Source organism: Dama dama, chromosome 5 (genome assembly GCF_033118175.1).
Source record: "Dama dama isolate Ldn47 chromosome 5, ASM3311817v1, whole genome shotgun sequence".
NCBI classification, from domain to species: domain Eukaryota; kingdom Metazoa; phylum Chordata; class Mammalia; order Artiodactyla; family Cervidae; genus Dama; species Dama dama.
The window spans coordinates 108,612,596-108,683,616 of record NC_083685.1 but is presented as its reverse complement, the minus strand read 5'-3'; the positions used below and the strand labels follow the sequence as shown (position 1 = coordinate 108,683,616).

The 71,021-nt window shown below is 49.0% G+C and overlaps 2 protein-coding genes across 4 annotated transcripts in view; both read right to left on the bottom strand.

Moving 5' to 3' along the window:
* ARHGAP23 (Rho GTPase activating protein 23) overlaps positions 1-17,248 on the bottom strand; it is a 73,733-nt gene extending 56,485 nt beyond the window's left edge. The window contains exon 1 of the mRNA XM_061143867.1: positions 17,134-17,248. Coding sequence (XP_060999850.1) covers positions 17,134-17,196 — 63 coding nt within the window. The 5' untranslated portion in view covers positions 17,197-17,248. The remainder of the gene's footprint in view (positions 1-17,133) is intronic.
* A 19,690-nt stretch (positions 17,249-36,938) lies between these two features.
* SOCS7 (suppressor of cytokine signaling 7) lies at positions 36,939-70,708 on the bottom strand. 3 transcript variants are annotated; one of them, XM_061143866.1, is made up of 10 exons: positions 69,708-70,708; positions 62,223-62,287; positions 59,559-59,663; positions 58,985-59,086; positions 57,953-58,083; positions 57,311-57,479; positions 55,103-55,231; positions 46,565-46,700; positions 45,994-46,147; positions 36,939-42,588 (listed from the first exon to the last, which is right to left on the bottom strand). In XM_061143866.1, exons 1-9 carry the CDS (start codon positions 70,673-70,675, stop codon positions 46,024-46,026), a joined length of 1,929 nt encoding a protein of 642 aa, XP_060999849.1. In that variant the 5' UTR covers positions 70,676-70,708; the 3' UTR covers positions 36,939-42,588; positions 45,994-46,023. The 3 variants fall into 3 exon arrangements, with proteins under 3 accessions (XP_060999849.1, XP_060999847.1, XP_060999848.1); XM_061143864.1 differs by lacking the exon at positions 58,985-59,086; XM_061143865.1 differs by lacking the exons at positions 58,985-59,086; positions 59,559-59,663.
* Positions 70,709-71,021: the final 313 nt, after the last annotated feature.

The window sequence follows — 71,021 nt, the reverse complement described above, 5'->3', positions numbered from 1 at the left end:
CTCGCTCAAGGGCGGCCGCCCCCTCCCTCCTCCTCCACCCTTCTGCCCCACTCGGATGCCTGCTTCTCAGCACCGCTTGTGTGCAGCCTGACGTGCCCCAACAGGCGAAGCTGACGAGCCGGCCAGGCAGGCCCGGGTCTCCCCAACATTCCTCAATGTGCAGATAACCCCGCGTCACTGGGAACCTGAGGACCCCATACTCGGGTCTAGCCTGCAGGCAGTTGCAGGGGTGGCTCAGAGGGTCTCTCCCTATCCAGGGTCAGTCTTGCCCTGAGTAGGGGTGTGGTGACACTCCTCTCCTACTCTGAGGATGGCTGGGGGAAGGGAAGTTGAGAGAAAAGGGAGGAGGAAGCACTTGTGATGCCAGAAATCCAGGAGAGACTGACAGTCTCAAGCAGCATGCTCAAGCAGCACCGAATACCCTAGTTCTTCCAGTGGCAGTGTGGCTTGGGCTTAGCACGTGGACTCCAGGGTCCTCTGGAATCCAGAACTTCTGGGCCTGTGTCCTGTCTCTACTACTTCCTGGCTGTGAGACCTTGGGCAAATTACTTAACCTCTTTGAGCCTCAGCTCCTCACCAATAAAAAGGCAATGACACTTAAGTTCCACCTCATAGGTTGTTGGGAGAATTAAGTCAATTAAAGGAAGTCCTGAGTAGGAATTCAATAAATGCAAGCTTTTGTTTGTTGCTTTTTCTTTTAAAAGGTTTTTTTATTGAGGTATAACTGACGTGTAACATTATATTAGTTTCAGGTGTATAGCATGATTGGATGGCTATTCACATACTGGATATTCACATATATTTTGAAGTGATCACTACAAGTCTAGTTAAACATGTTACCACACTTTGCAGATTTTTTTTCCTGTGATGAGAACTTTTCAGATCCACTCTCTTAGCAACTTGCAAGCATGTAATACTCTATTATTAACTATGGTCACCATGCTATACATGACATCCCCAGGACTTTACTTTTTGACTCCTTCCACCCATTTCACCCACCCCCCACTTCTGGCAACCATCAGTCTGTGAACCTGGTTTGGTTTTTTCTTTTTGTTTGGGGGGAGGGTTCTTTTTAGATTCCACATATAAGTGAAATCATACTTACAGTATCTGTCTTTCTCTGATTTATTTCACTTGCCCTCAAGGTCAGTGCAAGATGTTTTCAGCATCTTTTGGATATTCACACTCTCAAACACCCAACCACACTCACATTCAGACAAACAGCTCAGCCCCACATACGCAAAAACACAGTGACATGTACAGATGGTCAAGGAGGTCTGTACAGACCCACGTGAACCTAGTCACGTGGGCATCACCATCATCTCCACTGCCAGCCCCCTTCGTGCCCCACCTCCCCCTAATAAGCAGGGAGGAATCATCAGGAGCCCCCCACTTTTGTAGCAGAACTTCCTCAGGCCCTGAGCCTTGTCTGTAGGCCCTTTGGGAATGAGGAAGGGGCGGCCAACACGAGACCCCAGCAGTGAGCCTGCTCCCAGCAGACAAGGAGCATGGTGAAGATGCCAGGCTGGCAGGGCCTCCTCCCAGCAGGACAGTCAGTTCCCTCCTTAGGGACACCAGAGGGAGGGGTCTTTCCTCATGGTGGGAAATGAGCACTTACAGAGCAGGGTGAGTCTGGAGCCAGCCACAAAGTAAACAGCAGGGCCATCGCCCAGGCAACCGTGGCCCTGGCGTGGGCCACGGCGCCCCACGGGCCCTCTCAACCCCTGATTTACTTCACTCAGCAGCCCCTCGACTGTCTCAGGGCATGCCCTTTCGGTAGCCATTCTGGTCTCAGGGTCTGTCTGGAGACTCGTCAGAAGGAAGAAGCCATGCTTTCTCCATCAGATTGGGCTCCTTGAGAGCAGGCTTGTTGTTGTTCTGCCCCATGTTAGTCCAGAGTCTCTTCCCAGCAGTCAAGCCCTGCGTCCTTCCCTCAGATTGGACAGTGTTCCTGGGCCTGGCCTGAGTCTCTCCCACAAGACTGAGAGTTTCCTAAGGATCATAGCTACTACGTTTTCAGAAATGTATTTGTATGGCTAGAGTGCTTTGTCTGTAGTAGGCTCTGAAAAAGTATTTGCCGATGGTGAGAATGTGGAGAAATTCAAACTCTTGTGGTGGGATTCCTTTTGCTGGATTCCACCAGCAAATTCCCTTTGCTGGTAGGAATGCAAAATGGTTTATTTGCATTTGCAGAGCCCGGACTTGTGGACATAGAAGGTGAAGTAGAGGAGGGGATGAATTGAGAGAGTGGCATTGACACTACCGTGTGTCAAACAGATAGCTAGCAGGAAGCTGCTGTAAAACACAGGCAGCCCAGGTCCAGTGCTCTGTGATGACCCAGAGGCACGGGATGGGGGCGGTGGGAGGGAGGCTCAAGAGGAAGGGGCTGTATGTATATCTATGCCTGACTTCCGTTATTGTTCATCAAAGATCAACACATTGTAAAACAATTATATTCCAATTTTTAAAATAGTAGAAAACAATATGGTGGTTACTAAAAAAAATTAAACATAGAATTACAATATGACCCAACAATTCCACATCTGGCCGTGTACCCAAAAGAAGTGAAAGCAGGGACTCAAAATTTGTACAATGATGTTCACAGCAGCATATTTCATAAAGATTCCCTTTATGGAAAGGTGGAAACAATCCATTATAGATGAACTGGATAAACAAAATGTGATATATATATATGTATATATATAGAGAGAGATACACACAATGGAATTTTATTGTCTTAAATTCTGACATATGCCACAATATGGATGATCTGTGAAGACATTGTGAATTGAAAGTGAAAGTCACTCAATCGTGTCTGTGACCCCATGGACTATAGTCCACCAGGTTTCTCTGTCAATGGAATTCTCCAGGCAAGAACACTGGAGAACACTTTCTTCTCCAGGGGGTCTTCCCCACCCCGGATGGAACCAGGGTCTCCTACATTGTATGCAGATTCTTTACCATCTGAGCTACAATAACCTGGTCCGTGAAGACATTATGCTAAGTGAAATAAGCCAGATCTAAAAGAAAATTATTGGAGCTTCCCTGGTGGTCCAGCAGTTAGGGCTCCATGCTTTCACTGCAAGGGGCACGGGTGTGATCCTTGCTCTGGGAACTAAGATCCCACATGCCACGTGGTATGGTCAAAAAGTGAAAAAAAAAAAAAAAAAAACAGAGAGAGAGAGACAACACTGCTTTAAAAAAGAAAGACAAACATTGTATGATTCTGCTTATATGAGATACCTAGATTCACAGAGGCAGGAAATAGAATGGTGACTACCAAGGGCTGGGGGAAAGGGGACTGTAAGTTATCATTTAGTGGGTACAGAGTTTCAGTCTGGGAAGATGAAAAGGTTCTGGAGGTTTGTGGTGGTGACGGTTGCACAACGATGTGGATGGATTTAATGCCACTGAACCGTACACTTAAAAATGATCAATTTTGAGCTGCCTATATTTTAGCACACACCAAGAAAATGGCAAAGTCAGAATTCAAATTAAAAATATATATACTGTTGAAAGAAAATAGAACAAATGAACAGGTCCTCCAATGGGGCCCAGGAGCAGGCCCTGCCCCCAGTGGATGCCTAGGACAGCTGGGCACCTCCTGCGGGGAGAACCTTTCCCTCCCATCCCTTTCCATTGTGTCCTCTCAGAACCCCCATTGTCATCTCTGGGGCCCTAGTAGTCCCCGTGCAGGGGGAGTTCTCAGGCCCAGGGTAGTCTGAACCTCGCACACAGTAGATCCTTGGCGTTGATGAGGACCTACCATATATCAGGCTTCACTGGTGGCTCAGACGGTAAAGAATCTACCCGCAATACGGGGGAGCCAGGTTCGATCCCTGGGTTGGGAAGATCCGTTGGAGAAGGAAATCGCAACCCACTCCAGTATTCTTGCCTGGAGAATTCCATGGACAGGGGAGCCTGGCGGGCTATAGTCCACAGTGTCACAAAGAATCGTACACAACTAAGCAACTAACACTTTCACTTACCATCGATCGGAGGCTAGACATACGGATGCGATGTCTTGAAATGCCACATTCCAAGGTGCCAGGACTTTGCAAGAGCTTTTCTAGCAAAGTCAGGCTGAGTATGGGGCTCCTGATCCCCTGAGGTCCAACCCTCCCCTCAACACACATGTTTTCCCCAAGCCTACATACATATGGTTACACACTTGTAAGATGTACACACACACCAGGGTGTGCACAGAGAGGCAAATCCCTGTTCTCCCATGCTCTCTCAGGCACACACTCCAAGAAAACCACGCCTGCACGCTGAAGGATGCAGACTTGGCAGAGACACAGGCAGGTCCCGCATGCGGCAGAGCCCCCTGCTGGCCCAGGTCTGGCACATTTATCTCCTTTCACAGCCCAGAATGGGCAGGGTGCCCTCATTCCCCGCACTCCCCTTGCCCGCTGCATTGTCCAGGCCCCTAACCAGGCCCCAGGGTCAGACTCCCCAGGGTCAGACAGAGAAGCAGAAGGACAGAGAGACTGTGGACCCTTAGGAAGGGTCTCGCTTTGGTTGGTCAAGGAGGCCTGGAGAGAGGCCAGAGCCCTTTCTCAGACCAGATCGTGTTAGGGGCAGCCATTCCTGAAGGCCAGAGGATGCCTGCAATGACTCTTCCCCAAAGTCATCATATCCGTTCTATGACTCCACACTGAAAAGCTCATTTCAGAGGAGACTGGGAGAGAACTCTGGGTGTGGCTCTTCCTGTGGTCCCCCACACCTCTCTCCAGAAATTCTTCCCGTTGTCTGACCACCTGGGCAGACAACAGGTGCACCCACTGGTTTCTTTCAGGGGAGCACTCAGTCCAAGTCAAGCTGAGACCACATCCCCTCCCAGGGCAGGTCTCAGCAGATTCTGAAAGTCTCCCCAAGGGCACATGGGGCTCCCTACAGGGAGAGGTTCTCAGCTCCACCCCTGAAACCACCCACCCCCTCAGCCCAGGTCCTGCTCAACCAGGTCATCCTACGCCCAGCGCCCAGCGCCCAGCGTAAGAGCTGAACCTCTCCCTAATCCAGCCCATGTTGCACCCGAGGCAGCTGGAAGGGTGGAGGGGACGGTGGCTCTGCAGGGACAAACAACCTCCCTTGGCTTCTGCCCAGGAGGGAGCCGCGATGGTTTCTGGGCTGGGCTCTGTGGTCTGGAGGGGACAGACAGCATTGCTTTCAGCCCCAGATCCTCCCCGTCACCAGGTGCCGGGCTCTGCACTTGGGGACACTGTGACAGCCGCAACAGTAATTAATATTTGTTGAGCCCTTGCTATAAGACAGGCACACTTCACATGCATTACCTCATTTAACAGCAGAGCAGCTTTTTAGGATAAGTGAGACACACACCCACACACCACCTTGGCCTCTTGGGCCCCCCACCCAGTCTGGTGCTGAGCTAAACCATAGGGCACCTAAGGGCGTGGGATAGAAGGCTGGCGAGGAGACTTGAGAAAGCTGACCTGGAGAAAGGGTCACACTGGCCAACGGTTTTGACTCTAGTCCTTTTCTGGCTGTGTCCTCGAGTTCACACAGGTTTTCTTGTTTCTTCAGTTACAAAACAAAGGTAGGTATAGCAGTCTGACAAAGTTGCTGGGAAGCATCCTGGGAACCGATAAGTGGGAGGGGTTATAGCCCCGGCCCTACATCCCACCATCCGAGAGTGGACTCTGTTTCCCAAACGTCTCCTGAGTCCATCCACTTCACCATGTCCACCACTCTACTCAAGTCTCCATCACTCCTCTGGCCCCTGACAGTCCGGATGCGTTGTTTTAATAGGAGGACCACCAGGCCCTGTGCAATGAGCCTCTGGGTTCCATGCCCAGCACACCCCCTTCCTCTGTGCTCTGGTTACCCTGGCCTCCCTCCAGTTCCTTTGAAGACTAGGCACCCTTCCAGCCTCAGGCCCTTTGCACATGCTGTTTCTGGAATGCTGTTCCCTCTTCCCCAGCTCCCTCCCTGCCTCATCAACCCACACCCTAATTAGTTCCAACCCACTCTGCAGTTCTCAGCAAAAGAGTCACTCCCCAGAGACACCTCCTCTGGCCCCCGGACCAGGTCAGATCTCACAGTACTCTCGAGATGGTGCCTATATATTTATGAGGTTATTTTGACCAACATCTCCCCCCTGGGGCTGCAGGTTCTAGAAGGCTGGGACCGTGTCAGCTTCTGGCCCAACGTGGATGCTCAGCACACTTGTTTCTGAATGTTCAGGAATGAGTGAGCCTCTCCTCAGAGAGGGTGGATGGTTGGCAAACTCCCATTCCCAGGAAAGGTCTGTCTGGGGCAGAGGCTGCTTCAGATCCTTGTCCATCTTCTTGTACAACCCCACCCCAACTCCTTCCTCAATAGGAACCAGATCCAGAAAGTGGGGGTGCTGGACGAAAAGAGTCAGGGGTAGGGAGAAAATGGAAGCTGCTTCGTCTCTTTTACAGGGTCCACTGACCCCTTACCCCAGCTGGCCAAGCCCTTGTCCACTCAGCGCTGGCCCACCACACCCACAGCTCTCGCTCCCTGGAATTTAACATTTGTCTTTCCCTCCCCCACCTTCCTTTAACTTCTCCCTTACCCTCCAGGTCTCAGCTTGACTGCTTCTGAAAAGCTTCCCGGACTGCAAGCTACGGGACTCGCCAGGGAGCCACGGCTAGCAGCAGCTCAGATTCAAGCCCAGGTCTGTCTGCCGGCAGAGTCCAGGCTCTCAGCCACCTCATCACACGCCTCATTACTACGTTTCTCCCTTGAGGCCCGGCTGAGAGACACGCCCCCTCTCTGGGCCTCAGTTTCCTCCCGAGGGTTCGGCTACCCCCAGACTTCAGGAAAACAGAGATGGAAAGTGGCGGAGGAGACACAGGGAGAAGTTCGAGGAGAGGAAAGAAGAGTGGTGGGAAGGAGGAGCGCAGAGGGTGGCAACCTCGGACCAGCCAGACGTGAGTAACGCCAAGTATGCGAACTACGCCAGCCCCTGAGCTATGAATAGGGCGGTCACGCTGGCCGCCCAGGTCGGCCCTTCACGCCCGCAGCCCCCGAGCCCAGCCCTGCATAAGGTCCCGAAATGGGGCGGAGGCCAAGGAGTCACGCTTGGGGGCGGAGGCTGAGTGGCAGGATCGAAGAGGTGTGGTCACGCAGATGAAATGCAAATAGAGAGCAGTTGGCTTATCTGATTGGTGGGTCTCTGCCCTTCCGGAAGCGTGCTCCGAATGGGCTCTAGCATCGCGCTGGGTCCCTGCTCACACTTGTTTTTGCCCCGGCCGTCGCGGTTCCTCAGTGGCCCTTCGGGTCACCCCTTGGATGAGTCGCAGTGATATGTGCAACCTCTCAACCAGTTCAGGGCTTCCCTGGTAGCTCAGACGGTAAAGCGTCTGCCTACAATGTGGGAGACCTGGGTTCGATCCCTGGGTCGGGAAGATGCCCTGGAGAAGGAAATGGCAACCCACTCCTGTATTCATGCCTGAAAATCCCATGGACCGAGGAGCCTGGTGGGCTACAGTCCATGGGATGGCAAAGAGTCGGACACGACTGAGTGACTTCACTTCAACCAGTTCTGTCGAGGCCCTGGTAAGGTGCTGCGGTTGAGATACCATTCCCTGCCCACCCCAGGGCCAGGTCAGCCTCTCCTCCTTGGAGCTCATATGTCTGACAGCTGGGCTTTTGGAAAATTACAAGAGTCCACCCTGGTCTCCCCTTTTCTCATCAATGACCAAAGTGGGGAGCACACTGGGCCAGGAGCAGGAGACTCAGTCCCCTGCCCAGAGCAACCCCTTGTGTGTCCCCAAAAGATTCAGTCAACCTCAGAGCTTGGCTCCTCTTTCTTTCATTCTGGCATGATTGACTGGGTGTCCCCAAGGGCGAGGAGTCCAAGAGACCTAAGATCAGGTCCTAGCTGTGTGACCCCAGTCAAGTCTCTTCCCTCTCCAAGCCTCAGCTGTGAATGAGGTCCCTGAGAGGGCTCAGTGTGGAATGCCTCGCACATAGGAGTTTTTTGGTAAATCTTAGTTCAGTAGTCCACAAAGGATTTTTTTTTCATTAATAAAACAGCTCCTGATTTTATGAAGAGACAGACATGAGAGAAAATTTAAAGGCCACAGAGCATAGTGTTTAAACATTCCTAAACAAGATTCAGAAGAATCTGGCTTTGAATCCCAACTTGGTCACACTTCCTAGCTGTGTGTCCTTGGACTAGTTACTAACCTCTCTGAGCTTCTGTCTGCATTTATAAAATAGAGATACTCTATTCCTATTGCACACATTATAAAACAGAGATACTCTATTTATTGTTGTACACATTAAAGAGATAAATGTGTATAAAGTGCTCAGTACAGCAGTGCCTGACACTGAAATGTTCAATAAAAGTCAGTTGCAACCAGTACTCCTATTGTTATTATTATGTAGTTTTTACCAGGCAGTGTGAAGTACTATGGTAACTTTCAGTTCATCAGTCAACAATATTCATTCAATTTGGCCAGGTCTAGAAGCTGAAGATAAGAGTAGTGAACAAGACAAAGTCCCTACCCTCGTGGGGCTTAAAGTCTAGTGCCCAGAGGAGGAAATCCCTGTATATTTGAGGAATTGGTGGCTGATACGTGTGTGTGTGTGTGTGTGTGTGTGTGTGTGTGTGTTTGTGTGGCAGATTTACAGAGAAGGATATTTGAACTGGACATTGAGGATAAACAGGAGTTTGTGAAATGAAGAAGGCAAGGAAGTTCTATCAGACAAGGGAAAGAGATGGTATGGCATGTTTCTGGGAAGGGGAGGAGGGTGACACATCCCACTTGCATCCTGTCCTCTCCGTCTCCAGTTCCACATTCAGCCCTCATCAACTCTCACCTGGTCTGCTGCCTCCACTTCCTGACACCTCTCCATGGCTCCACAGTATCTATGGGAGCAAGTCAAGTTCCATAGCACGGCATGAAGGATCCTCCATGAGATGGAGAAGAGGGCCAGGATCTGGCCCTCATTGGCCTTGACAGCCTCAATCTCTCTTTCCTCTCAATCTTGCACTCACTGGCCCCATAAGAGGCCAGACTGTTTGATACCTCCTTGTCTTTGCTCACACTGGATCCTTCTGGCTAGAATGCCCTTCTCTCCCTTCTTCACTACCCCACTTGTCCCAGCAGGCATCTTTCAAGCCTTGGCAAGCCTCACCTCCTTGGGGAAGACTTCATCCCTTCAGAACTGGAGCATCTTTAGCAGGGCAGGGACTCAGCCCACGTTTATTGACAGAGCCCTGGGGTCCTCCATACCACTCATGAGCAATCTCAGAGACAGGGGGATCCCCTGTGCATGCAGGGTCACAGAGAAGCAGGACATAATCGTGCCGCCTGCATCCACCAACTTTCCTTCATTATGCCAGCCCCTACCTGGACTTCAAGGCTCAGCAAGGAGAAGTGTCCACCTTTCCAGGATGGGGACTGTGCTCCCAGACTCTTTCTTGTCAGGGAAAGTAGCCATGACACACAATAGCCTTAGAATTCAGAAAGACCCAGATTTAAATTAGAATGCCAGATGACCTTTGGTGGAATAATTTAGCCTCTCAGGGTCTTGGTTCTTGTTATTTGTAAATGTACAACCACTTCATGACAGTCCTTGAAAATTGATCAAAAGAGGCTTCACCAAAGAATTCTCAACAATAGATTTGGAAAGAGGAGATGAGAGAAAGGAGATTAATCACATCACCAACTGGTTTTTAACCAATCCCTACAGCAATTCTACCCAGTGGCATTGTTTCCATCTTTCAACTCCCGTCACCACTTTTGTGACCACATTTACACTGAAATGATGTTGTAGTGAAGACACCATTTGTATCTACTATAGGTCTGTCTCTCTGGTTAGATCAGGCCAGTTTTCATGGTAATATTTTTTTGGGGTGGCAAGGGGTGTCTGCACTGGTGGATAGTATACATGCACATCTCAGAACCCCTTCTAAAACCTTAGTGGAGCTTTTGGCTAGTGGGGAAGCAGACAAGGAACCCCTTGAGGGCAGGGCTATTTCATATTCATCCACAGAGTGAGCCTGGAACACAGACAGTGCACAGGAAACGGCCACCAAATGAACAAAGTCCGGTCTGGTCTGCATTAAGATCTCGCCACTGCCTGGTTTTCCCAGGCACTGAGCCTCCAGTTCTTGGCATCAGGTCCTTCTCCTGCCCTAGGCTGAAATTAGGGAGAGGGACACTCTCAGGCAAGCCAGGCCTGGGAATGTCCTCAGCACCCTGGGCCACACCCAGTCTCAGAGAATGCTTTCCCTAGCACTGTGGGGATCTAAGCACCTGGAAGCCACTGGAGGAGGAAAAGGTCCCAGTGGGACAGGGAGGGGGACCCATTTCTCATCCCACCAGCAATCCTGGCCTTGCTGTGTGACCCCCATTGCCTGACTCCCACTCTCCCCTCTTGGAGACATGCCATCCCCTCCTGGGCTGTGGGTCCAACCTCAGCTGCCCCCTTATCCCCTCACCCCCACGAGGTGCTGCAGGGCAGAGGCGGGCACAGAGCCAAGGCTTCATTAGAGCTAATGACGGCTCAGCCCTTCAGATGCCAGTGCAAGATACAGGAAAGTACCAGAGCCACCCGCAGCACTGCCCCCCACCCCCCCCACCACCCCCCCCCCATCACAGCCTGGTGCTCAGCTCCCTCCTCCCCTTCTCTTGGGGAGGAACCAGGGGCCACACCCTCAGAAGAGGAAAGGGAGCTTGAGAAGTGTCTTCCCAAGTACAGAGTGCCGCGTGATGCCAGGGGAAGATGGGGAGGAGGGGCCTGAACCAGAAAACAGCCTCAGGGTCGGGGAGGGGTCTCACCTGGGCTCCGAAGGCTCCGCGGTCCACTGCTCAGTCCAAAGCAACCCACCAACAGACACTCGCCCCTTCCTTTCCTCCCTTTCACGGAACACAGCAGGTCAGAGCTGGGGAGACCATGGGCTCTTGTCCACTCCCCTCGGGTCAGGACTGAGCAGCCTGAACCTGCTTCTCACCTGGCGTCCAGCCTCCCTCTTCCTCCCACTGTTGCCTGTCCCCTCCCCTCTGCTTCTAGACCCTCAGCCTTGGACTTTCTCTAGGCCCAGAGGTGGGGGCGGCCTTTAATATCCATCCAGCTAAAACTTACAAAGATGTTCCCTCTCTGGGGGGCTGGCTCTCCCTGGCCCCTCACTCTCTTTCAGAGAATGATGGAAACTCTGAGGTGGAGGGCAGGGGTCTGCACTGCAGCCTCCCCTTCCAGCCTTTCGGGGGCTCTTAGACACACCCTCTAAGTCCTGCATCTACACCCAACTCTTTCCAAGGAGCTCTCACACACTTTGAGGAAATTAAAAAGGAAGAAGCTGCAGATTTAGGAGCCCAGAGTCAGATAGAAATCAAGCTAGGGACTGTCGGAAACCAGGACAAAATGAACTCTGTCCTTCCCTAATTAACCCCCACTTGGCGGCCAAGACCCTGGAGCGGCTGTCCTTCCACATGGCTCCCACATGTCCCCCCAGCCTGGCCACATTCCTCCAGCCCACACACCTCCCACCAGCCTGCCCGCCTGAAGTGGCCGGCGCCGGGTCTGTTTCCATCCTTGGCTGTGGGTCTGTCATCCCCGTGCTCCGCCCCAGTTCTCTCCTCCCAGGGATTCAGGCTGAGCTTTGAAAGGGTCACTTCAAAGAGGACCTGCCTACCGAGGGCCCAGCCAGACCCAGGGCTGGCTGCTGGGCCAGATTCCCGGTGGCCGGGGACAAAGGCCCCACTGTTCCCCCGACCCCCGGACGCCCCCAAATGCACTGGCATGAGAAGTCTTTCTTTCCCCAGTTCTGCTCCTTACAGGCCCCGGCTCTTTGCCACAGGGAGTAGTCCTGATCCCTCGTCCAGCTAAGTCTCGAGGGTGGGGAGGTCAGGGAACTACCTGTTTTCCACCCCCACCATACACCCAATACCTTTGGGCAGCCAGGATGTGGAGGCAGCTTTGGGCTGACTGCAGAGTCCGCGGTCCAGACACCTCACTGCCCCTCAGTCACCAAGCCCTGCCCAGGCCGCTCACACCCATCAGAACCATACATCCTCCCAGGCCTCCTCCAGGCAGCCTTTCAGGATTCCCTTTCATCAGAGGTGCCTCACAGCCCAAACCACAGCAGCCAACCTCTCACTCTTCTCCCCAGTTCCTGACAGCGGGGACCACATCTCACCTGCTCCTCTAATTTCATACCATGCAGTGCTGATCCCAAAGCAGGGTCCTTAGGTTTTTCTGTGTCGACTCCTCACCCAATGCCTGAATTCTCTCTAGTCCAACCTGTGCTTGCTTACCTCCACTGATGGGGGCCTCATTACCTCCAAGGACAGCTCTTCCAATTACTCCAACCATAAAGGGTTCTCTTTATGGAGCCCAAGGTGTATCATTCTCATTTCTAGCCACTGATTATTGTTTGTTTAATAACAGTTTCAGCTAATAGTTGCAATTATCAAATGTCAGCCACTTGGTAAAGTATTACCTCATTTAATCCTTTCAACAATTTTGAGGGATTATTTCAGGGATAAGAAAACAAAAATAAAAAAAAAGAAAGAAAATGGAAACTAAAAACAACTAAGTGAGTTGGCCAAGGTCATACAGTTAATAAGGGGTAAAGCTGAAATTTTAACCCACTCAGGCTAAAGGCAAGGCCAGACACCCAAGGTGCCTCCCAGTGCACCAGAGGCCATGCCAGACCTGGGGCTCTCATCTCCCGCGTGGCCTGCCTATATTAGAAGGCAGATCACACTCCCCATGCTTCTTTTTTCCTAGTTAGCTCCCACCAGCCTTTGTCAGCAGATGAAGTGTGGCCTGCAGATAGTGATAGTTTGATGCTAATTCAAAGCAGTCCCTGGGGAACAGAGGGAGTCAAAGGGGAAGAAGTCAGCTGACTAAGGGTACACAGGCTGGAGGAAGCTGGAGGAGGTGGCCTTGGGCTTCAGGTTTACAACTCGAGGTGACTGGAAACCCAACACCCCTTCCCATGAGAGATGGAGAATTGGTAGTTGTGACAGCCCCTGTCCCAAACCTGCTACTCCGTCCACCCTCCAACTTGAAAGGGAAGGAATCCTCCACCAAGATGGTACATTGGGCTGAACATCTCAGGGCCAGAGAGATGAAAAAGGAACAGATATCTTTAATCCAACCTGTAGTCTTTTTCCCACCTGCCCATTGCTCAGCACCACTCCCTTAGAACTCTGGGGGAGGAAGGGAGGGAATGGGAGCAAGAGAGAAGTCAGAAAGCTGGGGGCCCCCAATGGCTTTGGAGGGCAGATGTGATAGGGTGTGGGTGAGCTTTGTTTTTTTTTGGCCATGCCACACGACTTGCAGGATCTTAGCTCCCATCCAGGGTCGGGAGTGCAGGATCCTAACCACTGGACTTCCAGGTAAGGCTCTGTGGACACTAAGATAAACACAGCACCTCTGGGGCTCCTGGAATAAGCATGGTCAACTCCCTAGCTCTGCCGCTTACTAGCTGGGTGACCTCAGGAGGCCATATAATTCTTTGTGTCAGTGTCTTCATCCGTCACATGGGATGGGGACAGTGCACCCCCGTGGAAGTGGTGGCCATGATTATTTTTCTTGCCCTCAAATAACTCCAGTCTGGCAGGGAGACTGATGTGCAGACCAAGCATCCCGATGCTGGGCAGAGCTGGCCCAGAGCACCCTAGAGGTCCAGGGGAGGGGCTGCTCCCCGGCCTGCATTTCACAAACATTTATGGAGGGCTGGCCGCTCTGTGCCAGGCACTGTGCTGGCCACTGGGGACACAGAGATGAACAGGACACATTGTCCACTCGTCCCTGCTCCTCCCTGCCCTCCCTTTTCCCTCCCAGTGTTGGAACCCTGCACTGGAATGGGGTGCCCAGGACAGAACTGTGTGGGGAAAGGCACAGCCCGGGAGCCTGGGAGTCAGAACGCCCTGGGTTCACGTCCACCACTCTCGGGTTGTCTGGCCCTGGCCGCTCTCTGGCCTCAGGCTCCCCACTGCTGGACAAGATGGGCCCTCTGGTCCTGACCCACTCTGACAGGTGACAAGCTCCACCCCGACAGAGATTTCAACTGGCCTCGGAGTCCACCCCAGACTGCTGTCCCACTGAGGCAGTGAGGAGGAGATGCCAGCCTGGTACTGACTGGCATTGCCCTGCTGACAAGCTGGCACAATTTCACATGAAAGAGGGGGCCTGGATCTAAAGGCGGGTGTTTGAAGCGGGTGGAGGGTGCTAGGGGAAAGGCAGAGCCAGCTCCCACAGGCCCTATTCATGGCTCTCTCTGGGGAGGGAGAGAGAGCAGGATAATTAAAACCAGGCTTTGTCCAAACCCCTGACCAAGCCAATATCTCACCTTTGAACCCCTGCAAGACAGAGCACAGCTGACGCCCCTTTGGCAGGAAAACACCAGTGAACCAAGCCACGGACCAAGTGCGGTGGGTTGGCATGGGGTGGGATGGGGGGCTGGAGGAGTAAATGAGCCAATTCTCCACCCACCAAACACAGATGGACACCTGAGGCTTGGCCGTCCTGAGGCATCTTTGTCCCCATTTCTGTCTCAGCTGAAAGACAAGCCATCAAGCTCCAATCCAGCAAGAGATTGACCTTGATCTTGGCCTGTATCCAAGACAGACCCAGATTCAGGGTGGGAGTAACAGCAGACAAGTCAGGTCATGAGACGTAGGGTAGTGGAGTGAGATCATGAACTTAAGCCAGACTGCTGGGTTCCTATCCTGGCTCTGCCACTGGTTAGTAATGTGATTTTGGCCAAACTATTGGTTCTCTATGCCTCAGTGTCTTCAACTGAGAACTGAGGATAATAAAATAATAGTACCCACATCACTGTGGTTTTGTGAGGACTGAAAGAGGTAACATATAAATCCTGGCCCAGAGAAATTGCTATCTATGTCTTAGCTATCAGCTCTACTATTAAAGCAACTCCTCATTCTTACAACACATTTTTTTCAGGCATTAATGTATATGCTCATTTGAGTATATTTGCATCTCCCATGAATCTGTCCAGATTTTTACACTGGAATCCAACATCATAGGAATCTACCTAGCCCACTACACCAGAGGAAATTTCCCTGCATGATGCTCCAGGATAGACTGGGATGCTACAGCTTATAAACTTCTCCCTAGAAGTTCTCCCAAAGAGCTAACTGCAGTCCTTCATTTGGTAACTTATTCCATTCTCCTTTGTAGACTCTCTTTTAATCTGATACATCATGAAGTCCTTAAGTATCCCTGCAATACACGATGAAGCAATAAATGCCTCTGCCCACTCCTGCACTCGCTGTTCTCCAGCACCCTCCCTCATCCCCCGCTCTAGGTCAAAATGCTGCACCCATGGAGGGCCAGTCAGGCCTCCTGCTCGCCTGGCCCATGAGCTCAGAGCTGGCCTGAGGCAGGGGCACAGAGGTCCCCATGCAGGCTGCCTAAACACAGGGCCTATTCCCAGGGTCCAGTCCCTTTCTGCTTGAGCTGAGATCCTCAAAAGCCTGCCCCATTCTTCATGGTGTCCCAAAGCCACCTTCCTAATACTACCCCCTCCTCAGAGTTTCATCTTGTGCCATGACTCCCATCAGAAGGTTCAGCACCATTGTTGTATAGTCTCAGCCGCTAATATCCACCCTACCTGCTCCCAGGGCTTGGCTTTTGAGGCCTTCATATCCAGCACTGAAGGATTTATGCATTGAAACCTAGGGTGGACCCAAACACTTTCTGAGCAAGTAGAAGAGTCTGGGGCTGGGAGCCTTTGGCCTGTGTTTGGAGGTGAGATGACTGGTTATATAACTGAGATTCAAACTGCATGCCAATGAGTGCATCTCAGTGAGAGCGGCCACTCTGAGGAATGGGGTCGTTGCCCTGGCAGAGGGGGAGAACCCCAGGGGATCAAATGCCATCCACCCCCAGCAGAGCCACAGGGTGAGGCTGGGGGTGGAGATAGTAGGAGGGGTGGGGATGAAGTAGGTGGTGGAGTGTGTGTGGAGGGGGCGATCCAAGGAACTCAAGGATAATGACCTCCACTTCCATCCCCTGTCCATCCTGAAATTCAAGTTTGTAATTAGGAAACACTTTTAGCTGAAAGGTAGAGGGGGAGTCTGGGATAGAGATGCAGATTAAGGGAGAACTGTGCACACATCCAGCTCCTGAGGAACACACCAGGCTTAGAGATTCCAAAGCACCAGACCCCCGCTCAACACTGAGCGGATGGTTGGGAAGGAATAGCCCTAAATCTTCCAGCCCGGATAAAAGAGCAAGAGACCTCGGCCCAGGCCTTGATCCCAACCTGGACCCCCCAGAGAACTTTTTCCCCAGCTCCAACAGTATTCAACTCTTCAGCTTGGAAAGAGGGGGATTGTGTTTTGGGGTGGTTGCTCCAGCAGAACTGGGCAGTCAGGCTCAGAGGTAGGGAGAGGGATGGCCCCAATGGAGCCCGAAGGCCCCTGCTGGCCCCTCCCCAGCCTCAGCAGCTGGCAGATGAAAGAACCCAAGCAAAGCAGTCCAGCGCTGAGTAATGCCCCTGGCACCCCGTGCCCAGACCCACCCACAGCCAGCCTGAGAGGGCAGAAGGGAGGGCAGTTGCGCCTGAAGGACCGGGGGTCCCGGCCCTGTTTCTCTTCCCCAGGACCCAGTGGGGCGGAGGACCTGCGCCAGGCAGCTTGTCGGGTGGTCCGGCCCGGCAGGAGGGGAGTGTGGCCCACGGAGGGGGTGTCCAGCCACAGTGGCCAAGGACATCCCGCTCTGGGAACCCCCTCCCCCATTCCCTCTCCCTCCAGCTGTGCCGGGGCCTCGCCAACGGAAAACGAAAACTTGGGCAGAGGAAACGGCGGCAGGCGCCCCGCCTGAAAAACCCGGACAAAAGGCGCGGGCCTCCCGCCCTCGCTGCCCGGCCGCCGGGGGCCTGGCATCGCTGCCCGGGTCGGTGCCCCTGGCCCTGGCAGCCCGGAGCGCGTCCCGACCCCCTGACTACCTTCCTCCTTCCCGTCCTTTGCCCAGGGCAGCTCCCGCTCCAGCCCCCTTCCCGACCACCAGCGGATGTCCCCTGCGGCCGTGCCTCGCGGTGCCCGCGCCGTGTGCCCCAGGCTGTGCCCACGGAGCGGGGAAGCCGCGACCCCGGCCCTGCTGCTACCTCCCCGGCAGCGCCTGGATCCGCCCCCTTTCCTGGATCAGCGCCCTCACCTTGGGGGGCCGGGGCTCCGGGCGAGGCGGGATCCCGACCAAGCAGAAGGCGACTCCATTCATCGGGCGGCAGGGGAGGCTCTGTGGCCAGGGCACTGCTGGGGGCGCAGGCAGGGACCCGGGAGGGGCGGGGCCGAGGGGCGGGGTCGAACGCGGAGGGTGGGGCGTCTCTTCGCTCCGCCCTCTGCGCTCCGGACAGGGCGCGCCCTCTGCCTCTTGCTGGGTTACAGATGTGTACGGGAGGGCTGAGGTTGGGGTTGGCGCTGACAGCCAGCGGGAGAGAGACGGTCTCAGGGAGACAGTTTGAGCTGGCCCAGCCCAGAAAAGACGATGATCCAGGCTGGCCAAGCAAAGAGGATACGGGCACAGAACACAAGATTAGCACCTAGAGAGGGAGGGAGGGAGGGAGAAGAAACGGAAAGGGAAGCAGAGAGAAACAAAGCCAGACAGAGATGATCAGAAACAGAGACGGAGAGACTCAGAAAGCAGGAGAGAGGCTGAGACAAGATAGAGACAGAGAGAGGCAGAGAAAATGAGAGACAAAGATGAAGAGACTCAGGTTGGAAGAGAGGGAGAGACAGAAAAAAGACAGGGAGCCTTCCATTCAGAGACTCATGGCAGTTGAGACAAGGGCAGAGATGGGGGATGGGGGAGGGTAACAGGGGAGCTTTCAGGAGTTTTTATGCTCCTCAATCTAGGACTCCCTTCCCAGTCTCAGCTCATGCAGTCAGGGGAGAGGAAGCTGTGAGAGAGAAGCAGACCTTCAGACCCCCACCCAGCCAGCGTGTGGCTCACGCCTTTAGACAGCTCACAGACCCACTCTGCAGTGGGTGACAATAAAAGCAGAGACCCTCCAGGCTTCCCAGTTCCAAGCTCCCACAGCCTCCTTTCCCAGCCTCATTCTGAGCTGGGCCCAAGGAACAAACCAGGGTCCTGAGTCCATTTCTCATTTCCCTGCCCCCAAGCAGCCCATCCCCTGGTGACCCTGGAAGGGAGAGTCAGGCTTTAGTTTCTGTTAGAAAGTTCTTTCTGCTGTCTAACAACATCCTTCCTACCTCCTTTGTTTTACATTCTATGCTTACCTCTTTTCCTTGCCTTCTTGTAGTTCTAAAGGACTCCTGTATTCCTTCAACCAAATTGTGAAGAAAGGAAGGCAGAGGTCACAGATAAATAGGAATATGATTTGGATGAAGAAGGCAATGAAAGCAGGAAAGCCAACTCTGCCTGCTGAAGTGGCCCACTCCCTCTGGGGCAACGAGCCTCATAAAACCTATTTGCTTTACCACCACTACCCTGACTCCTGAGAGCTAATCAGTCTCAAGTCCTAGACCCTCAGGATCAAGAACTCAGACCCTATAGGGGACAGTGTTGTCCAGACACCATCTAGACCATCCCTACTCCTATAAGCCTGAGGAAGGAGATGTTGACTTGTTAAGTCTTTATGTTTTATTTATTATTATCAAATTTTATGGAAGTCAGTAGAAAAGGATGCTTTTGTAATGATGGAGGGTCAGTTAATGACTCCTCTTCCTTCCTCACCTCTCTTCATCAAGGTCATATGCAGCCGGAATTATGCCCCACTTCTGAGAAGTCTTTCTTGCTGTCTAACTGTAACCCATCACACCGCCTGTATTTTCTTGCTTAGTCTTCAACCAGGTCCCTCTGTCTGACTTTCTGCCCTGAAGCTCCAACAGTCCAAGGCTGGCTCAGGGGTTCTTTCCTCTCAAAACAAATCTGTTGTCTGTGTACGGGGGGAAGCAGTGACATCTGAGATCCAGACTGGACTGAGGGTGTGGGGAAGTGGAGAGGGTGGCCCCTGGGGTGCCCCTGGCTCACTTTTTCCAGAGCCTCATGCCCTCAGACACTGCAGGAGGCGGTGAGAGGAAATGAGCTCACACTGGCCGGCAGGCAATTCCTCCCTCCACAATGCACTGCGCTCACCTCCCCCACCCTCTCCCACTTCCCAGAAAGTGCACTCTTCCCCCACCCTGCTGCCCTTCCCACCTCTTCCTGCACCTTGACCTGCACCCCCATCCTGTCCTGCCCTCCCCCATCCATCTTCTCTAGCATCTCTCTCATCTTTCCTTTTCACCTCGGTTCCCCATCCCCTCTGTCTGACATCTGTATCCCATTACCTGCATCCCACCATCCACCCCGGAATCCACTCTATTCCTGGCACACTCTCTGGGGAAAAGGGCAATAAAGTCCAACATGGGATGGTGGGTGCCCCTCACTGAGGACCCTCTTTATATTCTTCCCTTTCTAAATTCCTCTCTAAGCCCACTCAGCTTCTTTCCTTCACAAATGTTTATTGGGAGTCCTAATATACCCTGGGGTAGGAGAGTGGAGGTGGCCCCTGGGGATAAGAGATAAGGCTTAGCTCCTTCCCTTTAGGAGTCCTGGTCTTACAATCCTGACTCTAGTGTGAGATCCCAGGAGAGGAGCCATGGAAGGCTGCAGAAGCAGAGGAAGGTTTCCAGAAGCAAGCGGCCATGATCTTTGGAGGGTGTCATGGATGGGACAGGGTGGGGTGGGCCATGGGAAGAAAGAAGATCGTGGACAAAAGCAGGGAGGCAGGAGAAAGCAGACTCCAGCAGTGTGGCTGGAGCCAAGTGGAAGTATCATGGGCAGGAAGCACGGAGGGATGAGGAAGGAAATGTGGGTGGGGATGTCACCGTGGAGTGACTGGGCTTGAGGCATTTAGATTCCAGCCTAGCTTGCGGCAGGGATGTGCCAGGGCCACTGTAGTATGATGTGGGAAAGAACGGAGATGGGGGAAGGCAGTAAGGAGCCAGGGGTGGGGGATCAGATGGGAGGGTCCTGCACCTGGGCGGGGGTGCCAATCATCAGAGGCCCCCAGATCTTGTTAACCAACTAGGTATTATGGAAAGGAAATGGAAGAGTCTAGAACAACTCCCAATGGGCTCCCCTTGTGGCTCAGCTGGTAAAGAATCCACCTGCAATGCAGGAGACCTGGGTTCGATCCCTGGGTCAGGAAGATCCCCTGGACAAAGGAACAGCTACCCACTCCAGTATTCTCACCTGGAGAATTCCATGGACTGTAAAGTCCATGCGGTCCCAAAGAGTCGGACATGACTGAGCGACCTTCATTACACTTCAGAACAACTCCAAGTTTTATGGCTCAGAATATGAGATATTAGTTGTCCAGAATGTTCTCAGGGAGAGGGGACATGCCAGGCACTGGGCTAAGTAATCCTTTGTATATATTATTCCAATTCAGCCTTTAGGGTCTATGAACTAGGTATTATAATCTTCATTTACAGATAAGGAAGCTGAGGCCCAGAGAGCTTCAGCATCTTACCCGAGGCCACCCAGGATTTGAACCCAGGCATTTGGGCTCCCCACTCCAATATTCTTGCCTGGAGAATTCCATGGACAGAGGAGCCTGGTAGGCTACAGTCCATGGTGTCACAAGAGCCAGACACAACTGGGTGATAACACACACCATTTGGGCTCAAGTCCACACACTTAACATACAGGCTGTGCTGCAGGTGGGGTAGTGATTGGCAGCTTGAACCCTGGATCCTTCTCCCTGAAGAGAGGCCTGAGCTAGAGACGTGGTTTTGGAAGTTATTCGTGGATCAGGAGTGGGGTTCGGATTCTCCAGAGACACTGCAGAGAGGACATGAGATGTGGGATGGGACCCGAGGAGCACCCACCTTTCAGGGCAGGCAGGAAGGAAGAGGCAGCAAGGAGGACCGAGGAGAGAGAGCTGGAGGAAGTGACACTGTGTCGTCGAGCAGGGGACAGGCGGGGTGTAGGCCAGACTGTGCAGTGAGGAAGAGCATCAAGTGTGAAGAAATGGAATTGGGCCACTGAGAGAGTTAGCAGGAAGGGACGGGGGACAGCACAGGTGAGTGGGGTTGAGGCACAGCTCCAATTCCGGGGCCGGGGGGGACACTTGAGCAGACTTTTTGGTTGGGGAGCAGGAGCCAAGGGAGAGACAGCCTGAGGCTGTGATAAGTGGAACAGAGGAAAAGGGACCCAGCATCCTGCCAGTGGAAGAACCTGCCTTCCCCAGACCCAGGTAGGGCTAGGAGAGGAGTGTGAGGGGAAGTCAGGAAAGCCCCAGACCACAGCATTCCAGGGCCAGAATCAGGCCGGCCTAGGAGCCATTGAGGGGTTTTATGGTGTCATCAAGGAGCCCCAAACCAAGAGCACATTCAAGTTCTCATCCTGCCCACATAGTAGCTGAATGTCTTTGAGGAAAAGTACATACTCTGAGCCTTAGTTTCACCCTCTGTAGATGAAAACAACAGGCCTTCTCCACCAGTCTCCAATGGAGAGCTCACATTTGATAAAGAATCAAAGCAATGAGTGGAAGACTATAGGGGTGATGACCATAGGGGCTATGGTCACAGGGGTTATAGGGGTGATGACCAAGCATACACCTGGCTACAGCTTCCGGCCTTTCCACGGAAGGGGAGAGAGCACCCCCTGGTGGAGAAGGGCAGGAGGGCAGGACTGGAGGGACGGGCTGAAGAGAGACCTGACCTGTTCCTCTGGCTTTCAGCCCCCAGGTTTTCTGCTTGTTCCCTTGAAGCAACTCATGCCCACCTAAATTTTAATCTCCAAAGAAGGTGGTGGCCCATAGGACTTCCCTGGTGGTCCAGTGGCTAAGACTCTGAGCTCCCAATGCAAGGGGTCCAGGTTCAATCACTGATGGGGGAACTATTAATAGATCCCTCATGCCACAAATTAAAAGTCTGCATACCACAACTAAAGATCCTGCATGCCGCAGTGAAGATCCTGGCACAGCCAAATAAATAAAAACATTAATTTAAAAAAAGAAGGCGGTGGCCCAGTCCGGTCAAGTTCAAAGACATTTATTGAGCTTTGACTACATGCAAACTGCTGTGTGGGGAATGAACCAGGTGATGTGTTTGTCCTCAAAGAGCTCATTTTCCAGGCAGAGCAACAAGCACAGCAAAGGTGACTGGGATGGTGCTGGGATGGTGCTACAAACAGAGCAATGGACAAAAAAAGAGGGAGGCTTCCATAACGAGGGGAGAAGGCAGGGGCCTTGGGAGGGAGTGTTTGCCTTAGACCTCGAAGGCTGGTAACAGACAGGTGGCAGGAAAAGGAGGCCTGAAGGCTGAGGCTGGGGAAGGGTGGGGGGCCCAGCTCTGGCAGAGCCCCAGGCATCCCGGAGAGGGGACCTCAGACCTCATCAAGCCCCTTGAACAGTGTAGGGTAGGGCCTCAGTCCACTCGAGACCATGCCAGTCCTCACCCTCATCCCTGCTGCCAGGTCCCTGAGGAATCCTGGACAAGAGGGATCCCATTATCTGAAACTCCCTGAGGAGAGAGGTACAGCCCTCTGGCCAGGCGAGGGCTGAGAGGCATTGGCAACCTGCCAAACAGCTAGGGCCCCAGTCCAGCAATTTCTGGACCTCTGACCCTGGTGGAGAGAGAGGTGGCTGCTTCCCTGGGCCAGCAGTAGGTCAAGCAAGGCACACTCCATGAACCCTAGTGTCAGGTCATCAGGTCGGGGGTGGACAAAAGACGCCCACACCTGCCACTCTCAACTGGCAGCACCTCCCCGGGGAATCATGTTGGAAAACTTATGTCATAGTTTGGCCCTGGGCTGGGGTCTCAGCCCCATAGGCTTCACACTGTGTGAGAACTGTGTGTGTGTGAGTGTGCGTGCAAAGCTAAGTGACAACTGATGAAGACTGTGACATCACCTAGCAGGGGCCTGAAAACACCAAGATGGAGAGGAATGGAGTTAAAGTATGTTGAGCACCTACTATGTGCAAAGCTCTTTGCAAGTATTATTTCTTTACTAACATGACTCCCCATGACAACACTATAAGGTAGGTATCATTAGTTTCACTCTAAAATGAAGAAACGGGCTCAGAGAGGATAAATAATTTGCTGAAGTCTGACACTGAACCCTTACTCTTTCTACCAAGCGCGATACCTCTGGGAGGAGCTAGGCCAGGTTGTCCCTTTTAGCTCCAGGATGCTAAATTCATGGTTCTAGGTGAGGGCTTTTAACTGCTGCCAGCAACTGGCCTGCATCACTTCTGCCACAGGCCACCTGGACCCTGCCTCACACTACCTGGCCCATGCACGCCCCTGCATGGAGCAGGATTTGCTCCATCTCCTCCCAGTCTCTCTGCCCTTCTGGGAGGATGAGGGGTGGTGAGAAGAGGAGAGAGGAGGGGAATGTAGGAGCAGGGAAGAGATGGCGGGAGGAGAGGAACAGAGGGGAGCGAAAGGAGGTGGGGGGGTGGCTCCCACCTCCCCCTGGAAGCTCTGGAAATCCCCGGCAGCTGCTCCCCTCTCCTCTGTCTGGCGCCGAGCCAGCCCAGGGAGGGAGGGAGGGAGGGGAATTAAATGGAGAAAAAAAGAGGGGCAGGGCATGGACCACAGGGGGCAAACCTCTCTGTCCTGGCACTCACTCCACCCGGCCATTCCAACCCCTGTGAGAGATTCCAGGCATGCTCCCCTTTAAGGAAACCCTCCATGCCAAAATCCACACATACCAAACAGACACATCAGGGCGGTCCTTGCACTATAAAAGGATTCTTTGCTTTACAAGAGGGCTCTGCACATGGGAAACTTAAAATAGGAGCTTCCCCTGGGGTGGTGAAAGAAGCTCTGATTTCAGAAGCACCCCATACACCCCATGCTTCTGACACATTCAGGAAGCTGGCGACACCCACAGGGCTGGCAGGGCCGCGGCTGCCTCCAGGCGCTGACATCAGCGTGGGCACCTCCACGGCTGTGTTGATCGGCAGAGTCCCCTTGTGGGCTGTGGGGAGGAGGGCATGTCACCGTCTAGGGGACAGGCTGCCTGCTGTGCTTCTCAACAGGGCTGTTTTAGGACACCTAGAAAGGACTCGAAAGCTACCGTTCAGCACAGCTGGTAGGGATTTCATGGCAGCCCGGAGAGGACAGATGTCCAAGGGCTCCCAGTGCCCCTTTGATGTCCTGACTCTCCTCCGTGTTCTGTCCTCCCTTCCACAATGCCAGGGCACAGGAGAGCCAGGCTCTGCCTCTGGGAACGGAAAGCACCTGACCCCCAGAAGAAGTACAAAAGGCAAATGGAGGAGCAGCTCAGACTGAGCTACAGGCCCACTGAGATGTGTTTAGGGTCCACCAGGCAGAAAGCAGTGGTGTTCCCTAGCCCTACCTCTCCTTTCTTTAAAAAAAAAAGAAATGGAGATGAAATTCACATAACATAAATTTAACTGTTTTAACGCGAGCAATGCAGGGGCACTTAGTCCTGTCCCCCCACCCCTGCTTTTTTCTGCTCAGAGTGGAGTTGAAGGTAGAGTCAGTAACGACAACAGCAGAGAATGACGAATGGACCCCTGCCAGGCCTGGTGCTCCAGGGAGCTGCCAAGGGCCATTTAAATTAACAGCCAAGATACCCAGCAGGCCTGGAGACTAGACCTGCCCCCAGCCCTCTCTACACATAACACCCAGCCCAGGGAAGATGCTGAGAGCCCTTCATGACTCCTCAGAGCCTCCCTCCAGCCCCCAGAACTGAGGATCACCCCATCCCCTGACTCCTCACCCTCCACCCCTCCACGCCCCTTCTCACCACCGTCACAGGCAACCCAAGAGCCCCTCTGCCACACAGGGGAGGGGTCTCAGAGCCCAGGCCCCGGATACAGCTTTAAGCTGAGCCTGCGAGTGTGGACATGGAAAAGCACATGCAGGAACAGAAAACCTTTCCACTCCAGACCCTACCCCAAGACCTCTCACTGAGCTGTGAACAGGAAGGGAGCAAGGCAGCTCCCTCCCTCCAGCCCACCTCAGGATGCTGCCCCTCTTAGAACTGGGGGCAGCAAGTCAGGATAGAGGGCCCCATCCCACTCACTTAAGGGGACCAGCCCCTCTTGTTCAGGATTTACTGAGCTCTGTGGAGGGAGTGAGGTGCTCTGACCTAAGGGGGCCATCACCAGGACCCTTCTGATGGAGACTGGGTGAAAGGAAGCCACCCAGGGCCTGGCTGGGGTGGCTTGTCTGTATCTGGGGGGCATGCGGACAAGCTGCCCAGCCCACCCCATCTTTTCACTGCCGTGAAATGGTGGCAGCAGCTGCTGCAACTGGGACTGGAGGGGGAGCCTGGCAGGGAGAAGCCCCTTGATGTGCAAGGGGGGAGGGGATGGTTGTATCGCGAGGTCCCACTGTGGGGAGGGGACAAGGTCGGGAGGGTCAGCGGTAGTTACATGCCCTGGGAGAGCCACCCCCTTCTCTGCCACTCCTTATTATTCAGAGCTTGCTAGGATCCTGGAAGGGGGCACCGGAACCTTATCGAGTGGGAGGGGAGATTCTAAATGTTCTCCTTCTGGAGAAGGATGGGGAGCGAGGGAGCGTGTGAGCCCTCGGTGAGCGCCTCCCTCTGTGTCAGTGGTGGGAGAGTACTTGCGTGTGCGTGTGTGTGTGCGCGCGCGCGCGCCAGCTCTGTGTCACACCAGCCCTATCCCCTCCCCAGAGCTCTGGCCCCGCCCGGAGCTCCAGAGCCCCAAACCCCTCCCGCCGTGGCGGGCCCCGCTCCTTCTCGGCGCGCCCACCCTCGCACCCGAGCCCCGGGCCCCGCACCCGCTGACCTGCTCCATGCTGCCGCCAGCTATGCGGTCCTCGCCGCGCTAGCCCGGTGGGGCGCAGTGGGCGGCGGCCCCTCCATGCGCCCAGTCGGTGTTGCCGCACCCGCACCCGGCCACCGCCGCGCGCGAGGAGCGCCCGGAGTCCGCCACTCAGGCCCCGCCCGCAGGCCCCGCCCCCGCCCCGCCCCGCCCGCCCCTCCGTCCACACCCCACCCGCGGGTAGGGGCACCAAGCGCGCGCGCGCACACACACCTTACACACCACACACGCACACACTCCTCACACATCCAGGGGCGCATCCCTGCCAGCTCCTCCTGTTCTGCCTGTCCTGGAGGCACTTAGTCCAGAGAAGATCGCCTCCAAAGGAAACCCCTCTCCTCATTTCTGAGATTACTAGAGTCGGACGGGCCCCACCCCTTATTTTACAGAGCCCTCAGAGGGGCTGGCCCAAGGTCACAAAGCAGCTTAGTGACAGAGCTGACCCCCTGGCCCAGACCACTGTGATTGCCCTAGAGTGGGCCAGAGAGATAGAGCCTGGACCACAGGGAGACCCCACCCTGATGAGCAGGAGGTCAGGAGCTGATGGAGAGAGGCCCCTCCCTGTTGCCTCTCTTAACATGTGTTCTGAGGCCCTTGGGTGGGTGTGGGGAACAGGAATGGAAATTCCTGTCGCCTACCGTGTTCCCTGCCCCAGGCATGTGCCAAGCAGGAGGAGGAGCTGAACTGTTTGTCTGCTGCCAAAGAAGGGTCCTCTGAAGCTCCAGATGCCAGTTGGGGACCTGCCTTATGGACAGTGGAGCCACCAACTCTGGTGAAAGCCAAGGAGGTGGCAAAAAGACGGCCTCCCACACTGAGACCCCCCTACCCCATCAGGGGTGGCTCATGACTGCCTGCTGCTCCTCTGTCCTGCCCCTGTGAGAGCAGGGCCACACCAAGGGGCTATCACATGTGCAGGCGTGTGAAAGGCAGGCATGCTGCCCAGTACAGGAATGTGGAGTCCTGGGTGGACAGGGGTGGGAATTAACCTGCCCTGAGGTGGGCAATGGAGCTGGGGCATCGGTGTCCAGAGGCTGGCGGCCCAACACCCCTGGGCCAGTGCCGGGAGGCATGAAGGGGATTGCACGCTTCCCACTGCACCCTGGCCTCTTTGTTAGCACCAGGGGGTGAGGGAGCGGAGGGCTGGAAGCTGAGATGGGGAGAGTTAAGATCCTCAGTGGACCCAAACAAAGGGGGCTTTATAGGCTGGGTGTAGGGGGCATGCTAGGGGGAGGAATTCAGGAATGCAGGCTGGGGAGGCCCTGAGCCCCCCGGGCAGCCCAGTTTGGGGCTGGGGTTGGACTCCCCCTGCCCTCCCATGCTTTGGCCCTGCAGAGCATTTGCTGCTTTGCTCCTGGGACTGCAGCCAGGAGTCCCGGCAGACCTTCATCCCCGGCCGCCCCTCCTCTTGGGGATCTGGGGGGCACTACCCACACACTCCCAGTCTGCTCCACCCAGCTGGCAGCAGACTCTCTTGGCTTCCCAGCCATGCCCTCTCAGCGGCCTCGTGGCCCTGTCTGCTACCAGAGTGAGTGCCCTGCCGGCTGCCAGGGGAAGGGAGGGACAGACTTGGTGAGGTCACAAGGCTATGGGGTCAATGGGGCCCTTTGTCCCTTCAAATGGAGTCTGTCTTGGGCTAAAGAGATGGGAGACAGAGAAGCATATCATCCAGACCCTGACCTGGCCTCTCCCAGGCTGTGGTGGAGCTGGGCTCTAGGCTGTGGAAGGCAGGCTCCATTCTTCCCAGAGCTCTCTGGTTCTCTTTCAGGGCTGAAGTAGCCACTGGAAGTAAAAACTAAGAGGCGGAGGAGATGGCCCAGTGGCAGCAGCCGCCCATGCTGGCCTCTGAAACAACTGTTGCTTGGCCAGGCCTAAGTTCTGGGCTTGGGCTTTGCAAGGTTGAGAACTGTCTGTCCCCAAAGATGCTGATCTGGCCCTAAAGAGTGGACTCCTACTGGCCAAAGTCCTGGTGTCTAGATTGCTAGACAGCAAAACTATTTTATCAATGCAACCTGAGCACTACAGGAAACCTCGCAAACAGAGAATCCCAGTGCACCGAAGGGAAGGGATGATACCGCCCACTGTCTCTGCCCCAGCCTTCAGGATCCACATGTGCAGCCTCCCTCTTATCTGGCAGGCTGGATCTCTGACAAGCGCCTGCTCCGATTCCTGATTCTACACTGGCCATGGTTCAGAACCTTCAACAACAGCAGTACCTCAAGGCAGGGTGGGGGGGGCGGGGGCTGGGGCCCAGCTCAGGTTGTCTTATTTTATCCACTTCATAAGATTAAAAAGAGGACTGTCTTATCTCTTGAAGAGTGTCTCGGGCAAAAACCTCCTTTTAGGGGGTGAAAAAAAAAATGTCCAAATCTGGTCAGCATCCTCCTTTCCATCTCATTGAGAAGTCAGGCTGGGGGGAAGCAGACTGAGATTCCAGTCCTGGGTCTGCTCTTCAGTAGCCCTATGATCTCTGGCAGGTAAGCTCGCCTCTCTGAGCTCCAGCTTCCACACCATGGGGTCAATGAAAGATTACATGAGATGGGAGTATAAAATGCTCGGTCCCCTGAAGGCCCCATAAATGATCAATGAAAGTTAAGTACCGTCTACAAAGAGCTGAATGAATTCATTTCATGTCGATTATTAGTAGCCTTAGTTCAGCCGGTGACAATTTTTTACCTTGTTCCCAAGTTCTGGGAGGCCAAATGCTGTCTACAACCACGTGGTCCTTTGGAAGGTGGCACCTGCCTTCAGCTGGGTGGAGGAACAGAAATGAAGGGCGGTTTCCAGCCTGGTGCTGATCCCTGCCCCCCAGCCTCCTTCTCTTTGCCTCAGCAGCCTCTGGGGCTCCTTGGGGAGCAGGAGTGGAAAGGGAGCTAAGAGTCACCAGGTAAGGCAGACAATCCCCGGGTGCCAGGGGCCTGAGAAGAGAGGAAGGAGGAGGAATACCCAGGAGAGAGCAGGAGATGAGAGGGAAGGGGGGCCGTGGGCGTGGGGGGGGGGCCCACTTCTCCACCTGCTGCTCTGCAAACAAAGCCAAGAATGATGCAATCCTGGCCTGGTGCAGCTGAGGCTACAAGGCCCTGAGAGGGAAAAGTGGGCTTTGAGGGGCAGGGAGATCAGGAGCAGCAGGGCAGATGCAAGGGCCCTATGGATGCTGGACTCTGGTTCCCTGCCCGACATGTGACTGTGGCTCCTGGCTGCCTCCTGAAGCCCCACACCCAGGGTCAGACTCCGCCCCAAAGAGTCACAGCAGCCTTCAATGCAGAAAGCAGACATGATGCAATGAGGACATCATTCCACAAGGGGCAGGAGATGACAAGAGACCCAGACGCCAGGTGACTCGGAAGCCCCCATTGGGCCCTTCACCAGCAGGCCTGGGGCTGCAAGTCTCAGTGTCTCCTTCCTCCCTGGAGACAAAGGGCAGAATCCTCCAGAGATGTGGGATGGGAAGGCCCAGGAGAATCTCACCCAGGCCCTGCACAAAGTAGTACATTTTTATAGAATTAAAGAAAAACCCAAGGCAGACAGTGATCCAGGTCTGGGTCCCCAATGCCAGGAGACTCTGGCATCCCCCTGGGGCAGGTGTATCATTAGCAACCATCAAGCCAGTGGGGGTGGGGGTGAGGGTGGGGTGGGAGGGTACCCCTCCCAACCTCGCTGGGTGTCTGCCTCAGTTTCCCAGTCTGTCTGGGAGCCAAGAGAACAGAGGCTTCCCTCTCTTCCACCTGGAGAAAAGGGGCTTGTCCCATCCTCCAGGGCCATGGGGAGGATGGGTCACTGGCCCGGGTCCCCAAGGGGACAGTGCATATTAAATGGGGGCAGCAGAAGAGGATTGCTGAAACTGTGTTCAGGATACCTTAGCCCAATCTCCCCCCACCATCACCCAGACCCGAGGGGACAGCTGGGTGGCCTAGCCCTGAGCAGCCACTAGGTGGCAGGAGAAGCCCAGCAACTCAGCCAGCTCCACCTGCTTCCACCACCTGCTCCCACCACCATCCCCAGTCCTACCCACCCACAACCTCCCCTCTCCTCCCTCCTCCCTCCAGCCCATCCCTCACTGCCTCTTGCCTCCCATGATGGGGCCCCTGAAGTCTTTTCATTCTTCCTTTTTTGCCTTTGGGAAGGGAAAATGCCACTAATAGCAATGATAATAATTAGTGCCTGTGATTGTTTGAGTGCTGAAGGGGTCCCAGGCATTTCACATGCATTATCTCATCTACTCACTCACACATGAGGTAAGTAAAGAAAACCTCTCTCTCTTTTCAAGAGGAGATAGAGAAAGCATAAATAGATTGCTCTCAAACCCAGGGTCCTGACTCGAGAGTGTTATCTAGTGGGTGTAGGCGTGGGGAGGAGGGGAAGGACCCCTCAGATGCATCTGAGCTGTGTCCCTACCTCTCCCCTCCCCCACCTCTCGAGATTCTAGGAGGATGCCTTAGACTTGGGGTGAGTGTGAGGTTTGAAAATGTTGCACAAGTAATTCAGGCTCACAAAATCCCCTCCCTGGCTGAGAACCACTGCACCTTCACCCCCTGCCTCTCCTCCAGGCTCCACAAGGCATTCTGCGCTCTCCCCTTGCCCGCCTTGCTTCCGGTGTGCGGTTCGCATTGCAGTGTGCCTGCCCCCCACTCAGGCCCAGAGGTAATCCCGGCCCAGAGGGCCTTCCCCCACTGCGGCTTCCACTTCAGCTTGGCTGTCTTTGACCTGCTCCAGGGTTTTCAACAAACATTCATGGGGGCATCTCTCCGTATGCTGGCATACCACTGGCTGTGGGGGTGGAGGACGAGTTGAAGATGAACAAGACACAAAACACTCCTTCCATGTGCAACAATTGTTTCATTTGTCTAAAGCTGGTCCTACCATCACTTCTATGTATGGTGTCCCTTTCAAAAACTAGCCTGATATCCAAAAGAAAAGGATATCCATCTCTACTGCTGTTTTTATCACAACATTAGGACACTGGAAAAGGTGGCAGCGACAAGGAAGGGGCACAAGAGGGTGACACCCAACCACAGTGCAACTTCTTGAAATCTTCTTTAACTCTGCCAGTCTCTCAAACAAGACAGCTGCTGCCTGATGCCCCTGCCCCATTCCATATCTTCCAAACTCCCTCAGGCTCAACTGTTAACCTTCTCATACTTAACTTTTCTCTCTAAGGATAAATCTAACTAGCCTCTCCTATTTTCCTGCTCATCCCATCACCCCTCATGACTGGCAGAATAAAGGCCCAGAAACAAAGCCATATCTCTCAGAAGCAGGAAGGGGGAAAGCCAGGGATGAGATGAGAAGCCCGTGTGAAGGGCACCTGAGGTGGTCCAGTGGTTAAGAATCCACCTCCCAATGCAGAGGACACAGGTTTGATCCCTTACAGGGGAACTTTTATATGAAAAGGCAAAAAGTTATGACACTGAAAGATGAACTTGTCAGGTTGGTAGGTGCCCAATTTGCTACCGGAGAAGAGTGCAGAAATAGCTCTGGAAAGAGTGAAGAGGCTGAGTCAAAGCGAAAACAATGCCCAGTTGTGGATGTGACTGGTGACAGAAGTAAAGTCTGATGCTGAACAATGTTGTGTAGGAATCTGGAAAGTTAGGTCCATGAATCAAGGTAAACTGGAAGTGGTCAAACAGGAGATGGCTAGAGTGAATATTGAAATTTTAGGAATCAGTGAACTAAAATGGACCAGAATGGGCAAATTTAATTCAGATGACCATTGTATCTACTACTGTGGACAAGAATGCTGTAGAAGAAACAGTAGCCCTCATAGTCAGCAAAAGAGTCTGAAAAGAAGTACTTGGGTGCAATCTCAAAAATGACAGAATGATCTCTGCTCATTTCCAAGGCAAACCATTCAATATCACAGTAATCCAAGTCTATGCCCCAACCACTAATGTCGAAGAAGCTGAAGCTAAACAGTTCTATGAAGACCTACAAGACCTTGTAGAACTAACACCGGAAAAAAAGATGTCCTTTCCATTATAGGGGGCTGGAATGTAAAAGTAGGAAGGCAAGAGATACCTGGAGTAACAGGTAAGTTTGGCCTTGGAGTACAAAATGAAGCAGGGCAAAGGCTAACAGAGTTTTGCCAAGAGAATGCACTGGCTGTAGCAAACACCCTCTTCCAACAACACGAGACAACTCTTCACGTGAACATCACCAGATGGTCAATACTGAAATCAGATTGATTATATTCTTTGAAGCCAAAGATGGAGAAGCTCTATACAGTCAACAAAAACAAGACCAGGAGCTGACTGTGGCTCAGATCATGAACTCCTTATTGCAAAATACAGGCACAAATTGAAGAGAGTAGGGAAAACCACTAGACCATTCAGGTATGACCTAAATCAAATCCCTTATGATTATACAGTGGAAATGACAAATAGATTCAAGGGATTAGATGTGATAGAGTGCCTGAAGAACTATGGATGGAGGTTCATAACATTGTACAGGAGGCAGTGATCAAAACCATCCCCAAGAAAAAGAAATGTAAAAGCACAAAATGGTTGTCTGAGGAAGCCTTACAAATAGCTGTGAAAAGAAGAGAAGTGAAAGGCAAAGAAGAAAAGGAAAGATGTGTGTGTGTGTGTGTATAGCAGTCACTCAGTCATGTCCGACTCTGTGAACCCATGGACTGTAGCCCACCAGGCTCCTCTGTCCTAGGAATTCTCCAGGCAATATATACCCGTCTGAATACAGAATTCCAAAGAATAGCAGGGAGAGATAAGAAAGTCTTCCTAAGTGATCAATGCAAGGAAAATGAAGAAAACAATAGAATGGAAAAGACTAGAGATCTCTTCAAGAAAATTAGAGATACCAGGGGAAAATTTCTTGCAAAGATGGGCACAATAAAGGACAGAAACAGTATGGACCTAACAGAAGCAGAAGATATTAAGAAGAGGTGGCAAGAATACACAGAAGTATACAGAAGAGATCTTAATGACCCAGATAACCATGATGGTGTGAGCACTCACCTAGAGCTAGACATCCTGAGTGTGAAGTCAAGTGGGCCTTAGGAAGCATCACTACGAACAAAGCTAGTGGAGGTGATGGGATTCCAGTTGAGCTTTTTCAAATCCTAAAAGATGATGCTGTTCAAGTGCTGCACTCAACATGCCAGCAAATTTGGAAAACTCAGCAGTGGCCACGGGACTGGAAAAGGTCAGTTTTCATTCCAGCCCCAAAGAAAGACAATGCCAAAGAATGTTCAAACTACCTCACAATTGCACTCGTCTCACACACTAGCAAAGTAATGCTCAAAATTCTTCAATCTAGGCTTCAACAGTACATGAACCCAGAACTTCAGATGTTTGAGCTGGATTTAGAAAAGGCAGAGGAACCAGAGATCAAATTGCCTACATCCACTGGATCATATAAAAAGCAAGAGAATTCCAGAAAAACTTCTGCTTCATTGACTACACAAAAGCCTTTGACTATGTGGATCACAACAAATTGGAAAATTTTTTAAAGAGATGGGAATACCAGACCACCACCTTACCTGCCTCCCGATAAATCTGTATGCAGATCAAGAAGCAATATTTGGAACTGGACATGGAACAACAGTTCCATGGTTCCAAATTGGGAAAGGAGTACGTCAAGGCTGTATATTTTCACCCTGATTATTTAACTTATATGCAGAGTACGTCATGCGAAATGCCAGAATGGATGAAGCATGACCTGGAGTCAAGATTGCTGGGAGAAATATCCATTACCTCAGATATGCAGATGACACCACCCTTATGGCAGAAAGTGAAGAGGAACTAAAGAGCCTCTTGATGAAAGTGAAAGAGGAGAGTGAAGAAGCTGGCTTAAAACTCAACATTCAGAAACCAAAGATCTTGGCATCACTTCACGGCAGATAGATGGGGAAACAATGGAAACAGTGACAGACCTTATTTTCTCAGCCTCCAAAATCACTTCAGATGGTGACTGTGCAGCCATGAAATTAAAAGATGCTTATTTCTTGGAAGAAGAGCTATGACCAACCTAGACAGCATATTAAAAAGCAGAGACGTTACTTTACCAACAAAGGTATATATAGTCAAAGCTACGGTTTTTCCAGTAGTCATGTATGGATGTGAGAGTTGAACCATAAGAACGCTGAGCACTAAAGAATTGATGCTTTTGAACTGTGGTGTTGCACAAGATTCTTGAGAGTCCCTTGGACAGCAAGGAGATCTAACCAGTCCATCCTAAAGGAAATCAGTCCTGAATATTCATTGGAAGGATGCTGAAGTTGAAGCTCCAATACTTTGGCCACCAGATGCGAAGAACTGGCTTGTTGGAAAAGACCCTGATACTGGGAAAGATCAAAGGCAGGAGGAGAAGGGGATGACAGAGGATGAGATGGTTGGATGGCATCACCAACTCAATGGGCATGAGTTTGAGCAAGCTCCAGGAGTTGGTGATGGACAGGGAAGCTTGGTGTGTTGCAGTCAATGGGGTCTGAGCAACTGAACTGACTAAGGGGAACTAAGATGCACGTGCTGTTGGGCAACTAAACCCGTGCAACATAACTACTAAGTCCACATGCTGCAACAGAGACCCATTGCAGTCAAAGTTGTTAAAAATGGAATAAAATAAAACTAAAAAAAGAAGGTGTCTGAGCTGAGCTGTTTAACTGCACGCTTTCTTATCCAGCAGGGGCCAGTGGGTGGTTCAGTGCAACCTCTGGTCACTGGACGAAGCCTGCTGACCCTACATTGGCAGCATCTTCCACCTAAAGGGCAGCATCTTTGTCATTCTCTCTGACTCCACGGACACCAGGAGGAAGCAGTCCACATCTCCCTTGAAATATCTTACATTACAGCTACACCAATTAATCCATGCTCTTACTCCACTCACCAAAAGTCCAATCCCTTCCTTAAAATTCTCAAGAAGCCTGACATTTAGGGTCTAAACCCCCCACCCCCATGACTCCATACAACCAAGTTGTCCTATGCAAATGATGAAAATCCAGGTTCAAGGCTGGCTGACTAGGAACACGAGGCTGCACTCCTGGGAAGGGGGCTGATCTCACCTTTCCTCAAGCCCTACCACCTTGGCAGTGTACCAGCCCGGAGGCAGGGAGACAGCTGAATAGGACACAGGTTCTGTCCTTCACAGACCAGAGGTTATAGTCAAGTAACTGCAGACACACGAACAAATATTTTAACAGAGAAAGGAGCATTTGTTTGGCTGAGAGTGGCTGGTGAAAATTCCAGAGGTGACTGTGGAGGGAAATCCTCCACAGGTGAAGTTCCACAGGTGAAGAGGGTAAGAAGTAGTGGTCCGCCAGGTAGACAAGACAGCATGAGGGAAGATCGGGTGTCAGGAGAAGGGATGCCATGATCTGGGAACTTCAAGTCATGCATTGTGACAAGTGCATCCTGTGTGGCGGGAGCAGGAGAAATAGCCTTGAACATTAGGTTGAGGAGTTAAGGTTTTTGTATCTAGTTTAAAAGTCATCAGTGATTTAGGGAAGTGACTTGAGCACATCTTTATTCTGGAAGGACTGGAGAGCGGAAACAGGAAGACCAGTTGGGAAGCTGCTGAAATTGTCCAGGTGAAAAAGGGGAAATGCCTAAACTAGGGCAATGGAGGAGGGATGCATGACAGGTCGTAGCATAAATGGGGATTGTGAACAGAGTAAAATTGCAGTCAAAATTCCTCTTGAGAACCTCTGGGGAAGGGGCTCCATTGGATATTAATGGACTCTTCAGAGATTTTAGTACTTCTTCAGAGCTGGAGTCAACTCTCGTGCCTTTGGCTGAGCACCAAAGGAAAACGGTTGGTCTTCAGAATCCATATGGCACAAGATGCTTGCACTCTAAGAGACTGGAGAGGAACCAAAACAGAAAATTCACTTTTCCCATCTCACCCTCTATCAGGGGACACAGATGAAATGGAGGAGGAAATCTGCAGTTACTGTCATGTGCTTATAACTGCATTCAAGGAGGTTAGGAATAGGCATGGTAAGACACAACTGAGGTGAGATGGAATGAAAAGTGGAAGCTGAAAGTAGACAGGAAACATAGGAATTGAAGGAGGTGGTTTCAGGTTTGGGGGCTGAGGAGGGAGGGAAGGGACTATTTTATTGGGGGCTCTCTCTTTCCAAAAGAATGCCTTTTCTTCTATGGCTTTATCACTCAAGCCAGAGGGGACTAGTACCTCTTTCCCAACAAACCTCACACATCGTCACTAACATGAACAATGTTGATTTGAAATGATGAAAACCCATGTCATCACTTTCAAGAAATGCCCACTAACACTCTTGACTGTTGGTGTTGGCAAAGATCTTTATGATCGACAGACTGTATCCAAATGGGGGACATTAGAGCACTGGAATTATTGATTCCAAGTGAAGCATTTTCCTTTGTAATGTTCTTCTTACTTCATAGTTTGGAGCATTTTTTTCTTCCAAAAGGGAAGAGAACTTTCATCAGGAGTTCATGCCTTCACAGAATAGCTATCAATATTGCTAAGACATTGTTTCATCCTAATATGGACCTGCGACTCGGGTGTGAGCTGAGTGGGGCCAGCTGGGATCCTAAGACCCCCTCCTGGGGCACTCTAATCAACCCTAAGACAACACCACGGCTGAGAACCAGGGTTTCAGCTCACTTGAGTGTGCTTTCCACTCTGAGGATGCAGAGAAACTGCAGAAAACTCTCCAAAATGTGCCAAGGTTATTAGCGCGCCAGCCTTCTAAGTGGGGAACTTGGAGACGAACTGGGTAAGAGAGTTAAGAGGGAAGATTTGATTGGCTCCAAGTAGCCACAATCAGAGAAACATTTCTGGTCCTCTCCTCTCCAAAGAGGACCACTCAAGAGGGAGTGGGCTAGAAAAACAGGAGGGACACAGGTTAAACTCATGAAAAACCTTGACTGCCAGTCTAGATATAAACTAGGAATGACCATTATGGTATGCAGTATGAACTCTCCCAAAATAGAGCAGAAAGGCCCAGAAAGCTCTCTGGAATTCTCCTGCACTTCCTAGGGAAGGAGAAAGCAGCTATGAGCAACAGCCATCAGCCTCAAGAATTTTCCAATCTAATTCTGACAAGACCACTTCTGGATGTGATCCGTTTAGCTGACATCACAGGGATTCCCCGAGTGCCAGGGTGGCCATCTGACCCTCAGTGGGTCGTTATGGTGTCAGGGGTCATGAGATGAGAGACGGACTGAGAAACAACCACTCAAATAACATGAAATAATTTCTAAACATTTTTATTTCAAATCTCTTTTCACCCCTTCCGCAAAAAGACATGGGTCAGTACAGCAATCATAAAAAGGAGATACAAACACAAGAGTCAAATGTCTCCCGCACTGACACTTTACAAAAAACCGGGAATTGTACATGGGTTTTCCAAACAGGACCTGCAGCAGCTACTAATGTCCCTTTACAAGAGTCAAACATGCCTATTAATACAGTATATACAGACACCCCATTCTGGAACTAATCTACAGGGACATCCCAACACCCCCCATCTATCCCCAGAAAAATACCAAAACACATCCAAAGTGCATTTGTTTTGTTTATATCAAAACATCTTTCCCTTTCCCCACCCCACCCTCAGACCCTCCCACCCCATGTAAGATTGGCCTGCAAGTCTATTTTAACCATTTAGTAATTTTTTATAGTTTATGAAAATAAATTATACAGCAAATATTTTAATAAATTAAGCACAAAAAGGTTGAGGAAAGGAGAAAAACTAAATGGGAAGACAAAAGCCAGGCCACGCTTTGGCTTGGAGGAGGGTGGGGTGGCAGAAGAGGACGGAAGTGGTTGCAGGGGGATGTGGCTCCCCTTCTGGTGAAGAACTGGCAACCACCCCAGCGCAGACCGCCAGCCCTCGTCATTGAGTTCCCCAAAAACAACCGAACAATGTACAGCAGTGGCCGTGCCACAAGCAGCACCAGTTCGGGCATCCCAACGGGCCTGCCCACAGAGCGGTGCCTGGATGACGCTTGTCCCTTGGAGAAGGTTCTGGGCCTGACAGTGAGGGGCAGGGCCCTGTTCAAGGGAGCACCAGGGATGGAGTGGTCAGACCAGCCTTCCCGCTCCACCTGAGCCGAGTAGGGGGCTTAGGATGCAGCTCGGTGCGGGGCTGTGTGGTTTGTGATCTCCTGGGTTCTGATCAGAAGTGTCCTAACTTCAACTACACTCCATCTCCAGGAGCAACGAGGATCGCAGTCCAGCTGCGAGCAGACATTCAGGTCTTCCACTGCCCTGACTGGCCGCTGTTTGCCTGCCCCTCTCAGCATTTTGAAAGAGGGGGTAGGAGGGGGGAGGAAGCAATTCCAGGTACCCTCTTAAGAAGATGAAATGGGCGTGGAGGCATGTCACAGACTCAGCATGCAGGACTGGCTTCCTGGGAGGGGGACCAGAGTGGGAAGGAATGGGAGAAGGGGCAGAGATGGGCAACAGGAAGAATTCAGGGGCACCTACCAGGAAGGTCAAGAAGCATGAAAAGGACAAAGACAATATGGAATCTGCATGTAAAGAAAGGTCTTTCCCTGGCAGATTAGAGAATCGATCATTTAAATACAGTTCCTTACTCTATTTTTCTAACTGCAGCATCTAAGTCCCCAGTGCCTGTGTCTCTATGCTCCAACTCTCCCCTCACACCTCCCAAGGCTTCACTCTCATCTTCTCAAGGCCTCCTGCCATTTTGTGCTGAGCACGAAGACTTCAATGTCAAAACAGGATAGATCACGGGGACTGGCAGACTTGACTTTGCCTTCTTGAGCTGTGTGGCCCAATAATCCTATAGCTATCATGGGGGGAGGGGGGACACACTTTTTTTTTTTTCTTTTTCTTTTTTAATAAAAAAGGTTTTACTCCCCAGGAGCAAATAAATCATTTTGAACTACTGATAAACACTGCTGCAGTGAAAAGAAAGATGGCTCCATGTATGCAATAGCACAAATTCCATGTAAGAACAGCTGTGTCGACAATTAGAGCTAAAAATCACTTCTCCACTTCCCCCTTTCCCACGAACCAAACCAAGAGGATTCCCATAGGGAAAATGTCTAACTCAAAAGCTCCTCCCTTAGGGACAGGGGCATGTCATTCTCTTAGAAGTGGACAACAAACAGCAGGTCTCCCCTCAGTGGAGATGCTCTCCACACCCCCATTAGTGGCAAGACTTCTGCAAATAAAGACACACACACACATGCACACAGACTTTCAGACCTCCTTCCAGCAGCCACGGAGCTGTACATCCCAGTGCTGAGGCCTCTAACTTCAGGGCTCAACCCCGGAGAGGCGGTAGGGCAGCGGGGAATCTAACCAAGGGGACAAGTTCCTCCAATCGCCTTTTCCTACCAGGGTCAAGGGTTTCAAGCAGGCCATGTTCTTCTGGGTCCTGGGGTGAGGGCTTCAAGGCTGGCACCCAGCTTTGCTGTAGTCTCCCACCCCTGGATCTGGGAACACTAACCACCCTGTCTCTCGCCAGTTCTTGCTGGAAGCGTAGGGGTTCTGTGGCCATCCCCACATCACTCCCAACCTTAATAAGGGGCTTGTGGAATCAGCCCCAGGGACAAGCATGAAAGCAGAAGAAACTATGGTGACGGGCTCCCCACCACGCCTCTGCCCTCACGAGGCTGGGAGCTGCCACCCAGGGCTGGCTTTACAGGGTGTCACACTCACCATATCTAGGCACAGGCAAGCAACCAGGCCAAGGTCATCGCCAACTGTCCCTAAGACCTAGTCGTCACCTATTTATCTAGTCCCACACCAAAGACCCCATACCTCCTCACTCCTGTGTGACCACAGCACATGAGTTTCAAGTAATAGCAAGTTGTAGCAGTAACTGTCACTAGCTCACAGTGGTTCACACCTGTCCTGAGGAAGGTTACAGTAGATCAGTCATAAACAAGAGAAGGTTAAACAGGCAGATCCGAGGTACTGACATCACCTAGCCACAACCAATGACGGGTCCCTAAAAGTGAGAACCTTTTCCAGTCTGTGACTTGAAAATACAACCACCGCCAAAAAGGAATGAGTTCCTTCTGCAGACTGCTTTTCAATTAGTACTACACAGAACTGGTAGTGGGACAGGGGTACAGCCGGTGGGTGAAGGGGAGGTGCTGACGATAGCCAGCTGCTCCCACTCCCTCTCTCTGTTGACTGACCAGGCTGGTACCCTTCCTCCTCACCTCTGGATGGAGCCTGTCTCCTCTGGCACAATTCTGTTCTGTAGCCACTCTACTGAGGAAGAAGTAGGGTATAGCCTGGGCTGTGACTCATGCACAGACAGATCATAGACACGGTCAACACTACCCTTCCTGGGAGGAGAAAGGATGATGGTTGACGGTGGGTCACGCCTCCTCAGCTGGTTTGGATTTGTACCTGAGAGTATAGATTCTCCAGTGGAAACCGCTGGTACCACAAGGGGTCCAGGGCTGTGCCTCCCTCCCTCTGGCTATGCTGAGAGCAGTGAAGCCCCAGCCATGGGCAGGGGCAGGGGCCCCTGGCTGACTTCTGGCTCTGGGCTCCACCTTGCCATCATAATCCCTCAGCATTCACATCTACCTGATGACCAGGAAGTTTTGGTCTACACCACAGCACAGAAGGAGGATTCTTTGATGCCGCTGCTCTAACTTGGGGCTGTGCACTGTTCAGTACACACTGTGCAGATATCTGCATCTGCGCTCTTGTTCCTGCATTTCTCAGTGTCCTCCCCTCACCTAAAAACCAAAGTCTCACAGCCCCAGAGCTCTCCTAGACCATCTGGTCTACCATGATCTTACCCACTCTGAACTTAAGAGCCAGCCCTTGATTCTCCTCTGCCACACTGAGCCATTCTCCAAATGTGGCCATCACCTAAAAGCTCCCTTAGGCCAGATAATATGTCTTCCACCTCTTGTGTTTTCCATAGTAGCTAGCCTAGAGCCAGGCAAGTGCACACTAAAACGTAATTTTTAAAGAAGAGATTTCAGGTAGCTGCAAAACAGCCACTTGAGGATCTCAGTAGATTCCAGTCAGTAGGCTTTTGGTGGGTGGCACTTTCTGCAAGATGGCAAGTTAATTTGCACCTTCAAGAGGTAAGACCCATTGGTTAAGCCCATTCCTGGGATCACTATCTTAACTGGTTGGTAATACTACCACGACAGCCAAAGAGAGAAGAGGCACCACACAACAAAGCAGAGGTGTGCTGTGTTTATGCTACAAAGCTCAGTTTGTGGGTTACCTCTTGACAGCCAGGTAACAATGCAAGTTTCCACCCTATTCAGCTAAAAGGAGGAAGAACGGTCATTCCACGCAGGACGTAAGGCAGAAGGTCAATGTTTCCAGGTGAGGCAGTCCTATAAATTACCAGAACACTGGGGCCTCACCCTAAACCATCAGGAAACCACAAACCTGACATTATTTATCTCACTAGATGAGGCAGATATAAACACAGGGGAACCAAAAGAGGCAGTCTACTGGAACACTTACTGCAAAAGAGTAATAAAGATCAAACAGCTCAATTTTCACATCTTAATAACAAACCTCTCCCCAGAGTAACTCTACATAAAAGCAAACTCATAATGCTATGTGATTTGACAATGGCCCAGTTCAGAAAAGCACTGGAATTTTTCTCCCTCTTCCTCTACTTCCATCTGGAAAAGAGGCAACTCTCAAATCAGCATCTGACAGACTTCCCAATGAAAGGAGGGCAAACAAGATATTACTCAGGAAGATGTCTGAGTTGCTAGAAAGAACTCAGGAAAATAAAGAAGCCTTTGCTACCTCCCGTTTCAGACCAACCTAAGAAGATGAGCTGTAATGGTCTCCTCCTTCCTCACTGATCTCAAACATCCCATTAAAGCTGAGCCATGAGGGAGCTTTCTCGAGGAAGAGCACAATAGTTTCCTTTCTCACCTTCCTCCACATTCCCTCTTTCTAGCTAACAGACATATGGAGGTGAGGAACACTGACTCCTCAGTCATGGGTACCGTTTGCCATTAAGAATCTGGAAGCACGCTCCATTAACGGCAGCAGCCCGAGACTGCAGCTCTGAACTGCTCAGGTGATGAAAAGACTACTGCCTGACAGCTGGGAGAAGCAGTAGGAATGATGTTACCACGACCAGAGTGAAATGAAGTTATCGCGAGGGAAGGGATTGAGGGGAAAACAGGGCTAATGTGAAGTCATAGAATTCAGTAAACAGAACGAATACAGCTTCTGTGAGAGGTGATTCTGAAATTAGGTTCCTAAACCTCAGAAGGAAGGTATATGAGGAGTCACTACTTCCCCACTAGGGCCATGTGCCAGGTTTTGTCCAGCATCTTCTATTTGAGACTATCCACCCTCCTTTCTTTCCTGCTCCTGCCAAAGCTACCCATGCTTACAGAGAAGCAGGTTCTCCTCAATCAGCAACTCCCAACTTGATCTGCACTCTGTCTCCTTCTTTCCCCTTCTTCAAGGTCATTGTGAAGACTGGAATTCTGCCTTTGGCACCAACTGAATGACCGTCACTGGCAACCCGCTCTCCTCTTCTTCCCTCCCCCAGACCTGCTCACCCTCGGCACCACTTCCAATCCAATGGGCACAAACCCCAGGTGCCTTTAGGGTGAGTCTGTACCGAGATATGCAAATATACAAAACAAAACTTCTGAAAAAGGAACAGTGTTGAGACTTCTTCCCGTTTTCCGGGCAGTTCATCCAGCTCCAGGAACACAGGGCTGGATGTGACATGGTGGAGCCCTGCTCAGAGTCCGCTGCTGTGCTTCATCCAAGCCCCAGGGTGGTGAGGGGAACCAGTCTCTTGCACAGAGGATCCCAATCCTTTCTACTCCCTCCTGTTTTCCTCACCCTCCTTTTCATGGTAGCTTCATTTGGTTCTTTGAAACTGGAGCTTGGCAACCAAATGCCTAGGTTAAAAAAGGGGAAAATTAGAGTGGCTCAATACAGTGGAACCAAAACGGAGGCAAAGGACAGCCTCTGGAGGTATAGAAGTACAGCTCAAAGGGAGAGTGTAGCCTGTAAAGCCCAGTGCTTCCACAAACACTGCAGGTGGCTGGGGATGCAGGGGTGGCCTTTGTCATGGAGACCTGAGCAGCCTACCACCAAATGACAAATAAAGATGCCCTCACACCACTTCCCTTCTCTTTCCCTTTCCCTTTTATTTTCCATTCACTCTTCCCCTCTGCTTCTCCCCTAAGGCCCACCTGCTCTAGGGACCAAAAAAGGAACTGAGTCCCTGGAGGAATCCCTGGTGAGTCAGGCTAGAAACAGCTGCAAGCCTGTGGCTTCTGGCCAATGAAGAGGGCTGACATATCATCACAAAGGCTAGTGCGGCGTCAACCTTCCGATTCAAGAAGGGCACTGTGCCAGCTGTCACTCTGTCCCATAACTCCAAGCACCCTGGCAAGAAATTCTCTAGGAAACAGCATGCACAGACCAACTGGCCTCTAAGAACTCTGAAATTAAAACAAGTCTGACCAACAAGAAATCATAATGGCCAAATTTCATACCTTAAAAGGCCTTTCCCTTGGGAAGAATTCCCAAGAGAACCTCCCTTTTTTTCAAGGGGTCCTCAGAGCAAGCACAGCAGGGTGCTTTTCCTCTGCTACAAGCAATAATCCCAGTGTCACAGCAAAAAAGAGACCCCGGGAGTTCAGTGCAATCCTCTACTGATACGTGACTGCCCCTCCACACTCATGACCAATGGCCAGCCCCAGCCTATGCCTGATCATATCAGGGCCTTTGTACTTAGAGGATCTCTTGCCTAGAATGCCTGCTCCCAGGTCCTCTCACAGTTAACTCCTTGATATTCAAATCTCAGCTGAAATGTCACCTCCTCACAAGAGCCTTTCCTGATCATTCAAACTTGAGTGTGAATGACATGTTACCACCAACCACTGAACTTCACCCAATTTAATTTCCCTCACAACATGTACAGTCAACTGAAACTAGCCAATTCACTTACTCACTTGTTGCTGTCTATCTCTCCCTAAAGAACTGCAGCTCTGTGAGAACAGGGCCTTTGACTATCTTGTTCAGCACTCTCTTCCCAATTCGTACTGGCTACTTAATATATAGAGGTCTGCTGAATCAACAAATGGGGAATTCACTAACTCCTGCGGAAAACCATTCCATATTTGGATCTGTTCAAAAGGTACTTCTAAAGATAAACTGAGGACTTCCCTGATAGTCCAGTGGTTAAGAGTCCAAGCTTCTGCTGCTTGGGGCACAGGTTCAATCCCTGGTCAGGAAAGTTCCACATGCTGTGCAGTGTGACCAAAAACAAAATAAAGTAGAAATAAAGCTGGAGACTGAACTCTTTTATAACTTACTCTGTGTTCCTGCCCTGCCCCCTGGAACCACACAGAATAAATTTGATCACTCTTAGGAAAATCTATCAAACACTTCTTTTAGCCTCCAACCCCTCTCACCTTAAAACTTCTCTAGTCCATGATAATAATTTATTCCCTGCATTATGAAGTGTGGACAGCCCCCACCATCCTGAACCTTTCTCTGAATGTACATGTGCTCATGTAGGCTCCTCCTAAGGCACAGCACCCACAGAGCAGTACTCTAATTGAAGGGTCCCAATTATTCCTCAACAGTGCAGATGAGTAGGTGGGTCCCCCCAGTTCCCTACCCTAATCACTGCAAAGCCACCAAACAGAGAAACCCTCCTAGACAACAGAGCACTTAAATGTTTTAGGAGACACTTCTGAGCACACACAACTTGCCAATACAGGCACATCTCATTTAACTTGTTTTGTTGCACTTGTATAAGTTGAATGTTTGTGGCAACTCCACATTGTCAGATGATGGTTAGCATTTTTTAGCAATAAAATATTTTTAAATTAAGGTATGTAGATTTTTTACACATAATGCTAGTGCACACTTAACAAACACAGTATAGTGTAGATAAAACTCTTTATATACGTTGGGAAACCAAAAAAATCATGTGACTTGCTTTATTGCGAATTTGCTTTTTTCCAGTGTTCTGGAACAGAACCCATGATACATCTCCCAGGTATGCCTGTAACTGAAGATTTGACAAAGAAACTGCACATCCAACCCAGGATCCTTTAAGTTAAAACTCAACTGCCTCCCGGAGTTACCATTTCTTGATCTCTCTTCATTCCTCCTCCCCTGGCTAGTCCTGGCTCACATGCTCTCCCCTCAAGAGCACAGGATCAGAGACATCCAGAGCCAAGAGGAGACACACAGCTGGGGTCATCTGAGTCATGGCCCAAAAACACCCACGGAACAAAAACACCAGCTGTCACTCTCTCCCATTACTAAGAGAGCTGAGAGGGTGGGAAGAGTTAAAGCCCCCTTTCCACTCTAAAGCTGTCACACCTATGGGTTTTTCCCCTTTGTTTTGTATTGGGGATGTGATTAGAAACAGATGAGGTTAGAAGAATTCAGTGCTTAGAAAGGACACTCGCCACTGAGAGGGGGAGGGTAGTCTTTGACCCCAGCAGTAGATCACTAGAACATGACACGTAACCCTTACTATCAAAATCACCACTTTCTGGTAATTCTGTTCCCTACTTACTTCTACTTTCAATATTCACATTAATGTAATTTAAGAAGACTTTTTTTTTTTGGCTGAGCCCCGAGGCATGTGGGGATCTTAGTTCCCCAACCAGGGACCAAACCAGAACCCTCAGCACTGGAAGCATGGAGTCCTAATCACTGGACCACCAGGGAATCCCCAAGACTAATTAGAATTTATCTGTACAAACCAGTATTCCAAGGTATTTTATGGGAAAACAAACAAATAAAACTCAGTATAGCAATGGGATACACTCTTATATAAATGAATTCCTTAGTTAATTCATTTATTCTTTTCACCAATTTACTTTTCAGTGGCCCAGATGGAATTTTAAACAGAAGAGCAAGCTGTTTTTTCCTCATTCCCATATTCTAAGCCATGGGACAGGAGAACTCTCACTGAAGTGCATGCCTATTGCAATTAAGGGCATTTTGTGTTCCCTTTGATGAAGTTTCCTTCCCCTTTGGTTTCCTGCTTTACATGTCATTTGTGCAACAGCTGCACTTCTATGGCCTCCTCTTTATATATATTCAGTGATTAGCATGCATGTTGCTTTGCAAATACTCAAGCCTCTCTTGTCTATTTGTTCTCCCCGTTGGGGTATGTGCCCCGCTGGGACTCTGTGATCAGATGTGGCAACTCTCTGGACAGATGCCTGGATTGGGGTATGTGCATGGGGTGGGAGGAAGAGGGCTAGGTCCAGTGCAGGATAACTGCCCAGGAAGAGACCAGGCTGGACAGTGAGGCGGAATATGCATACCCTTGGTGGTGATCAGCAGGGGGCCCCTCGCTACGTGGAGGGTTCCAACACCTCTTGCTTCTGTTTGGAAATGAGCTGCGCTTCCTTTAGAGACAGGTATACCTCTTCCTGAGGATCATAGTAGTAGAACTTTCGGATATAAGAGATCAGAGGCCTACGAATAATACAAGAGGGGTACACACAAGTGTTATACAGAACTTAAAAAAGAAAGATCAACTTTATTCAACCCTCCCTTCTTTTCAATCCCTATATGGCTGAGACAACAGCAAAAAGTCTCTGCCAACTTGAGAAAATCCCCACATTCTCACTTATTGTAGTTCTGTCTCCCTCCCTCTTACCATATCCACTCCACTCTTCACAGAGTCTGCAGAAGGGAAAGTGACACATGCATACACCTTCCTCCTTCGGGGCTGTACTGTGACATTTCTAAGTTAGGTGCTAAGACACAGGAGAAGTGAAAAGATGATGCCTGGGAGTTGCCAGACTCTGCCTGGACACTCCACCTGCAGGCCTCACTGACACTGTAAGTAACCCTCCATTCCTGCTCTGGCTCTTAAAGACCCCATCATACTTAGGCAGTGGGAGATCCGGGATGTGATCAATCCGGACGAGCTGTCGGATTCGGAATCGGCAGAGGTGCTGGAGGGATTTGACATTGCTGAATCGGGACACTGGATAGAGCAACTGGACTGGAGTTGGTGGCAGTCCTTTAAGAACAAAAACCAAGAGAAATATTCAGATGAGACAAGGCAGCTAACTATATATAATCTTCCTTATGAAGAGAATCCAGGGAAGGGAAATGGTGCTTCTTTACAGTTCCCATAGGTCTTCTGTGCAAAAGCGCCCCTCCACAAAACTTGGTTTCCATAGTACTGCTACCATATTTCATACTCATGGGAGCCTACCCTCTGGCAGGGGGCCTCCCCAGCCTGACTTCTAACAACTGAGAGTCTTGCTCTTCGGACAGCTCAATGAAAAATGCCGAGCTAGAGACTTTGCTTGGAGCCAAGTGGCTAATCTCAGGCCCAAGGCTCTCAGTGAAGGACAACGGCCAAAGGTATCCTTGTTGGGAATGGGAGACACTTGTTTAGCATCTAGAGTATCTTGAAGGTGAGGACTCAAAAAGGCTGTTCAGAGGGGTCCCCACCAAATTCCAACTGAGAGACAGTAAGCAGAAGGCAGCATCTAGGATCAAATTTTACAGGCCGGTCACACAGTTATTTACTTCAGGCTGGGACAGTCAGGTTTAGCTACCTTTTACTCCCCACCAATACTCCACCCCCACCAACCACCGTTCTTACTTCTGAAAATTTAGGTTGGGTACAGGAACAGAAAAAAAGATGATACTTTTTCTTTTTTAGATAAACAACTTCCAAATAATATTCATATTGGTTATTTTTTTTAAAAGGTTCACTTTAATTATATGTGCTCAGTTGTGTCCAACTCCTTGCAACCCCATGGACTGTACCCCACCAGGCTTCTCTGTCCATGGAATTTTCCAGGCAACAATACTAGAGTGGGTTGACCATTTCCTTCTCCAATGGATCTTCCCGACCCAGGGATAAAACCAGCATCTCTTGCGTCTCCTGCTTGGCAGGTGGATTCTTTACCACTGCGCCACCTGGGAAGCCCAGGATAATACTTGTAAAAGAAAAGCAACTACAGTAGCTTGGGCGAGCTGGAATTGGTACTGCTCTGTGTACAAGTGCCTGGTGACTAAAGCCAGTCAGGGCCAATGGAAGCCCCGCACTCATGTTTCATCACAGTATCAGCAGGCTCCATGCTGGCAAATTCCAACCCCCAGGGGTCAATGCCACAGAACGGAGACACCCACAATGGCAGGGACACTGAAACGCATCCAAGAGAATAAAGAATACTCGCGTTTCAACAAAGGACAATGGAAGGTAAACAAGCAAACTGCTCTGAGAGAATCTGAGTTGCAAAACCTTTGAAAGAATTCTTTTCTCAACCACTGTTTAATCAAATGAAATTCTGTAGACACAACTTGTTGGAAAATAAAATATCTGTTTTTGGAGTTTAATTTCAAACAGTTTTAAAATTTTGCTTGAAGCCATGAGAAGAAAAATTAAAGCTTGCAGATTGTCTCCCAAAGCCTTTTCATGGTTGTTAACAACAGACTTTCTAAAAAAAAAATTGAAATACATTTTATGCTATATAAGTAAGCTTATCTTAAAATCATCTAGCTCAGTCTTCAAAGCTGTGCTCCCAAACAGATACCACTAATACCCCCACTGCTCAATGAAGAAACTGAGGCCTACTGAGCTTAGAGAATTTGCTCACAGCACAGAACCAACAGAACTGGCCTTCCCTGAACACTTGCTCTGTCTGAGGAAGAGTTGAGCCCAGGGAACCTCAAAGGAGCGTTCTCCAGGAGTCTCCCAGAGCACCTGACCATGTGACTGTCTAACGGGCAGTGCTGTCGAGACAGGCACAGCTTCTTGATTCAGGACCAGTCTCTCTTAGTCCTTGACTTCTCACCCCTATCCCTTCAAATCTAACGCTTGTATTTTTAAAGCACTGTAACCCTCACCCTCAGGGGCTGGTTCCCCTGGGGGTCAAAACCAGGACTTTCTGCATGTAAAGCTGACCTGCTAACCACTACACTATGGAAACATAAGCTCAGATCATGAGCTCCTTATTTCCAAATTCAGGCTTAAATTGAAAAAAAGTAGGGAAAATTACTAGGCCACTCAGGTATGATCTAAATCAAATCCCTTTTGATTATATGGTGGAGATGACGAATAGATTCAAGGAATTAGATCTGGTAGAGTGCCTAAAGCACCATAGAAGGAAGTTTGTAACACGGTATAGAATGCAGTGACCAAAACGATCCCAAAGAAAAAGAAATGCAACAAGGCAAAGTGGTTGTCTGAGGAGGCTTTACAAATAGCTGAGGAAAGAAGAGAAGCAAAAGGCAAGGGAGAAAGGGAAAGATATACCCAACTGAATGCAGAGTTCCAGAGAACAGCAAAGAGAGGTAAGAAGCCTTTCTTACTTGAATAAGCAAAGAAACAGGAAAACGGCAGAATGAGAAAAGACTAGAGATCTCTCCAAAAAAATTGGAGATATCAAGAGAACATTCCATGCAAGGATGAGCATGATAAAGGACAGGAACAGTAAGAACCTAACAAAAGCAGAAAAGATTAAAAAGAGGTGGCAAGAATACACAGAAGAACTATACAAAAAAGATCTTAATGACTCAGATAACCACAATATCGTGGTCACTCCACCTCGAGCCAGACATCCTGGAGTGTGAAGTTAAGTGGGCTTTAGGAAGCGTTACTATGAACAAAGATAGTGGAGGTGATGGAATTCCAGCTGAGCTATTTAAAATCCTAAAAGATGATGCTGTTCAAGTGCTGCACTCAGTATGCCAGCAAATATAGAAAACTCAGCAGTGGCCACAGGACTGGAAAAGGTCAGTTTTCATTCCAATCCCAAAGAAGGGCAACACCAAAGAATGTTCAAACTACCAAACAACAGTGTTCATTTCATATGCCAGCAAGGCTATGCTCAAAATCCTTCAAGCTATGCTTTAGCAGTATGTGAACCAAGAATTTCCTGATGTACAAGCTGAGTTTACAAAAAGGCAGAGGAACCAGAGATTAAATTGCCAACATTTGTTGGATCATGGAGAAAGCAAGAGAATTCCATAAAAACATGTAGTTCTGCTTCACTGACTATGCTAACACCTTGACTGTGTGGATCACAACAAACTATGGGAAATTCTTAGAGATGGGAACACCAGACCACTTTATCTGTCTCCTAGGAAACCTGTATGCAGGTCAAGAAGCAACAGGTAGGACTGGATGAGGAACAAATGACTGGTTCAAAATTGGGAAAGGAGTATGACAAGAATGTATACTATCACCCTGCTTATTTAACTTCTATGCAGAGTACACCATGCGAAATGCCGGGCTGGATGAATCAAAAGCTGGAATCAAGATTCCAAGAGAAATATCAACAACTTCAGATATGCAGATGATACCACTTTAATGGTAGAAAGTAAAGAGGAACTAAAGAGCCTCTTGATAAGGGTCAAAAAAGGAGAGTGAAAAAACTGGCTTAAAACTCAGCATTAGAACAACTAGGTTCAGGGAATCTGGTCCCATAACTTCATGGCAAATAAAAGGGGAAAAAGTGAAAGCAGTGGCAGATTTTATTTTCCTGGGCTCCAAAATCACTGTGGACGGTGACTGCAGCCATGAAATCAAAAGACATTTGCTCCTTGGTAGAAAAGCTATAACAAACCTAGACAGTGTATTCAAAAGCAGAGACATCACTTTGACAACAAAGGTCCATATACTCAAAGCTATGGTTTTTCCAGTAGTCACGTATGAATGTGAGAGTTGGACCATAAAGAAAGCTGAGTGCTGAAGAATTGATGCTTTCGATTTGTGGTGCTGGAGAAGATTCCTGAGAGTCCCTTAGACAGCAAGGAGATCAAACCAGTTAATCCTAAAGGAAATCAACCCTGAATATTCATTGGAAGGACTCATGCTGAAGCTGAAGCTCCAATACTCTGGCCACCGGATGTGAAGAGATTACTCAATGGAAAAATACCCTGATGTTGGAAAAGATTGAGGTCAGGAGGAGAAGTGGGCAACAGAGGATGAGATGGTTACATCGTATCAGCAATTCAATGGACATGAATTTGAGCAAATGATAGGAGATTAGTGGAGGACAGAGGAGCCTGGTGTGCTATAGTTCATGGGGTCCCAAAGAGTTGGACACAACTTAGCAACTGAACAACAACAAAAGCACTCATCCACTCACACACACCATTGGTTGGCCCTCTCCTCATATACCATTAAAAAAAAATTCAAACATGGATTTCTCTCTTGAATATATTTAAACTCAAGTGGTTTTAAAATGATTCTGGGTTCAAATGCCTCTTTGAATTTTACCTTTTCACTCATATGCTTTAAAAATAGTCTTTAGTAAATTTCACTATGATGAACAGAAAGCTTTTGGGAGGCTGGTTGTAACATCGCTAAACTCAACATGATGTTTCAGAGACAAAAGTAATTTATGCACCTAATTATTTATTCCCAAAGACAGTATTATAGGACTTAAAGAGGTCAGGATAATAGTAGCATATAATTATCTGTTTGCCTACTTAAATTTCAATGATCATATATACTTGCCTATTTAATTGTTATTTTTAGACTTAGGTTCACAAACAACAATCTGAAACCTGTGAATTCTCTGATATTCCCTAGTGTTAACTTGATTGTTTACTGTTTGCCCCCAAACACAGCAAACAATTGGAACTCTGACATCCAAAGCATGTTCACTGAAGAGATCAGAAATGGAGATAAATCCAACATAAGACACCAGTGCAGCTGAAAGGGAAAGGCAAGATACAACCAGTGGTCATCAACAGTGGTCCTCATGCCAGGGTGCTGTGCACAAATCCAATTTCCAGCCACTTTGCTCTTTTTTTTTCCCCCAAAGGACCAGGGTTAGGCATGAGGGCTTTCCAGGTGGCTCAAGTTGTAAAGAAACCAGCTGCCAAAGCAGGAGATGTAAGAGATGTGGGTTCGATCCCTGGGTTGGCAAGATCCTCCGGAGGAGGGCATGGCAACCCAGTCCAGTATTCTCGCCTGAAGAATCCCATTGACAGAGAAGCCTCATGGGCTACAGATCATGGGGTTCCAGAGTCAGACACTACTAAAGTGACTTAGCACACATGCACGCAGGCATGATGAATCTCTTTCAGAAAAAAAGTAAAAAGAATCTCTTTCAGGTCTGAGCACCCAAATACCCAGGTCTTCCTCCCACAACAAACTGTTCCCTGAAGACCAGAAATATCCAACCCCAAATGTCTGTTAACAGGACTGAATTGAGAAATCTAAGATACAAGGAAAACATGTCACTGAACAATTAATTATAGTCTTAATGATGGTGCAAAAGAGGAAGCAATGGATTCCCTTAGAGTGTCCGACTCAAAGTGTGATTAAAAAAACAAAAAATATTTTCTCTTCAGGCACTTCAGAGATGATGGAGATTCTTCCAACTAAGACGAACACATTCAAGTTGAGTTCTGGCTCTCACAGTATCAGAAGTTTTGTGCTAATCCAATCACATTTTCTTTTGGAGACTGCTGCTTGGTGTTAGGTGTTTAGCTTACAACTGTGAATTGGACCAGTCCGAGATGTAATCAGCAACCTCAGGTTTACCATGACCATGTTCCCACCCTGTCATGAGAAGAGATAAGGGGCAAACTAAGCTCAGGGGCCATCCTTGACCAATGATTTCTCCTCTAATTGCTAATTATTCTACTTATTAAATTGTTTCTGCTTCTCACTTGGTGCCATCTAGAACTTTCATTAGGGCTGGCTTAATAATTCCTATAATCCCTGGCATCCTTTTACACCAGGCTGGACATGCTGCTAGTACATCCAGCTCTAGATTTGAGCCAGAAAAACCTGACTCTGCATCCTGACTCTGTAATTCACTGTGCGTCGGTTTCTTAATCTGTATTTTAAAGAAGATAAAAAAGGAGGGAGAGACTGTAACATTCCTTCAAGGGATCTCATAAGGGCTAAATGAAACAATACGAGCCCCTTGCAGGCAGTTACCAGCATCCCAAAGTCTAAACAAAAGGGCTCCTTTACCATCCACTGAGTTAAAATCCTGGTATAAGCTGACAGAGCTCAGCCTAAATCTAATGACTACCACCTCCTCACGGGAATCCTCTCCCCTAATAAAGTCAGCCTTACAGAATGCCTAGACCACTGATAAGCAAAGGGAGGCAGCAAACAATGGTAAAGGAGAACACTGATCTGGCCTTCTTTGTCCCAATCTTTCAAAGAGAAGTCACTTACGGTCTAGGGGCAAATACTAATTTGCCTTCCCTTCTCAACTTGATTACAATTTTAAGTGCAAATAGATATCCTACTTGTACCCTAGAAAGACACTCTCCACTGTGTTTATCCACAGATAAACACAATTCTGACTTCTTTATGTCCTCTCAACAAATGCCAGGAAACTCAATCTCCAACTTGCTTACTGCTATTTTTTTTTCCCATAGCAGAGGGTGGGAAGTAAAGCACAGGAGTTGGAGTCAGTTGGAGCTCGGTTTGAATCCTGGCTTCAGTATTGATTAGCTGAATAACCTTTAGAGTAAGTGGCTTCACTTTTGAGACACCCTTAGTTTCTTCACTGACAAAATAAAAAAAAATTTTTTTCAAGAGATCAATCTATTAGCTAACTTTGAGGCTGTTGCAAGAAATTAAGAGATTTAAATAAAGACCCTGACAAAATACCTGGCACATGGTAGGGAGGCACATAACAAATAGCAGCAATCATTGCAGGTACTAACCTTCAGCAATGTTAAAAATCCTACTTAAAATTTCTTAAAATTTTAAGAAGTAAGATTTCTTAAAAAATCTTACTTAAAATTTGTGGAATGAAATGAGCTATATCCGAGGAGTCCAAGATTCCACGAAGTCTCTCAATACTCTACAAGTGATACATGCTCCAGACTCCTCTGAGAGGATCTCCCTGGTTCACCCACAAACAGATATGACTACCCACCCTGTCCCTGTCAATCACCACCAGGCTTTATATAGAATTTAACACGGGCTCTTGCCTTCTCTTCCTACCTATCTCCTTTTTGAAGCTAAGAGCTCTCTAAGGGTAACGTATGTGCTCAGTCACATATGTCTCTTGTGACCCCAAGGGCTGTAGCCCACCAGGCTCCTCTGTCCATGGGATTTTCCCAGCAAGAATACTGGAGTGGGTTGCCATTTCCTCTTCCAGGGAATCTTCCCAAGCCAGGAATCAAACCTGCATCTCCTGCATTGGCAGGGGGATTCTTTACCACTGAGCCACCTGGGAATCCTTCTCTGAGGTGGAGAAGTGGCTTATTTTTGATACTGAGTTTATTCGATACTGTTTGTTTATTAAATAAATACCCCCCAAAAGCCACAAACTCTAAAAAGTGCTAGGCAGAGTCAGTTCCTATAAGAAAGGATTCTAACTTTTTCCATTTAACCAAGTCAACTACATGAGACCCAACCGTGTTGACAGCACTGAGGCGAGTAGTTAATGAAGTGAGAATTAATACAGTTCACACCCTGTCATGCCTTATTTAAATCACCAAGATTATAAAACACATTCCTGTAACCTGGCTCAATCCTGTTACTGATGTTCTGCCGGAGGCTTCCCCGTAACTTCTTTTTAGAGCAATTTCTTGACATCTGGTTTAAGAATCTTAATTTGATTCAACAGGAAAGCATGATGTTCTCATTTTAAGTTGTTTCTATCTTACAAATTCCTCATTTTACTTTTTTCCAACATTATAAAAGCAGATTCCTCCAAACCATCCCTTCAACAAAGATGATATAGATACCCCCTCCTTAGTGGGCAGGATAGGTACTGCCAGTGCTTCCAAACGGAGACTAGTCTCTGAATTCAATACTGGCAGGGATACAGGACACAACAAAGTATCTACTCTCTGACAGAAATTTTAGTACAAATGCACAGAATCCAGAGCAGACTGCTATTAAATTCAGCCTCCTTGACACTCCCATTTCTAGTGAACACTCTATTACCTTCCCAGTTTCCCATGAAAATGACCCGAGAGTTGTTTCACATGTAAATGTGAGATGCCTGGATTAGGGACAAGGAAAGACTTCTGAAAGTTAAATGTGAATACATGACACCCAGACATCAGGGGCAGGATCAGTTTTCTCATTCATGTGATCAGAGAAGCAAAGATTCCTTCTCAATATGTGTATTAGTCAGCCGTGTCCAACTCTTTGTGACCCCATGGACTATAGCCCACCAGGCTCCTGGGGGATTAATGTATAAGGACAGGATATTACCCACTAGGCTCGAGAAAGAGTCGATACTATAAGAGCCAGGAAAAAAAGCTTTAAGTGTTTCTGGTTTGGGAGTTTTTTGGGTGAGTGGGTGCAGGAGTGGAGGTAGAGATCCTGCACTGGATCATACTCAAGTTAAATAGTTAATATAAAGCTTTGAATAACTGTGGGGGAAGAGGGAGGGGAGCCATGGGGAGTGGACATTATGCTTGATCATACCCAAGTAAGTTAAATAATTAATGTAACGACAGCCTTACCTGGAACCCTGGATCTCAAGAAATAGAGAAACTTCCCATTCTTGGAGTGCATGATGGCCCTCTTAATGAACTCCACCACTGATTGACAGCGATCCTCAAACTTGGGATGACACCACAGGCTGAAGGTTCCTGCCATGGAAAGTTACGGAGAGGTAAAAATGCAAAACTTACTTTAGGAAGACTTGAGAAGCTGGCTCGAACATTTTAATGAGTTTCCCTCCTGGAAAGGTAGCTTGTGGTCAAGCTGAGTCAGAGGTCCCTGTTCCTGCTTGTTCTACAACTAATGGAAAGAAAGATGTTGCTTTTAATAAGATATAAATTAGGTCTTACAATGTTTCTGTTAAACAATAATAAATTCAAGTCAGAAAAAAAGATACAAAAAGACTTTACTGAGTATGAACATTAATCTTTAAACCACAGACCATAAAGAAAAGGCGGCTATGCTAAAGTAAGTTTAAATGACATTCCCTCAGAAAGATTTAAATCTTCAAGTATGCATAGAATAGGAAAGACAGGAACAGCGGTTTTGTGGGTCTTACTCATTCATGTATGTGTTAAGCACAAAAATCAAATTCTAAGTCTTTTCCTTCTATAACTTCTAAAATCCCACGCCCCGACATGTTACAAAGATCCCACCCCAAACTTTAGAATCCCAAAGGCAAAAAGCAATTTGAACTCCCATAACTTAAAAAAAAAAAACAAAAAAAACTTCAACAACTAAAGCACTAAATCCAAAAGAGTCACAAAAGGGATACTCAAGAGAACTGCAGATTTGAGAACCTTGACTATTCTTTTGGGATCACTTAAAAAGATGAAGACAAATGTTCCATTGCAAACTGGCAACTGAAAGGCCCAGGGCTTCTATTAAAAATTCCATTTATTCAAGGAAGAAAAGTTCCTTTGAACAAAAAGTAATTGGAGAATCATTTGAAAATATTCTCGGATAGGCATCTCACCTATCGGGAACCTAGAGGTCAAGCATTTATTCATCATTTCCATGGCCTAGTCATTTATAATCTTAATAGGTTTATAAAAGCACTTCACTCTGAAATGCTATGTTTTGCGTTTTGTTTTATTTGACTTTTGCTTTTAGGAACAGCAGGAAAACAAGTAGCAGTCTACCCCACAGTTCTCTAACTAATTCTCTCAAGTCTTTGGACTGAAGTTCCTTTCTCTTCATGCATCTTGGAAGCAGAGATGGGGGCAGAGGAAACCATGGACAAAGCTATGCTAACCTAAACAGCTACTTCTTGCCTAACAAGAGAAGCAAACCAAATTAATTCAGCAGAACACTACTGAGAGCAGGAAAGATACAGTGGTGCTTGAGAAGAGCATGAAAGAGCCCCTTACGTGAAATGCAGGATCTCACACAGTTCATTTAAGGTTGATCACATGTGGGAAGAGCAAGAGGAATTGGAGGGGCAAGTCCATAAAACTCCCCAGAGTTCTCCACAATTTTTAAATTTGTAGCATACTGCAGGTATTTTGACAAAGTATGTATTAGCCAGCCCCACCACCAATGACCATTACAAGTTTGTGGCCCAAATCAAATACCAAATGTCCTGATGCAAAGTCCATCCAGACAGCAGTATTGAACAAGTCAGCTTCTCGACATGACTGGACTATTAAGCACAACCTGACCACAGAGGAAGACAGACAGTATGTTGATTTCACAAATTCTCATAGAGTTTTGATGACTATTTCCTACAAGACTACAAAGCTGACCAGAAAAAGACGTAATTATCATCGATGTGACTGCCAGGCAAACAAATTCAGTACAGAACAGTCACAGGATCCACAAATTCTCCTCTTTATCTACATGACTAATATCTCTAGATGCTAAGTTTAATCATGAACCAAAGCTTGGGAGAATTTGTCTCATGGTCCTAGGTTATTTCTTCCTGCTACCAAGAGAGTTTTACTGGCTTTATTCTGTTCTTCAGTAGTCTTCTTCAGAGTCTGTTTAGGAGACAAGATGTGCTGAGAAAACTTTTAAATGGAACATTTATGCTCCTCACCATCCCCGCCAATATTTCGCGTGATCGAAATCAGTGCCCATATATCAATATTCAATTGAGTCCATGAGATTTTCACAGTTCCTATTCACAGTTCCATTTCTGTGAACCCTTCCAATGAGAAAGTCAGATAGCAAAGGTAGAAAAAGCCAAAGGGGAAAGAAGGCTTCCTTCAAATGCCAGCACCTCTCACCTCTGTAGTGCTCCATTCTGGTGTGGTGAGTGATACCCTGTGATCGGAAACTGAGGCTCAGGATATAACGAGGATCGGAGCTGTCTCGTACCAGGAAAGAACCATCAGGCTTCCCTTTCAGCTTCATCTCTGCATCTTCCCAGTTCATCGGCCCCCAATACCAACCACACTATCAAAGAAGTGGCAAGGAGTTAGAACACAGGAATGTCAAAGTTTTCAGCACAATTACTCTGACCACAAGAACCCCCCATTTACAAAACACTGCAGTAGGTAAAAGCTGCTAGGAGTGCCTCAACCATTAGCAATGAATATCGGGTTCATCATACTTTCAGGCCTCCAAAAGTAACAGAAAAATAATTTTACAGTTCCATTACCAAAGCCCTACAAAGAAGAGAGGAGGGACCTAGGTCAGCTTAGACTATGTAAATATTTCTCCATAACCTCTCTCATTAGGTTCAGACGTTTTTTTCAGATTCAATTTTACAACATCTCATAGAACTAATGATAGCAACATATTATTTTGTCACTGTAAATACAGAAGCAAGGAAACTACTCTTCCTCTAAAAAGAACAGAAGGGGAGCCTGGCTTCAAATTAGGAGAATGTGAGAGGAGGAAGCTGTCAGGCCTCGGGCACCACCCACCTTCTCCAGCTCTCGCAGGCTAGCTGCAAAGCTGCTCGAGTCAGGCCGGTAGAGGGGACACTGGAGGTGCTGCGGGGGCTGGCTGTGCAGGGACTCAGCGGCTCGGATGGGAGCGATCCGGGGAAACGCGTCTGCAGGGCAAGACAGCAGTGGTCACTTGTTGACCCTTATCGTTCCCAACCTCAAGTAGACCCTCCCTCCCCCCAAAACAGAGATGCTAACTGAAGACGGGCAAGGCATTAGAAGCTAAGCTGGAAAGGGTGGAAGCCAAAGCAGTGGGGAAGAGCTGGATGGGCTGGGACAAAAAGCTGTGTGGGCTCGTGTAAGCTGTGAAGGATGGGTGGGGGGCGTTTAACCCCAGGAAAGGGGGAGGCAGCAGCTCACTAACCTGACTAAGGTGACTACTTCAGGGCTTTCACCAGCCTAGAGCGATTCCAACTTCTCCCACCTCGAGATGAAGTGCCGGTAAGGCAGCCTTGGAAATAGTGACTCACTTAACTTGCCCAGGAAGAGCAACGATTTTGCCAAGCAAGTGGATTTTGTCAGGCAAGTAGAAAAGAATGCTGATTTCATTCATTTTATTCCTTGGGCACTGGGGGCTGGCCAAGCAGGTATGGGCTACTGAATGCTTGGTACTTATTTACAAGGCTGCAGTAAATGCTAAAAGCTTAGAAAAACCACAGAACTTTGAAAACCAGCAACACATTAAACCTCCTCACTCTACTGAAATTAAGGCAATTTCCTAAGTGATATTGACTCAAGGACTGCAAACAAGTTTCAGTAGCAAAGAGACAAAAAAAATCCAACAGTCTTTTATCTCTACCAAAAATCAGATTTGCCTCCATAAAGAAAACAGGCTAAAATAACTAGTGCTTGGCCTCATTTCCAAGGAGTTCTGGTCCAGTCAAGGGGATATGACTTAAGCTTTCTCTTAAGCTCTTTTATTTCCATAAATAGATCTCTCCCATCCTTCAAAAGTGTTTCACTTTGTACTCCCCACTCTTGCAAGTCTTGCCTCTAAGCTAAGCTAACCTGGGGCATGGGGTGGAGGAGGCGGAGGTAGGGGGAAAGACTGCAGGGAAGACCCCATCGGAGCCACAAGGACAGACGTAGGCAGCGTCCCACTGATATCATCTAGAAGAGAGAAGAAAAGCAAGAGGTTCAGAAATATGGGCAGAGAATGAGCACAGCGAAGGCAGAGGAGAGGGAAAAGGATCATCAGGCTGCCCTCTGGGGCAAAATGGCCTGAGCTTCACCCTATCTTTTTTGCACAGAGGGCCACAATCATCTTAATCTGGTTTCCTTTGCTTGAAAGTAGGAAAGTAAGGATATCCCTAAAGCTGCCCAGCGGCAGTAGATTCAGAACAAGATAAATACTCTTTATAAATAAAGATTGAAACAATATATGGACAGTAGATATTACAGCATGCAGGTAAGAGACCCATTTAACCACTTCAGAGATGAGAGGGGTGCTGAGAATGGGACAAGAAATGAAATAACTGGGTCATTAGAAACCCAGGAGTCTGTTTGGTCCCTGGCAAAAAACAACAGGTCGACAGAGCTCACTCTCCCACAGGGCAAGAAGGAAGAGGGAAGAAAACTATACCTAGGAGGCTGAGGCTTCTTCTTGGAGGAGGAGGGGGAGTTGGAGGGTGTGGAGAGGTCAGGCCCCGCTGGGAGATGTCCACGTCCACCAGTGACACTGTTTCACCTGAGGGGTTCATGGAGCAAGCATGTTACAGCAGCACCGTGCCCAAAGCCAAGGCCAGGAAGCAAAAGGAAGCAGAGAGCAAGCAAGGGACGCCAGAGGTCCACGGCTCTCAGAAAGTTCAAGATCTAACGCTCCCACGGCTGGAATCCCCCCAGTCCAGACACCTGAGAAGTCAATTTTAAATTCCATCACTCCTTTACTCTGTTACAGATCACAGATCTTTAAGACAAAATCATGGGATTGAGAGTGAAAAAGCCAACTAATGCTGGCTCTGCCGCTGGGGATATAACCTTGCACAAGAAGTCTTCTTTATTCAAATGGAACCCACACCATTTATTTTTACAGATTTGGGTATCAATTTTTGTCTCGGGGAGCAAGACAAGCAACTTTTTACAAGCCCAAATGGACACGGACAGCAAGCACCATTAAAATGTTAAGCTGAATCCAGATAAAGATCCCAATGTTAGCCCCAACTTCTTCCTAAATGGCTTTCCACGTCAAGATTTTCCAGAATAGTCACTCCTAAGAGGCCCAACCATTTCAGATATCAACTAATTCCTAACAGCTGAGGTTACAAAGACTGAAAAGTGCATTTACAGCCCTAATAATTAATTATTTCCACAGTCAGGCAAAAGCTTAGAGGAAGCTTCTCAGTAGGAACTCTGGGTGGGGGGGCAGGGGGAGGTACACATGGTTTCTCTTACTTTTCAGCATGTTATGCAGTTCTGTTCTCTACCAAATTCATTCCTTGTTGCCACCCAGCACAGCTACCCTCTCTCCACATGAATCACCAGAGAATGAAGGCTATTTTATCAACCTTCTGTTGAAGGTCGCAAAGAGTCAGTTTGTTTTGGTAGATCCTATCCACAGGTCAGAATTTGGGATTTCTCTAATTTGGCACTCAGGGTGTTATTTCCAACACCTTTTTCTTTTGTAGGAAGCTGAATTAGTCCCTAGCTAGAATCTTAATGTTTCCCAGTTAAGAAAATGAGGTAACAAATATCTCTAAAAGGCCAGGAACTGCGCATTCAGAATCTAATACAGTTTGTGGTATCCTTTTTTTTTTTCCAAGACCAACAAAGGTCTTGAACACTAAGATAAGCAGAAAAGCTCTTCCAAAAGTCATCAGTGGAAGTTCTAGGAATTCACCACACAGCTTAATTACTGAGGCCCTGCGTGCCCAGGACTTCCCTTGTGGCTCAGCTGGTAAAGAATCTGCTCACAATGTGGGAGACCTGGGTTCCATCCCTGGGTAGGGAAGATCCCCTGGAGAAAGGAAAGGTTACCCACTCCAGTATTCTGGACTAAAGAATTCCATGGACAGTCTATGAGGTCTCAAAGAGTCAGACATGAATGAGCGACTTTCACTTTCACTTTAGCTGCCCAGAGCAATGCAACAAGCCCAGGTTTCCAGAAGGGTCAGACAGGTCTAGCTTGTAGGTAGTATAGCACTTAGAGGAAATAATTCAAGAGAGCTAAGCTTCTTTGAAATAAGAACGTGGGACCTGAAACTACAAATGTTAGTTTCATTACTTTAAAAGGGAAACAACTACTAGCTAGAAAGACATTCTGCTACAGGATAAGATCCTTTAATTCCTTGCTTGGGCTAAGAACAGAGGACCTCCTTCTCCACTGGTGCCTATTACAGGCACCAAACTCACCTGTTCTGACAGTTCACAGCAGTCTACTCAGTAATGGGGGTTCCACTAGCCTGTTGAACATTTTCCTGAAAATTTCCAGTCCCAGATCACAATTCTTGTAATCATCTTTTTTGAGGGACACAATATCCAAAAGAGTTTGAAACTAGGATTAGGTTTAAAGGATTCTTGGCCACACCCAGCGAGGAGCGCTCAGTTTTTGAAACTTGAGGCTGTGTGCTCCAGATGTCCTTTTCTACAGCTCATTCAAGCAGAAACTCCACACCTGACTCACAGAACAAAAGGTTTCCCTCCCAGAAAAAGCTCCCTTCAAAGGAGAAGGTGAAAGGATATTTGACCACTTTCTTACTTTAGCAACTGTGTTCCCTGCTGCATGAGGAGAGACTTAAATTAGATGCAATAAGAACTCTTAACAGCTGCAAGAACTGTTATCTCCCAAAATGGGTAAGACAAGAGTTCATGTGATTCCCCTTTGCCCAAAGTCTTTAAAAATAGACCAGATCATCGTGGATCATGTTTATTAGATAATCCATGAACTCCCTTTGGAAGCAAGCACAGGAACTGTATGACTTCCAGAGTCCTTTATGTGCTATGAGCCTATAAATTTGTATTTTCTACTTTTAATTTATACGTGATGACCCTGAACTAAAGCCTGCATAACTGCCAGGGCCACCTAATTACCAGCAAGCAGTCTCTACCTCAAACTATAAAGCATCCAAAGTTAAGAACACATTCCACACCATAAAAATAGCGTCACCCCAAACCCAGCAGGCACAGAATGAAGAAAATAACTGCAGACATGCCTGCAGCTCCCTCTGTGATGCATCTGCAAGTGTTTCCTGACACGTCTCAGAACAGTTCCTGCTTTTAGATGTTAGAGAAAAAGAAACAGATCACCTACCTGTGAACAGCGGGCTGAAGGAGACTGGAGAAAAGGCACTTTGAGTTCTTGTCAACCTGGGTTTCCTGAGGGGTGAGAAAGCACACAGAGAATGAGGCGGAGAATGAACACACATGCATTTAAATCACTGCAGTGCTCAATTCCAGATGCACCGAAAAATAAAGCAAACCCAAGTCATTGTCAACCGCACTTTTGTAATAAAGACTAAAATTTAAAGAGAGAAAAATAAAATAATTAAGGCGATTCCTTAAATAGATTTGGCTACAGAATTCACCAGCCTACAAAGCAATAAGAAATCTCTTTGGAGCTTTCCACACCCATCACCTTAAAAGAGTAAAACATCTTGAGTGGTAATTAGTAAGTCCACTTCTAGAGGAAGGAATTCAGATGCAGAGTTGATTCTCACAGGAAAGCCAAGAGAAAGGCTCTTGACCTGAATAGGTGCCACTTCAGAGCACCAGCTTTCCCTCTGGGCCTGCTCTTAGGAACAGGAGGTCCCAAAGTGAACCAGGCAAGATTTTTGGATTTGAGAATAGCACTACAGGATATACATGCAATCCTCAACCAGTAAGGCCTCTGATTTCTGCAAAATGCCCCCAAGCCACAGGCCAAAGCCAACAGCCAAAAAGAGAGCCTCTTCAAGTTAAGATGCTCTGCCTGGCACCCAAAGAAGGTGGCCTCTTCTTTTTTTGAGCTGCTAGTCATAGCCTCCCCACCAACCCATGCCTGTTCTTGATGCTGCTCCCAAACCAGCTGGAAAACCCAGATTTCTGAAGACACACCAAAGGTAACTTCACACTGCACCACTTTCAACTGGCTTGGGGTGAGAAATGAAATGAAAGGAATCCAAAAGACTGATAAAATTCTTTCTGGCTAGAAATGTGCTAATCATCTCAGGATGATTGAACTGACTACAAGGGAAAGAAGTGGAGGTGATGAAAATATGCTGTATCTTGATTGTGGAAGAGGTTATGATTTTGACATCTGTCAAAATTAACAGAACTAAGCAATGAAAAAAAGGTGAATTTTAGGTGGTATAAATTGTATCTCAATAAATCAGCCTTTAAAAAAAAAATCCACCGCCAAATTAAATGCCTGACTCCACACCTTAGACCTGGCTCACTTTCCAAAATTACTCTCACCCAAAGGTTTAAATAAAACTTCAACTGCACCAAGAGATGGGGAAAAGCAAAGAAAATCCAAAATGAAATCCTACTTTGAATTATTTGACTTTGGAAGATCTTTATGCATTTATGTTTTAACACAGATGTCTGTGCTTCTCAGAACTCACTTCAAACAGAATTTCAAAACCATACTGTGAAGACCTTGCTCAGAAATAGCTGAGATGCTGGGCTCCCTTTCCTGACCCATCTCACACTCTCTCTGCAGCCGCCTCCATGCTGAGACTTGAGAAGTCTAATGACGGTGCCCACTGTGCACGCCCCGCCCACAGCACACACAGGAGAGGTGGCTGCATCCGCAAAAGACAGGGGCACACACAGTCCCTCTATTTATAAAAGTTGCTTGTGGCAGTCTGCAGCTTAGTCCCAACACTCCAGAGGTCTGGGACGGAAAATGAATCCCACTGGACGTTAAGACTGAAGAGCATCCAAGCTGATTTTTATTCGGTAACTTGTGGATACAACATTAAACGCAGCAAGCAGAAACCTAAAGCACTGGCCTCTCAGAGGGTTTACACCTCAGCCATTTGGCTGTTTGCCTCTTTTCAAAGGAAGCTGCATCACTCTGCCATCTGCCCATGCTGAGGACGAAGCTCCTCAGTGCCGAGCACTGAAGAACAGCAGCACCCAATGCACACATCTTGCCGAGGCCGCCTCGCTCCAGCTCATCTTCTCCCCGCCCCCGACATTTTGAAGAAGAAAATCATAGTTTCTAGGATCTAGAAAAAGAAATATATATGACTCTAAACCCAGGCAGAGCCATTTGAGTGTCTCAGAATTTTTTTTTTTTTTTTCAGACAAATAAGGAAGCTTAGAGAGGTAGAAGGTCTAAGAGGCTGAAAGGCTAATAACAAATACAAGTGCTTCCTTCTCTCTTTGGGGAGATATTGTCTAACTAAAAATCCAAAGCAGTTTCTGTCTCAAGGATCCTGAGAGCATTCTAATGGCAGTCATTCATGAAAAGACAAATCTAGACAAACATAAAAAACAAAGCAAGGGAATGATTAACATAAAATTGAGGATGGTGGTTACACTGGGGAGGGGGGAGATGTAATCAGGAAGTCACACTCAGGGGTCTTCAAAGATACTGATAACATTTTATTTGTTAAGCTTAGTGATGGTTACCTAAATATACATTTCATCATATTATAGTATATACATTTTAGAAATTTCTTTTTGTATATCTGAAACATTTAAAATGATAACCATTCTAAGCTAGATACGCTGTTTTTTGGAAAGCAACAAGAATGATATGGCTCCAGGTAAAATTTTTAACTAACCCTTCAATACGACATTCCCGTATTAGTCTTCTCCTCCCCAAATCACCTTGACAAGCATTAGGGTACAAAGTTAAGCCACTGTAACTCTGCCAGTGGACCACTTGCATCTTAGCAGCAGAAAGACCTGAGGGGTGATGTCAGGTAGGACATGGTGGGCTATGCCTCAGGTGGCAAGCAGAAGACTTTAGGTCTTCTCTGCGGCTAGCAGTCCTTTGTGTCAGCAATGCACTGCTTGTGCTTCGAGTAACAAAGACATAAGATGTCTCTGTCCATTTCCACTCTGCAAATTACTAATTAAATGGCAACAGATCTGTGGGATAAAAGGAGTTAAAAACATTAGACTAGACAGGCTGACAACACATTGATATAACTACTGGCCACTTTTCAAATTCCCTGAAACCTAAAATACAAACAATGACATAGCAGTGCTCTTTCTCTCTTGTCCATAAATCCCCTCTACAGTGTCCTAAGACTTACACATGTCTTTTGCTAACTTTTAAAGTAGGGGTCCAAATATCAGGTTTTGCAGCCACAATTTACCTCTGTCCCTGTTAAAGCATACAGTGCCAAGTCAGCCAGCCTGTGCCATTTCCAACACATTACAAGCCAGTGTCTGTTCATGTGCTACAGGCACAAAAACCATGTGCTCATTTTTAGTTCCAATACACAGACATCTGTGCAACAAGGTCAGATCCAAAACTCCACCATAAACCAACTAAAGAACCTATGGAGGGAACTTCCAGGGAAAAGCCCAGAGGGGTAGCCCAAGGTCTAAAAGCTTAGAAATGATGTCAGTGAGCAAAATGTAAAGGAGTAAAAGACACAAGACTCAAATGGACAGAGATTTATAAAGCCAGGTTGCTCATTCCAAAACAGAGCTGCCAATCACAACCACTTTGTGGAAAAATAGTTGAAAAGATCAACAGAATATGGACCCAAAACCTAAACATAAAGACAGACCCTCTTCACCACACCATAAAATCATTTTTCTCTCCGTATGTCACGCCCTTTCTCAAAAAGACTCTCTCTTTAGACCTGAAGACCCAAGAAAACAGAGAAAAGGGTTTCTCATGTCTGCCAGGTCTATCCATGACAGCAGGGCCCCAAACTGACGCCAAGGCAGCCTCTCTTTCCAAAACTGTATCTTTTTTCCCAAACAAATAGATAGGAAACCACTACAAAACTGTTCTCCATTTTTCCACCTCACAACTATGAAGACTGCCAGTAATAGCCTCAACCATTAAGTAGGAAAAAAAAACCCTTGAGAAATGAACAAGGTACCCATTTCCAACCAAATGTGTATTATGGAATGCTTCAAAAAAGTCGGGTTGAATGCTATTTCTCACCAAATACAAAGGAAGACAATCAGCTAAACATATGTGAACCAGACAAGGGAACTTCACTGGTTTTCCTGAAATAGCAATCCTATATAACACTGAAGCCCATAGGCATCAAGCCCAGCTCTCTGAATTTCAACATATGTGTGTTACACAGCCTAGCCCAGTTCTCCAGAACAGAAACCTGATAAGCTGGTAAGCCTATGTATTCCTTCACTTCAAGAGTTCTCTAAGCTAACTCATACTAGACCTCAGGACCTAAGACTCAGTGTATCCAGGAAGGTCAACTTGGCAGACTCCAAAGCATCTGAAAGGAACTAAAGTTTTGCTTAATGTTAAAATACAAGGGACTTCCCTGGTGGTCCAGTGGCTAAGATTGCAGGTGGCCTGGGTTCAATCCCTGGTCAAAGAACTAGATCTTGTGTCCCGCAACTAAAGATCGCAGCCAAATAAATAATTTTTTTTTTTTTAAAATATGGAAACTATTAAGTCTTGTAAAATGATCATAGGGGGACTTCCCTCGTGGTTCAGTGGTTAAGACTCTGTACTTCCACCGCAGGGGGTGCAGTTTAGTTCCTCTGGTCAAGGAACTAAGATCCTACAAGCCATGCCGCACTGCCAAAAAAAGTAAATAAAATTTAAAATAACTGTAGGAGGGCTTCCCTGGTGGTCCAATGGTTGGGAGGCAGCCTGCCAGTGCAGGGGACACAGGTTCAATCCCTGCTCTGAGAAGATCCCACATACCCTGAGGCAACTACGGACTCAGTGCTCCAGAGTCCACAAGCCACAACTACTGAAGCCTAGAGGCTGCGCTCCGGAACGAGAGAGGCCACAGCAATGAGAAGCCTGTGCACTGCAACCAAGAGTGGCCCCTGCTCACTCCAACTAGAGAAGGCTTATGCACAGCACAGGAGACCCAGCACAGCCAAAAATAAAATAAACAAATTAAAAAAAAAAGATTGTTGGAGATACTTTCTCATGATAGCTGTGGGAAAGGTAAATGCTGAGAAAAGCAAAGAGAATCATGCCCAGAGGTTACTGCAAAAGCCCCAAATTATACAGCAAAGACTGCAGAGGCTCATAATTAACTCCAACTAACAATGAGAAGGCAGGCATATACCTTCTGGCAAAAGGCTGACACTTCTCATGGCTTCCAGGTCCTACCAATAGAAACAAGAGAACAAGCTAAAAATCCAAACTTATCCTTCCTCCCAACAGGGCAGACTTACTAAGGAGGTGTAGATCCATAAAAATCACAACTACCCTGGCCAGACTTATCAAGTTTCTCACAGCTGCAAGACTGCCAGCAAGACTGGCACATAGTAAGCTATGGAAAAGCTAACAAGAAAATCTAACAGTACCAAATCCTAAGCATTTTTTAAAACTTCACCAGTTCTATTTTACTACCTCTCCTCCAAGAGCAAAAAATATTCCATCTCAATTTCTCTCGTCTTCACTCTATTCCTATAAGGTCAGGAACAAGACAGGAATCACTCCCATTTTACAGATTAAAAAAGGAGAGAAGCGTGAAGAAAACAAAATTGGCCTGCATCTCACAGGTGATGTTGGAGTCCTACATGGCATCCAAATGTTCATATTCTCTGTACAACATGCTGCCTCCTAACAGCAGTCAACCAAACGTTCATACACGAATACCTAGCTCTTCTCCAATGCATCATAAAAAGTTCTTGGACCAAAAAATGTAATTCTCCAGTGCCCTGAACTAAGCTTCTTTGCAGAGCTACAGACCAATTTGCTCTGCAGGAGAAATCGGTACTGTGCTTAGTGTGAGGGTTGGTGACAGAGCAGCCAATGACCATTAAATTCTGCTTCCAAAGGCAAAAAACCGTATAATGTTATATGCCTTTTCCTCTTCCTAATCTATTAGACGTTGCAGCTAATTTCACGCCACACCTCATATTTGGCGTCTCTGGAATCTCAGACCAAGTCCTGGGCAATATGGAACAAAGGCAGGACAAACCACAAGAAAATCAGCAATCTATCCTAGGTCATTACCCACAGCTTCAATCCTGCCCTGCCCCCAGAAAATGAAAATTTCATCTACACCGCTAAGTGGAGCATCGAATGCAGAGCCTACCAGAAAAAAAGCTGCTTCAGCAGCCACATGCTTTTTCAGACCTGAGCTCCCAGCGTGAGTTCATTGGGAAGCAAATGGTGAAACACACATTTACCTCAAGGGATAACCCGCATCAACTTACTGGTTTCTTCAGGGAGTTTAGGTTTTGTCTGATCCCAAGATGAGACCCTGGCAAGCTGTTCAGAAAAGGCAACAAAATCAAACTGACCAGGAATTTCCTGGTGGTCCAGTGATTAGGACTCTACACTTCCACTGCAGGGAACACAGGTTCCATCCCTGAGTCAAGGAACTAAGATTCCCTAGGCCATGCGGCCAAGAAACAACAAAAAGATGACCCCATGCTTTCCTCTTGGAGTAAAAAGTTCCTTTGAAAGGAGAAGTCCAAAAAAAGAGGAAAAAAAAAGAAAGGAGAAGTCCATGGATGAGTGATTTTCAGTCCAGATCATATGAGGGAGTTTTTTTTTTTTTTAATTCAAATTTTGGGGCCATCTGATCTTTTCCCAGAGCCCCCCACGTGAGTCTGGCACACAGTAAAATTCTCAATTTGTCTACCTGTTTTTCAGTCTTGGGTTGTGGCTGCTGGTGCATGTCATGAATCCATCACATGAGCTGCGCCAAAACCAATTCCAAACGTTCTAAGAACCCATTCAGCAGTGCAAACCACAATGGCAGTTACCACAAGGGAAAATCTAACACTGGATGTCAGAGAAGCTGTCTGCACTTCAGAAATGCAGAAAACAGCTCTATGTCTAAGTTTGGAATTTTCATCAACTGGGGTAGAATTCATGTACCAATACAGGTGGCCCAGTGGTGTAGAATCCGCCCGCCAATGCAGGAGACGCAAGAGATGCAGTTTCGACCCCTGGGTGGGGAAGATCCCTGGAGGAGGAGATGGCAACCCATACCAGTATTCTTGCCTGGAAAATTCCATGAACAGAGGGGCCTGGTGGGTTGCAGATCAGACACAATGAGTATGCACGCACACCATACTTAGAATTCTCATACAGGTTTGAGAACAAGGCTATTTTCTATCCTCACAGTGGTTAGCACACAGGCTTGCGATATCATGTCTAAGAAACCAATCAAGAAAACATTAAAATTTTGACTAGAGATGCCCAGTTAACTGCTGGCCTACAACTACACAAGTTTGTCACATCATTTGCATGCATGAGCGTGAAGAGTGTGAGGTGCTGGTACACAGAAAGAATAAGCAAGGTGGTCAAACTCAAACTTTCGGCCCCAAAGGCCACACCTTTCCAGCAAGCTTCCTGCTAGGGGTAATGGTAGACACATACCTTGAAAAAACTTTAAAAGCTGGGCGGGGGTGGCGGCGGGGTGGTTTCAAATCACCGCCAAACTAGAGAGATGCTAACCAGCTGAGAAGTGGGGGTGGGGGGGAGTGAACGCTGCTCCCACAAACAGCTCTGACCTATTAGGCGATATTACCACCTTTAGCCCCAAGTCTCTGCCTCCTGATGAAGGCCACATCTTAAGAACTGTCAGGATCTTTTTAGCAGTAGAATAAAAGGGAAATGAAACGAGAAAAGGAAGTTTGTCAGCCAGCCCCAATGCCCCCGAGCCGGTCTCACCTCCCCGGGTCCAGCTCCCGGCCCGCAGAGCCGCCCATATCTGTCAGGCTCGCAGCTGAAGCAGCCAGCTCTCCAGAAGGCCTCTTGCCGGCCCCATCCCCACCGCCAGAGCCACCGTTGCAGCTCTTCGTGCGAAAGAGGCGGCTGAGGCGGATTTTGAGGGAGCCCTTCCGGGAAAGGCCGGCGAGTGGCCGGAGGGGCCCAGGAGGAGGCGGCGGCGGGGGAGGCTGCTGCAGCTGCTCCCCTCGACTCAAGCGCCCGGGAGGGGCCAAGTCCTGCATCGGGAAGGGCACCGGGGGTAATTCAGGGCCGGGGGGCTGCAGTAGAAGCCGGCCGCCCCCTCCTCCTCCGCGGCCCGGGCTGCTGAGCTCCTCTTCCGAGCAGCTGTTAGTCTCCAGGCTCTCTGCCTCCGACTCCAAGCCCTCCAGGACCAGCAGCGCGTCGCTCGTTTCCGTGGGGTCCTCCCCGGCCTGCGGGGCGGCAGCAGGAGGCTGGGGCTGCGGAGGGAGCGGCTGCGGAGGACACGGGCACGGGCAGCAACCCCCACCGACCATCTTGACCCCCGGCCCCGCCGGCTGCCCGAGCCCCAGAGCGGCCAACTGCGCCTCTAGTCCAGCCGCCGGGCCCCAGGTCCGCTCTAGCGCCAACCCCGGCGGCAGGGCCTTGGGGTCCAGGGCACAGCGGTGCCGGGGACACAGCAGTTCCGAGGGTCCCGGCTCCTGGGCCGCCTCCGCGTCCTCCTCCTCCGGCGGCCGACCCACGTTGCGGAACACCATCAGCTGAGGCGGCCTGGAGCCCCGCGGGCCGGGCCGCGCGAGGAAGGGTGGCGGCGCGGGGCCATGGCCCGGGGGCGGCGGCGGCGGGCCTGGCTCGGGGGCCGCCTCTCCATAGCCGAGCAGGCGGCTCAGGACGCGGTACGAAGCGGCCGCCGCCGCCGCCTCGCCATCCCGGAGTTCTGCCCCCTGCATTGGGGAGAGGGAGGGCGGGCGGCTGGGAGCCGGGCTGGGGTGGGGACTAGGCCAGGCCCCGCCGGAGCCCCGCCCGCCGCGGCCCCCGGAGCGACAGCGCTAACGGCCGCCGCGGCCTCTGCCTCATAGAGGGGGCGGGGGGCGCGCGGAGCCCAGCGCGAGCCCAGGCCGCGCGTCGCCGCCACCGAGCACCGCCCCCAGATTGCGTCACTTCCGGGAGATGGTGGTCACGCCCCCTCCCCCAGGGCTTGCTCGCCCTGGCCTCTACCGAGAGTGACGCTGCGCGAGACCTGGGCCGCTATTGGTCGTGAGCTGCTTCTCGCCTGGTCTTTAGTCCTCAACTCCG

Excerpts from the sequence above, each read along its gene's own strand:
- SOCS7 (XM_061143866.1), bottom strand. The coding sequence starts at position 70,675 with ATGCAGGGGGCAGAACTCCGGGATGGCGAGGCGGCGGCGGCGGCCGCT. Across the intron at positions 59,087-59,558 it reads AAGAAGCCTCAGCCTCCTAG|ATGATATCAGTGGGACGCTG; the intron begins GTATAGTTTTCT and ends TCTCTCTTCTAG. Across the intron at positions 46,148-46,564 it reads CCGGATCTCCCACTGCCTAA|GCCTCTGATCTCTTATATCC; the intron begins GTATGATGGGGT and ends TATTATTCGTAG.